Consider the following 72,089-nt stretch of genomic DNA (forward strand, 5'->3'; position numbering starts at 1 on the left):
AGCGATGGACAGCGTAGGGAACATGCTTAGGACAGCCTTACCTCAGGAAATAGCGCTGAGCTAATACTCAGACACTGAGCAGAGTTAACTATGAGCGGCCTACACTATATGATTCTGAAGAGGAAGGCTCAAGAGTAAACAATTTGATGCTTATTTCCGAGCTTGGAATATGAGATCCATAATGAAAGAAGGGAAATTTTTTGTCCTAGAGACTGTGCTTTCAAAGGAGACTTTTATGTGTTTGACACAAAGGCCTTGACTGTTTCTCTTGCCATTGTTTGTCCCAGCCTAAGGGTCAGCATAGGAGACAGGCGCCAGTCTATGAATAAGCCCACAGGCAGGCTCTGGGGCTTCTGCTGTCAACTTAGCATCAGCGAGAGGGCCTGCTACAGAATAGTTACTCTGTAAATAGCTAAGCAAGAGTGAATGGATGTTTCCAGAGCATACTTTTATACCTTAAAATTAGTAAGTTGTTCTTCTTTTCCTGTTTGATATACATGACTTTGGAAAACATCTGTGTTTCTACATTATGTGTTTCGCGTGAAATCTGCCCCTTTAAGCTTTTTCTTTGTAATTAAATAAACAGCCTATCATAAACATTTAAGTGAATTACTAAGGTGAACCCAAGAACATTTCTTAAGAAGTATTTTTCAAACTATAATTTCAATTTCCTCACCAAGTTTAATACATACTAAGAAACGAAAAGATACCACATACCTGGTGTTAATTTCTGTCGTGTAACCCAGAATTCTAATACATCACTTTACCAAAACTCCAGTTATGACTTGAAGTATGTAGAAAATTCGCAGTACCTAAGCAAAGGAAGTTAAATGGGCATCCTTGTCTTTATTCACGTCTATACAATATCAAGTGCCCAAGGAATGGGAAAAATCATTTCATTACATAACAAGAAAGGCAGCAGAAACACACATCTGGCATGGTTACACACTCAAGCACACTGACACACACCCCAAATCCCAGAGAGACTTCAGTATGTTTGTAAATCAATTACAACATTAAATGTCTATAAATTGAACGACAAGCAATTGGAGATTGACATGGCCTTAGGTTCCACTTGCAGTTGACTGGTCCAAAAAGGTGTAGTAAGGCCATCGACTGCAGGGGACATGGGTCACACCTAGTGGTGGAATGTTAATGACTGACTGGTGGCCGTGGCACAGTGACCCAACAGTCTAGGCCGATGTCTGATGTTTAGTTGGAGATTGCTACTCACCAATTTACCTGACAGATAGGTGAACTGAGTTTACAAATCACTGTGATTGGCTAGGACCAAGATTTGCTCATAAGTAAATCCCTTGAAACTGCAATGCATTTTTTTTTAATTTCCTTTCATGTACCGTTCTTGCCTAGCTGAGTCACGCAAACTAGCCAAGAACGAGGTCGCTTCCATCCTGCCAGGAAATCTTCATCTTTGTGGCGAAACACAAGTCCAAGGCAGTAGCATGGGGAGAGGATTCAAGGGCTACTTACATTTTATTTGAAATCCTTGATCTGACAAATGTCACTTCCTCTCAAGCTCCTGCCAGTGGAACTTAGACGGTGTCACCATCTGCAAAGGCAGTTCAGAAATGTCCACAGCAGACCAGTGATGAACCGGGGTGCAGAGCAATGTTTAAAGAAAAAGTGGGAAGGAATTGGATATATGACTGCCATGTTTATCTAGACCCCTCCAGTTCTAACCCAGACATTAAATCCCACCCCGCACCGGAACACATCAACTTGTCCTATCCTGGAAACATCCCAGGTCCTGGCTATACTAGACCCATCTCAACATCTAGGTGTTCTGAATAATGAGTTGTTTCTGAAAAGCCGGCTTTCCAGTGTATGAGAACCCAGCAGAAAAGGCAAAAAGTGCCAAGTGGACACAAAAGAGGGAGATAGTCCCACGACGGCTTGAAGTGTTATGGGCTTACAGACAGACACCTGTGCTGGGTGAAGAAGAGACAGGTTCACAATCTTCCACAGCAGGAGGGATGGGTCCATAGCCTAACCTAGGTAACAGTGAGCTGCTCACTACTAATTGAGCCATGACTGGCCTCTCTGCAAATTCTATTTACTTGTTAAATACCACTTAATAAACAATCAGATACAACATAATTTGACTGACCATTATAATGACTTTATTTGAGATGCACGCCTTGGTTACTGGTCAATAAAATGACAGTTAGGATTAAAATAGCTATAGCCATGTCAATCCCAATCCATGTGTGGGTGGGTGTGTCTTGTTTGGTCCCTTTGTCTCTATCTTTCCCTGTTCCCAAGCCCCCCATGGTGGAGCGTGAACAGTGGAGTTTCAGTAAAGATCTCAACTGAGAAGAGAGAGTAATAAAAATGAAACCCAGGAATAGTGTTCTGGTTTTATTTCTGTGATGATGGTAAGATAGTGCAACCAAAAACAGCATAGGAAGGGAAGAGTTTATTTAGTTGAGAATTCTAAGTTACAGTCCATCATTTCCGGGAAGTCAAGCCAGGGACCCACGCAGATAGTTACGTCACATCCGCAGTCGAGAGTAGAGAGAAACACCCACCTTCATCTAGCGTTCTCCTGTCCTAAATCATTCTGACCCTCCTGTCTAGGGAATGTCATTCTCAATGGGCTATGTCTTCCTCTGTCAATTAATAATCGGATATAGACATGGCCACAGACTAATCTGTTTAAAGATAAATGATTATTTTCCCAGGTGATTCTGAGTTGTGGCAAGTTGATATTCAACACTAACTGTAACATTCAATGTTTCTATGCTAATATATATAAACTGGAGAGATTAATATGTGTATATATATAACACATATACATACATACGTGAACATATATGTGAATATAAGTGTACATGTATGTGCATTTATATGTGAGCTATATATATACATACACATATATATATTTACTTAAGGTCAAATTGTCATGAGCCTACGTGTGACAGGTTTGTGATTTCTAGATGTAGAAGGCCTTATAGCATGTTACTGTTCTCTAGTTAGTCTGAAGTCCACCAACCCCCAAACCCTTTTCTACAAATATTTCCTATGCTCACCTTCCTTATTGACTTCCAGAATATGCTTTCTCTTCTATTTCAAAGGTGCTGTGGAGGGGCTCTGAAACTTTGAATCTGAGTTACAAAGGTGACACTCTTAACCTAATCTCATAGTTTTGTTTCCTGGGGAGAGAGAAATACTCTGAGAAACAGTGACTGTTCGCTAACTGATGTTTGGGATATCAAATAAAAAGGTATTTCTAACCCCATTGATTTGATTTCATCTATACTCTTGCCCTAAGGAAATCCAGTAACACTTCCCTTCATACAAAAATATACAAATTCATATTCTAGCACAATGGCTTTTGCATTTTTTTTGCAGACCCACGAGGCCTTTTGAGATCCAAGTGATAACTATTTTATCAAAGCAAGGCTAACTCTAGCCTTAACCAGGTCAGATTTCTCACCTCATTTCAAGAGCATGGTTTCTATGTCCTGCTGAGTTAATACTTAGGGTCCATGTCCTTCTGAGTTAGTACACAGGCTTCAGGTCCCATTGGGTTAATACACAGACTTCATGTCTTGCTTAGTTAGTACACAAACTCCATGTCCCACTGAGTTAGTACACAGGCTCCATGTCCTGCTGAGTTGGTACACAGACTCTAGGCACAGGTTCTATCTTACACTGGTTGTAATGTTAAAATTGCCGACATAAAGAGGTGCCATGACATGCTGATTTGGAACATAGTGACCTTGTCATTCATTTTGAACATGATAAAATGCTGATTGCAGTTACTCCAAAGCAGTAGGCATTAAGCAGGTCTGAGAAGACAAGCTTTAAAGATAAAGCTATATTTAAAACGTGCAGTTTTCTCGTCCAGTGGAAGAGGACCAAGGCAGAGAGCCTGAATTGGTAGCATGACTCCTTTCTCTGTGTGCCAGGTTTACCTTCTTTCTCTTACACTTCCTAGGACTTATTCTTTATGACTCACAACACCCTCCAAAGTTAAGAGAGAGACGATGAGAAATTATAGGCTCATGCTTGTACACTGTTTAAAGCCATGATGCTACTGCGTCCTCTTTCATTAGGGGAGAAAGTGCCCATCAGACTTTGTGTCACACTGATAAATGCAGAAGCAGTTTAAAGGGGGGGAAGATTGACTTGGGCTCCCAGGTTTAGACGTTTGAGTCCATAATCAGTGTTTCCATTGCTTTTCAGCCCAAGGCAAGGTAGATCGTGGGAGAAGGTGATGGTGTAGGAACGTGGTGAGTCAGGAGTCAAAGATGAATAACAAGAACCCAGCACTGTGATACAGCTTCCACAGGAATGGCTCCAGCAGTCATCTTCCTCCCACTCATTCTGGTTGCGGTTGGTTGAATGAAAATGGCTTCCGTTTTCATTTCAAGAAGTGGCACTATTAGGAGGCCACTATTAAAGGAAGTGTGTCATTGGAGGCGGGCTTTGCGGTTTCAAGGGCTCAAGCCAGACCAGTCTCTCTCTCTCTCTCTCTCTCTCTCTCTCTCTCTCTCTCTCTCTCTTTCTCTCTCTCCTGCTCAAGCCAGACCAGTATTTCTCTCTCTCTCTCTCTCTCCTGTCTGCCTACGTGCCACCATGTCCACCATGATGATAATGGATTAAACCTGTGAAACTGTAAGCCAGCTCCAATTACATGCTTTCCTGTATAAGAGTTGCTGTGATCACAGTGTCTCTTGACAGCGCTAGAAACCCTAAGACACTACCCTTTCACAAGCCTACCATAAGCCAGCTCCAATTACATGCTTTCCCGTATAAGAGTTGCTGTAATCACAGTGTCTCTTGACAGTGCTAGAAACCCTAAGACACTACCCTTTCACAAGCCTACCACCTCCCAATGATCTACTCCATGTCTGAATTATAATTAGGTTGAACTATGACTGAGGTCAGACCCTTGTGATCAAATTCTTTCCATAAAACCCCTCAAAGACAAGCCCAGAATTGTCTTTCCCAGGCGGTGTTCAGTTCAGTCATGGTGCCCGTCCAGATTAACCATGGAAAGAGCATTACAGATCATCTTCATGAGAGACTTGGAGACACAGTGACTGAATGATTGCCAATGGGAACAGAAACATGTTCAGTGCTACAGAATACAGGAAGGAGAAACTGGATGAATACCCAGAAGCTGCCGTCATAGTAGCAATCTTCCTTACAAGCAAATATTTGCTCATTTGCTATTTAAGGATAAAATACTCTTGGCAATATTTCACTGTTGGCAACCTTCAGAAATTCCTCCCTTATGATATCTATAGTTATCAACTCCATTTCAGTTCTTAAAGATCCTGGTTTGCTAGACTCAATGGCTCAATTTTAAAAAGACTTTGACATATATGATCTTTCATTATGTTTCATGCTTGTGCTTAGTTTTGTAATACTTCAATAATGTGCTATCTGTCTTTGATATAGATCAGACATCTTTTGCCAGTCACAGATATCACTAACAGTTTTTATTACTACATCAATCATAAATTCCTGATGTTGACAAAGGAGAGATCCTTGTCTTATTCTTCCCTAAACTTAATATCTGAAATAGATTTTTATATTTTCCCTTACTTTGCCTAAGAGTTTAAGGGTTATTTTAAGAGGAACAAACATCGAAATATCTTCTATAATGTTTCATTGCTTTTTAAAATTTCCTCCAAGTTATATATCAACAATAATCACATGTGGCTACTTCATATGGTGGCTCCCAATCCTTCTTTGCACCCAGGGTGGCTAATGCCTCATTGATTTTTCATTCCCTGGGAATGAGTTTTTCCACCATTTTCAAGACCCACATAATTAACTTTGTGGTAGAGGGATTTGTTAATTGGCGCCTTGACAATCTCCTACTGTGAGAGAGACTTCATTTAGCAAGACCACTCGAAGGCAGTTTTCACAGGGGGCAGGTGGCTTATGATAACACCATATTCAGAGAGCTCTGGGTCTCAGCCTGTTGTACTTTTTAATCCTTTGACCTTCCAAACATTATTTCTCCTATTATGAATGAAAGAGCTACCACTGTCTCCTAAAATTTTGACACAGGTCGCCTGTCCAACATAAAGCTATCTTGTACTTCGAGATGCTTTTGTCTACCTTCAGTGGTAGTTCCTTCATTCTTTAATCCCAGTGTTCTGGAGGCTGAAGCAGGCAGATCTCTGTGAGCTTGGGACCAGCCTGGTCTACATAATGAGTTTCAGGCAAGGCCAGCCAAGGCTACATTATGAGACCCTCTCTGAAAAAATAAAAACAACTCAATAAAAGTTCTTTCGAGTTTATTCACAAACCCCATGATTCAACCGGTCCTTATAGAAAGATAACAACATTCAGAATCTGAATAGGTCACTGCTGCAATAGCTTCAAAGAATCATTACGTTCTATAAGACCTATGATTTCTACAAGTAGAAGAGAGCTAGAGGGATTCTGACTCACAGAGGCACATTGCTACATGAGACATATCTCTTTGCCTAGAACCTGCTCGCAGGTATACATGTCAAATTGTTAATGCACTGTCCAAGCATGAGCTTATAAAATTACTAAGTGTGAGATGAACGTTCGATGAATGAAGACTGAAAGGCTCATTTATAGTCTGAGATCATAGCGATGGTAGGGGGACATCTGGGCGAACCCCTGTGATGCATAAAACATAACGAGAGGTATGATGGTCCTCATGTTTTTCCTGCATGAATTTCTCTAATACAGTACATAAAAATAAAGCTTTTCATGGGAATTAAAATGAAAGGGCCCTTTCAGAGGTCCAAAAATATTACTCAGGCTTTGCCAAGACTAATAAGCTCACAGTTTCCATGAAGGGCATAATTTCTTGAGAGTTACGTCTGTTCAGATGTGTAAAAAAAAAAAAATCATCTGCTTAGCACTCTTCACTGATCCACACACCTCAGGAAGGTGGGTTTGGTTTATTCTATTATTCTTATTGCTATTTAATCCATTGCTACAGTTTTTGCTTATGTTAAAGGTTTTATCTGGTTTAACATTAAACAATAATTTGTTCTGTTTATAGAGTACTTCCATGTGTCTGAAGTTTGGCAGATATGGTTATTGGTGTTTTTTTTTTCAGTTTTTCACAACAATGGGGGAAAAGCAAAAGAGAAGTAAATTGAACTGAAATCACATATTTGGTAAGTGTTCTCCAAGTTCAAGGGTTTTTGTTTACTGAAATCCATCTCTACTAATGCAGTGCATTATAATAAATGTGGCTGACATGAGACGATAGATTGCTTTTAATATAATCATCTAGAAAGGCTAGATTGTCCCTAATGTCCTTCTGCCTTAGTTTTCAGGACTGGTACTGGCTGCTGTGCTTGTTTAAAAAAAAAAAGTAAGTAAGTAAGAAAGAAAGAAAGTTCTTGAAAATGAGGTCAGATCTAGACTTGGAATCTCTGGGTCTGTTCAGGAGAGCTTGAAGAAGAATGGGTTGGCCAGGGCAGTGACAGTAACTATGCCGCCTTTGAGAGATAGCATCGAGGTAACCAACACTTCTGCCTCATTAACACAAATTCTACTTTGGCTTTGTGTGAGATTTTCCATGAGGTTCTTCGTTATTGTTCTTTGCTGGAGAGATCTGGCAAGTGATATTTGGTGACCTCATTCCTCTGAAACCTTGGGCTTGAGCCATAACTGGTGTTTGCAAAATGGAACCGGCTTGAGGGGGAAAGAAAAGCGCGGAGTCTGTGCTCATCAGGGAGGCTATGAGGTTACCAATTAAAAACTATCTCCTTGGGATTGAGTCTGGCTATTCTGCTTAGGACCCGTTAACAGGTGGTGTAGTAGACTAGTTAGAAAAAGAATTTACCAAACAAAGAAGCGTTAGATTTGGTGGACTGTAAACTAAATTAATTCTTAATTTAGATACAAAATAATATCTAAGGAAACCAATTTTCCTAGAAAGTGGTCATTTATATGTGACAGAAGTTATGCAGACTACACACAGCTTGCATCGTATTTTTCTTGAGTACATTGTCAGAAAATTGCTCACGAGGCCTATAGGTAAAAATAAATTTCAAAAGCAGCACTAGACTACTGACTTAATCAAAAGGTGAGAATCCTGGAAATCCCCAGAGTAAGAGTAACCTAATTATAAAAGGAATTTCTATGTATCATCTCCTGGAGAAGCAGATCAGAATTGCCAAGTGTGAAGAATTAATTTATTTGAATAATTCACGTATGAAAGCCAGACGCGTACACATTGACACAAAAAGATGAATGAGTGTAAGATGCACATGGGTTAAAGGGAAGGGAAGCATAATACTTAGGGTAGTTATTTACTGTAATGTGTATCTGCGTACAAATCTAACATGTTGCTTTACGTTAATATAACAAAATGTGGTACCTCAATACCTTGGTGTGACAAGGTGTGTACATTCAGTAAAAATCCAGCCGGGCCTAGGCTCATATTTCAGACTTTATATTGCTATAATCTTAGGCAAATGTCTTTACCTTCCACAGCCTGAAGTTCCACAAGTGTGTAATGGGGTTGATAAGAGATGTGCCCAGCATTCAGTAACCAACCAACAGTGGCATGTTCTCCTTTCTCCCACTGGTATAATTGTGCTTGTGATGGAGAAAGTTTGGGCATCTGGTGAGAGCCAATATACTAACCAGGGGTTTCTGCCTCTTTCCTCAAAAATTAGGTTGGGCCTGATGTCTTCTCGTTGATCTGTCATTGGCACCAGGTCATTTCTCGACTTCCTTTCTCTAGGACAGCTTCTGCTAGTTTAATAAACTGTAAATGACAGCTATGGTTTGAACAGCCCAACTTTATGGCCCATTAGTAATTAGATAATGGTAATTTTCCATGAACTCTATGTCCTCTATAGGTAATAGTGGTTTCTATTAGAATCTTGGTTTGGACACAGCAAATGAGAGCAGAGCCAGAGAGCACATATGTACTCCCAGCTACTTGAGAAGCAGAAGCAAAGTGGAGCTTGAGTATAGGATTCAAGATAATCCAGAGAAGTATAACAAGACTCTGTCTCAAGAGGAAAAGTGATACTTAGCTGTCACCTTTGAGTGCTGTGATAAGCTACAGTGTTCCCTGACCTCGTCTACATTACAAAACGTCTCCAAGATGACTTAGAATTTTCTTGTAGAGAAAGTCGCCTCTGCTTCTGCTTCTGCTTCTGCTTCTGCTTCTGCTTCTGCTTCTTCTTCTGCTTCTTCTTCTTCTTCCTTCTTCCTTCTTCCTTCTCCCTTCTTCCTTCTTCCTTCTCCTCCTCCTCCTTCTTCTTCTTTGTTTTTGAAAGGATGTGACCCTTAGTAGGTCAGCCACACTTCAGGGCAGGCCCCATTCCCAAGACTACCTGGACAACACAAACTTTAGACTCAATGTGGGGGAAAGAAGAAACATTAAAGTTGTACAAGTAGGAAGTTGAGGGTGGGGAGGGGTAGACATGGGAGGAGTTGGGGAACAGATGAGTATGGCAAAAATACATTGCATGAGATTCTCAAACAAAAAATTCACTAAAAAATTCTCTTTTGTAATAACACTTTCCATATTTGATTTTTTTTCTCACCTTAGATTATTCCCCTACTTCTAGAAAAATATCTGGTATTGTGTGACTAAGAATGAGAGGCAACAGTTGACATGCCACAACATTAATTTTTTTCCCATTCTTCAAAAACTTACCTTTTAACTAGTGAATAAAAAATCGTACATGTGCTTAAGATGTGTTGTACTACATCAGCTATGACCTGTGAAAACGGCAACATCACAGCCTAAGGTAATTTTCCTCGAGTGTTAGTGCGATAATCTATGCAGCTCACCTCGGAGTGTTGCTGGCACTCTGAGATGTATAAATATAGCAGTCCCCTTTCCACCGTGGTTTCCTTCCCTGTCATTTGTTACCCGTGGTGCAATGTAGACTGAAACCATTGCAAGAAAAATTTCAGAAATAAGCAATGTGTAAGATTTTTAAAGCCCCTGCCGTTCTGGGCAGTGTAATGAAGCCTCACACCATCCTTCTCTGTCCTGCCTAGAACACGAATCCCCGACATTTGTCCGAGCATCCCTGTTGTATATACTACCTGTCCATTGGTTGGTCACCTAGCAGCCTTCTCAGGTGTCAAGTACTGCAGTGTGTGCATTCAAATAACCCTTGGGTTTTTTTTTTTAAATAGTCATACTCAAAGCTTGCATAGTTTTCTTGTAGGAAAAGGTAAAAGCTCTTGACTTTATAAAAAAATAGAGGGGGAAAAAAGTCTACAGAGGTTGCTGAAAACTGAAGGAAGAAGAAAGAGGAAAGCTGTGGCCTATTAAGCATCTAGCACTCTGCCTGGTTTCAAACATCACTGGGACACGCAGAACCTGTCCTACCAGGGCTAAGGGAAGTGCCTCTCCGAGTAAATAATTACACAGTTTATTTCCCATTTTAAAATATCTATGATGGAAACAGCATCAGCGTAAAATAAAACTGGGAAGGAAATTAATGGAGAAGTTGGTTTCCCAGATTTTGTACTGAGCCTACCAGGCTGCTAGGCCTGAGGAAGCTACCTAGAGTGGAGGGAAAGCGTCTTCAGTGAGGCGCACCTTTGACTCTGCTTCAGGAAGCCAGGGAAATATTTGTGAGAATGGTCAAAATCGTACTTTGGAATAATAACTATATTTAAAATTATTACATAACTGACTTCAATATAAGTTATAAATGGTAACCAAGTTAATACTGTGAAGTTTTTATTTAAATACTGAATTTTTCCATATGGAGCAATAATCTTTCATTAAATGGAGTGAAGAGACTTCTCTCTGCTCCGTTCTGGTCAGGTTTCTACATTGCTGACCACACCCAAATTCTGCTTCTTTTTAATTCATGGTCCATATTTTGTGTCATATTATGTTACAGAATAATGTTTTTTTAATATTTATTTATTTATTTATTATGTATACAATATTCTGTCTGTGTGTATGTCTGCAGGCCAGAAGAGGGCGCCAGACCTCATTACAGATGGTTGTGAACCACCATGTGGTTGCTGGGAATTGAACTCAGGACCTTTGGAAGAGCAGGCAATGCTCTTAACCTCTGAGCCATCTCTCCAGCCCCCACAGAATAATGTTTTAATGGCACCATTTTTAAAGATTCTTATTCTCTACAGAACATATGTCTTTTGTTGATTTTTAATTACATTTATTTAGTGTATGCATGCCTGCATGTGTGTGTCGTATGTGCGTGTGTGCACGTGTTGGGGGATGAGGTGTGTACATATCACGGCACACACGTAGAGGTCACAGGACAGCTTCCAGGAGCCAGCTATCCCCTTCCACTGTGTGAGTCCTGGGGATGGAATTCAGGTCAGAAGGCTTTGGGACAAATGCATTTGCCCATGGAGCCATCTCTCTGGCTCAACAATTACATCTTAAAACGACTTTTAGTACAAAGTCAGTCAGGCAACAGAATTTTTGGTGTTTCCAGAGTCATTTAACTAATTTACTGGGGTCAACATGTTAGTTTTTTTCTTCTCTTCACGCAGTATCAAATGCACCTCTGATGGTTTCTGTTCCTTGAGATGTCCACCCCAAGCTATGTATCTGTCCTGATTACAATAGCAGAATTCTCTATGTTGTATTTTTGATGTCATTCTCCCTACGACTGACAGCCTTCAGTGGATCCTCCACTTCCTGTTTGTCCCCACAGTAGACAAGGCTTCTCCTTCATTGGCTAATCAGTATAATTAACCTAAAGCAGTCTAGATGGTGAGTTTGATATGGGACCTATCCATAGAACTAAAGGCAGAACTAAGTAAAGATGAGGAGAGATTATACATTTCCTGCCATGCATCTGCAGTGTAGAACTCTGGGAGCCTCACAGGCAACGACATTGTCAGAGGTGAGAATCAACAAAAGGAGAGTTGTCAAGGGGATTCTAAAAAAAAAAAAAAAAAAAAATCTATTAGGGTGAGAATCATAATGACTCTGGCACCGACTAGATTCATCAGTGTTATATGGCTCAAAAACTACCCAGGGCTATGATTCTAACCATATGGCTCCAGGGCTGTACATTATAATTACCTAAGCATTCCTGAAATGTGTGCACATGTGCAATAGGAATACACATTTTCATGGATTCTTCTGGAGCCTCAGCCGGGAGGCAATGATGACGGGAATGACCTAGTCCTGTTGAGCTCCCCAGAGGTCTGTTTATTTGAGGGTGTCCATTGTAAGAAAAGAAGCACCCAGAAACTTGAGCTAATTATGGGCATAGCTTTAAGACACGGGTGAGGAAGTGTGAACCAGAGGGCAACAGCGCTCAGCAGCCAACACATCTCTATCTCAGTTCCACACACCTTTTCCTGGGGAAGGGGGAGAAAGGAGGGTAGGTAGAAAAGGGGGGGATGACTCCTGCCTGCCAGGGGTGTGAACTTACCAACTCCTTCCAGAAGAGGCCAATGTGTCTGTCTGTATCAATAACCTTCAGGTTGTGTTACTATCTAAGAGATCAGGTTATCCAGGGCACAATAACAGCACAGCAGCGACCCTTAAATCTACCTGGTCAATAGGACGTAAGCATCTTGTCAAATTCCTACAGAAGTCACCAGGTAAGGATGTGCACTACCACACTCTTAAAATTCCCTAGGAATATGTATGGCAGCAGGCAGTATAGAGGGGGAATGGTGCTATCCAGGCAGGCACATTTTGCTAATACTACAATGTTTCTCTGTATTCCAGGTTCTTCTCCAATGCAAGGACAGCCATGATATGCAACAGTTGAGTAACAATGGATGAGTAAGAAGAGCATATTCCCCCCCCTCTTTCTCTCTCTCTCTCTCTCTCATAAGTTATAGAGTTTGTTTCTAGTGCTGACAATTTTTAAAGCTGTTGAAAACTGAATTTAGGGCAATGTTTATGAACTAGCCAAGGTCTTTCTTTTTAATCAACCTGTCAAGAACTATCTGCTTTCTTGATAAAGAATATTATCACACTTACAGAGGAATCTGGTATCCGTTTTCAGATTCCAACTCTGCATGCTGACTTAGAAATTTCCTCCTACCTAGTTTTGCATAATTCGGAGGCAGAGGAAGATCTACTACCTGCCACAACAAGATATATATATATATATATATATATATATATATATATATATATATGTCACACATTTATACATATATATACACCTTCCACAGTAATATATATATAATATACCCATTTCAAAGTAATATATAATATATATAATATATATATATACACCTTCTACATTGTCCATCCAATTAGCGAAGCATGTCCTCCCTCCACGTGCACTCTCACTAGATGTCATTATAGTCAGACTTCAGAAATAGGGTCTCATTATAAAGTTCTTGCAGGACAAAAGAGCAATGGCAATAACCTGTGTTTTTTCCAGCGTCACCCCAGACCGACAACTCAAGAAGCATCCTCAATCTGTCACTACGGTTTTTATTCATCAACTTACAGAACAGTAGGTTTCCATATGGCTTTTCCAAATATTCTTTATATTAGTTCTTCATTATATTAGTTCTCTTCTCTCCCATCTTTCTCTGTCCCATCCTTCTACCCATGTCTCCATCTAAACCTCCCTCCCTGTCATTCCCCTTCATATCATTTATGATATGATATGATATGATATGATATGATATGATATGATATGATATGCCCCCATCCCAAGCTCTTTCTTTGCCTTCTCCACCAATGGTCCCTTTTCAGTTTCCTGGATCCTGCACATACTTTGACTTAAGCACATTATCCTAAAGAATTGACACTAATATCCACATATGAATGAGAGCATGCCACGTTGCTCTTCCTGGATCTGGGTGACCTGACATAATTTAATGTTTTCTAGCTTCATTCATGGCTGAAGACACTACCCACTTTGGTCGCAGGACATAGAGAAATCTAGTTGGTAGTGACAGGGAGCTTTTTTACTGATATCCACTTACAGAAATAAGTGAGAAACATGGGGCTGGAGAGGTGGTTCAGAAATTAAAAACATTTGCCGCTCTTGCAGAGGACCTGGGCCAGTTTCCAGTATCCACATGGTAGCTCACAACTATCTGAAACGCTCCAGTTCTCCAGCGGATTTTGATGACATCTTTTGACTTCTGTTTGAAACTAAAAATAACTTTTGAACAGGTAGAAGGAACAGACCAAATAGTATTTAGATTTCCTTCTAACACTGGCCTATTATTTTATGAAATGTACCCTAATCCCTGTACAATTCCACCCCACCTTAATTAGAAGTACAAGACAGAACATTCAAAGGTCAATAAAGTTTTTGGTATTTATAAATGCTTACATCTATAAAATTTATTTTTAAAGATTTCTCTATTTTTATTTTGCATGTATTTTTCACCTACATGTATGCTTATGTGTTATGTGTATATAATAAACAAGGAGGAGAGAAGAGGACATGAGATGCTCTGAAATGAGAGTTACAGAGAGTTGTTAGCTGCCTTGCGGGTGCTGGGAATTGAATTCAGGCGCTTTGAAGGACCTGTCAGAGCTCTTACCCACTAAGAGATCACCCTTGGCACTCCTAAGGCTCCCCTTCTCTACCTTGAGCTAATGGGATCAGACAGGGAACTGCATGAATTTCCATCTTAGCACCATCTTCTCTGTCCTCCCTTGGATCCATTATTTTTATTTCTTCTCAATCCTCAGTTTGTTGTAGTGTTACTACTAGTTAGACAGTAGAATTCTTTTTTCTCATAGATATTCATTTACTTAATATCATTTGTTTGTGTGTCTCTGTATATATTTGCGTGTATGTGTGTAAATATATGAGTATATATGTATATGTGTGTATATGCCTACATGTGTTGAATTGTGGGTATGTGTGTATACATATATGTGTACATGTGTGTGTGCATACGTGTATGTATACATGTGTGTTTTTAAGTTTGTGTGTGTGTGTGTGTGTCTGTTCCAAGGCATCATCTAAAAGTGTAACTTGTGTTTCTCCTAGGAACAGGGTGGTGGGAGGAGTGGGAACAGGCTGGAAGCTGTTGTGTTCACGTCACATGTCTTGATTCCTTTAGGGATGTTTGTGGCCTTATAGTTTTATTTTGTGCACTTAATGTGCTAACAAATTTTAAAAGCAAATTGCAAACAAATAGTAATGTGAAGTGTACTAATGAAGCGATGACAGACACTGCCATTGGCTTATTAGTAGCGTTGTCTTAATTTCTTGAATCTCATTTGTCATGTATTTAGTAACAACATCTACCTCAAACCCTTTTGGTTTGTATTAGAGAGATGTCTGAGATTGGCAATCTGGAACTCCAGAGAGTAAAGAGGGTAAAGGTTTGCCTGTAGTCATGGTTGCCCAAAACTACCTCTCAGCCTTATTAAACCAGGTAACAACAGGTAAGACGGAAGAAATGCAGCTTCTGGAACACCGCCCACCCCAGGCCCAGTGTGTCACCAACAGTCTCCTCTTTGTCATGAAAATACAGAAGACTCACTCATCCTAATCAACTGAGTCCCAATTCTCATCATTCATATGCCAAACCACAGTATAAATGACTCTAAAATCCCAAAGTTAACCTCTTTTCCTTCCCACAATCTTAGAACATATGTCTTGTCATTGTTTAGGCATGATAAGAAGAGAAAAACAAATACACAACTCCCTTTGTAAAGATATTCAATCTACTTCCCACAGATAGCAAAAGGAAGGGGCATGTCTCCCATGGGCATCCATAGGGGGAAGCTCCAGTGGGCCAGGAGGAGATGGGTACAAGAGAAGCCATGGGTGGGCAAGGGCCTCTGCTACAGTGCTCATGCAATGGGCAGGATATGGTGGGCAAGGCAAGCAGACAGGTCGGCTAGCTTAGGTCCATTCGCCAGGCTCTGTACTGTCCTGTGCTTGGTAGCTAGTTTTGGAGTCATTAGAGCAGGAGAATAGGAGCCGAATCTGAGAGCCCGTGGATTTGAATTGGCTCATGTGCGTTGGAGCTCTTCTTCGGCGGGGAGTTGCGTGCTGAGGTAGGGGGAGCAGGCCCTGAGAGTCAGCAATGGCCCCAGATTTCAAAGCGCAAAGTCGGAAAATAAGAACGCATGGTAATGTGCAAACATTCTTCAATGTCAAACATGGAGTAAAATGGACAATCCCTACCAGCTATCTCCACCCATAAAATGAAAAGGAAATATTAGGAATAATTAATATGGTAAAGCACAGTCACACTAAACAGTCTGTATTTTATAAGCTGAGCCTTGTGGGTTGCCGCTGTCTTGTTGCCGTGGCTTTGGCTGTCCATCTTACCTGTCCTGTTAGCATACTCTTGCATCTATAGACACGCATTCACTTTAGATGCCTGGCACCATGGAAGGCCATGCTGTGGGCAAGGTGGTTTTGCAATTTCCAACTGACCATCCTTAAGTTCAGCTTCCAAGACCTTCTATGATTTAATCGCTGAAGGATTTCATATAGAAGAATTCTTGGCTTATTTCGCAGCCCAAGAAAAATCTCGTTTGTACCAGTTCTGTAGACGTTTAGCAGCTGTTAGGCTACAGAAGGCGCTTATGTTTCCCTCTGTAAGTGACTTTTGACTTCCCTTTTCCTGAACAGCTACGGTGGCTCAAATTAACAAGTCCTCCTTTACAGCGCAGGCTTGGGAAAATGCTCCGCTAAATACTTTATGTATTCATTCAACACACATTTATTGAGTGCTGATTATGTGTCAGGCAATTCGGCAAGCCTCGAGGATGCTGTCGTGCACAAAATAGACACAGGCTCCCTTGTGGAGCTTCCTGCCTAGCGAGGAACTGGCAACAGGCGAAGTAAAAATACATTGTGTGTCATATGGTGGGAACGAGGTGGAGTTAAGCGCTAGAGAGGCAGGGGCCCTGGTTTGCAGATTTAAATGAAGCAGAAGGAAAGGTCTTTGTGGGGTAACATGGTAGTGAAGACTGGAGGATGTGTCGGAGAGTGGATTGGACATGGGAAGCTAGAAGAGGCTGCGAGAAAAGGGACAGCTGAGTTTTGGGGTGCTGGAAATGGAGGGTGTGGAGGTGCTCTATGGCAGTGATGAGAGAAAAAGAAGCAAAGTGAAAGATGGACACTCTGCCCCAACAGATTTGGTGGTGCCATCAGGGAGAACCATTCACACGGATTCTATCACACAATGAGTAAATTCATGTATTAAGGTCTTCACTGCTATGGGCCGGTCCCTGTTGCAATGAACAACAACCAGATGGTAGTATGGACCAGTACCCCACAAACCAAGGAAAGTTATCCTCACTTCTCATCACCTCCTCTGTGTGAGCTAGCCTGCTGAGTGCCAGCACAAACAAAGCTGAGTTTTGGGAACTGACTATGTGAGCACGCCCTGGACCATCTGTCCTTTCCAGAGAAGGCTCAACAAAACTGTTCTGGAACCCAGAGGCCTTGGCAATGGCCATCAGCTAAGAGCTTGACCAGAGTGGGCCAGCTGTAGGTTTGTGTTGAATGAGAGGGAGTGGGTTGGCCCCACTCCGGGAGTGTAACAGGATGAGAAGAGCTTGGTTTGGACATCATGAGCGCCTCCTACATTTACGGAGATGTATTCAGAGGGGGAGCCGTGGGAGAGGTCAACCCTGTCTTACTCTCCATAAAGGGCCCTCAGCTCAGCTTCGTTGACACCGTCCGTTTCTGCAGCCACATAAGGAGCTCTTTCCCTTTATAGGACTTGCAAGAAAAGAGCCACAAACCTAATGAGCATGTAACATGCGAGCCATGCTATGTTATATATAATTCCTGGTGATACCTGCTCAGAGCTGTAGCTATCACACAGAGTCCATGGGAGAATACCTGTGAGACATACTATGTCATATATTATTCCTAATGATACATGCTCAGAGCAGTGGGTATCACACAGAGTCCATGGGAGAATACCCACAAGACATACTATGTCACGCATCATTCCTAGTGATACCTGCTCAGAACAGTGGGTATCATAAGATGTGGTACAGCAACAGCAGGAACCAGGAAGGGAGAGTATCAGTGGACCAGACTGTCGTGGGAAAGAGTTTCTGTGGAAACCAGCATCTTACGTAAGTTTATGTCCCTGCATAGTCCAGCACAGTGCAAATAATGTGTACTTCATTTTATGGGACTGAAAATAATTACCTAGATTTTTAGAAACTGGATTGAACCATAGAGAGACAGAAAGTACTCACAGGAAGTGGGTGTTTGGCTTAGAGGGGGCAAACACTGAGCCAGAGAACGTGAATGGGCTTCTCCTGTGTAGTGGGTGTGTAGCCGTGTGCGGCTCCGTTTTCCTGCAGAAGTTCCCATGTCAGTGGCTATGACTTCTGTCAGCATTGCAGGGGGCACAAGTCCTGTAAGCCAGGAAGCCAGGCAAACTTAGGGTTCATTCTCTCTCACTATAGAACGTCTATAGGATTTTCTATCCTTTTAGGAACAGGGGTTGTTCTGCATATATTAGAAACGTCTGTGTACACACAAACCTGTGTAGTCAGCAGAAGAGACAAGTTCAAAGGGTCATGTATTATGTGTGTGTGTGTGTGTGTGTGTGTGTGTGTGTGTGTGGTCATGTGCATGAGTATGTGCATGTATAGAGTATTTATCACAGGAGCAGAGTTTTTATCTTTCTCTTTGTAAGTTTTTGAGAGCCACTTTTCTTTTCTTGAGACTGAATAAATCCATCCCCAAATTTATGAGTTTATGATAACCATTAACGTCTGATAGCTTAACCCCTAGAAAAAGACCTGTGGGGGAGTGAGAATATGAGCAAAGAGGTCAAGACCTTGATGGAGACACCCACTGAAACAGCTTATCTGAGCTAATGGGAGCTCACCAATTCTGGCTAGGCAGGGAAGAAACCAGCATAGGACCAAACTAGGCCCTTGGAATGTGGGTGGTAGTTGTACGACTGGGGCAGACTGTGGGTTTTCTGGCAGTGGGGCCAGGATTTATCCCTCCTGCTTGTACTGGCTTTTGGAATCCATTCTCTTTGGAGGGATACCTTGCTCAGCCTAGATATAGTGGGGAGGGCCTTGGTCTTTCCTCAAAGTAATGTGCATTACCCTCTCTGAGGATTGAATGGGGGTTGGGAGAGGGGTAGGTGGAGGGAACAGGAGGAGGGGAGGGAGTGGGAACTGGGATTGGCATGTAAGATGAAAAAAGATAGTTTTTTTTTTAATAAAATAAAAAAGAAAAAGACCTGTGGGGTTAAAATATCATGCTTGCAGTTAGGTACTGAGCGCTCAACACACAGGAAGAGACCAGATAGATGAGACCAAAGTGCCGCATGAAGAGACCTCTCTACGCCGCACTACTCAGGATGCGGGTGATTTTCTGCTGGCATTGAGGCTGGCAGCTGAGATGCCGTTTGGAACAAGACATGCATGGGCACGTCCCTGGCATTCCAGGTCTACTACAGGTACCCTGCGATGGGGTGTGTGTGTTTGTCCTCAGGCTTCCTAGGTTTCCACGCAAACCACGTGTTCCATGGCAACACATACGGAGAACAATAGCGCCCTCTTGTGACCAATGAGCAAAATTGCAATTGATTTTAATGTTCCCTCCTGACCCTGTCTGTGATTCCCAGGACTGTCTCCAGGGCAGTCTGCAGCTTGCCAAAGTGAAGGAAATGATTGGCAGAATTCACACTGGATAGAATCCAGACTCAAATAATCCTGGTTTTGTCCGACTTATCTGGGTGGTTACAGCTGCATAGATTTACTCAGCCTTCGGGGCAGTAAATCACGCATTTCCCCATTCATAATTCAGCTTTCTTCCAGTCAAATCCAAGACGCTCCTGTTCCCACTAAATCTCTCCATCCGTTAACTCTGCTATCAGTTTACCCTCGTTTGCTTCCCAGACGAGAGTCGAGCACCTGTCTACAAAGCGGAAAAGTGTAAAACTCTGAATAAACGTGTTGCCAGTGAGGAAAAAGAATGCTTCTCTGTAAATAGTTCTTTGAGTTTCTGTTTTAGGTCTCGTCCCAGACATCCAATCTCTCTGAATCCCGCATCATATACATATGTGTGAGTATACTTGAAAATTAAATTATGTCACGTTATACCAAAATTACGTTGCATAATATTTTATAGTGAAATTAAATTCTAGATAAATTAAATTCAAATTATATTGTATGATATTATAGGTAATTTATATTAAAACTGTATCATATACTATAGGTAAATGATATTAAAACAAATACAGTAAAATATGTAATTGTCTGAAAGCCATGTTATATTATAATATGTAATTGCCTTCACTGTATCCCACTACTAAAAGTCTCATTGTAAAAAAATGTACAGTCTGTGACTTTTGGGAAAATACATGCTTTTATCTTCATGATTCTTCAAAAATTATGCGCCCCACGTTTTCAGTACACCCATGTGGTATAGCTAGCTGCCTTTGCACAATCTCAGTCACAGAGATGTGCTCAGCAGAGGCAACGCGGCACAGTGGAATACTGTGGCCCTTACACAATGAAGAGGAAATTTCCCATGAGATGCAGACTATAGTTTGCTTTAAAATGCTTTCTAGGCCCTAAAGCTCAAAGAAGAGGACCGTCATAAAGGGCAAGCGAGAAGGTCACCTTTCCACTCTGTGGGGTGAGACTTAGGCAATGACACTTGGGTCATTCAAACCGTATAATATGATACCATGTTTTTGCCAGAAAAATAAAAATATCAGAACTGGGAGACAAACAACAGAAGCTACCACCTATGTGCTAGCAGTACCGGATATGAAGGGCTATGTCTATTAAGAAGAACATTTACTTATTTCAGGCACTGTTGTTCTTGTGGATATTTAACACACAAATAGATATTGGATATGTAACTCTGCCAAGGGAGTTTATATCTTGACAAATGTTGACAATGTTTTAACTTCTCAGTGGGTGAAAAGTCACAATAACAGAAACTTGAATCCAGAGATAACCCGTAATGAACTGGAGGCTTCGACCCTGAGATAACTCAAAATGAGCTAGACAATTAGCGCGTGTAATTAACATACTTCAGGGCTCAGGACACCATCTTTGCTCTGGTTGGCCCTTACTTACTGGGGACTGTGTTGGCATCAGCAGACCAAATTGTGAGGTTTTCGTTCATTCTTCACTCTGCCTCCTCCTTCTGCCTTCTTCCTTCTTCCCTCCTTCCTTCCCCCATTTTTACTTCCTCCTTTTCTTTATGCCATATTTTTGTTCTTGTTGAGACATCGCCTAGATAGCACAGGCTGGCCTGGAAATAACAAGTAGCGTAGGCTAGCCTAGAATTCACAATCCTCTTCCTTCAGCCTTGCAAGTGCTGAGATTTTAAGTGTGTTACCATACCTGACTCAGTTGTGAGATTTTTCCATTTATAGGCTGGTTCTTTTTGTTTTTAAAATAAACAGTTGAAGAAAAGGAATTTAAATTTAAAAAAAGTTCAAATCCCATTATTCCAGTGATCTTCTCATAAGACACTGTCTAAACTCAGTCTGCCACAGGTTCTCCTCGAACTATCAACCAAATTTTGACCAGTGTTCCGTGCTCCTCCGGGCATCTTGCTCTAGCAAGCCTCTGTTTGGGCTGTGCTATTCTGGGCCCGGCACTGACGTATGCGCTGTCTGGACTCCACTTAAGAGACCGAAATAGGAGAGCTTTGGGACTGCTCTTTTCAGACTGAAGCTCGCACACACTCCTGGGAACTAAGAGTAAGATCTCTACACCCTTAGGGTGCAGCGCAGAATATCCGAGGCAAATATAAATAAAAACAGGGAAATTGTACACTACAGCATCTTAGGTACTGATGTCAAACTTCTTCTTATAGAAAAATACACCTTAGTCAGATTGACATGTTAGAATCTCTGTTGTTATTGCTATAGTCCCAGAACTTGCTAATCTAGGGAGGGGCTCATGTCAGCTGGGGGACTCAGGCTCAGGGGAGACAAAATGTCTGAGACAAGCCAGCCTTCCTAGACCTAGACAGAGAATAATGCACAACCTTGGCAGGCAGGAAAATTCTTACTAAAATTCTAGGAGCATATTGGTTGGCTTTTTTTTTTTTTGCTTGGTTGTTTTGTTTTTTTGTTTTGTTTTGTTTTAGTTTGTTTTTGTCAGCTTGAAGCCAGAGTGATGTGGAAAAGGGGACCCTCCATGGAGGAACTGCCCCATCATACTGGTCAGAAGACAAGTTTGTAGAACACTGTCTTGTTTAAGGATGATGGGAGAAGATTCAGACCATTTTAGGTGATGTCACTCCCGAGTAAGCAATCCTGAGGTTGTGTAAGAAAGCTGCTAGTGAGAGCAAGCCAATAAGGAACACTCCACCGTGGCATCTGCTTCGGCTCTTAGCTCCAGGTTCCTGCTGGAGGACCTACCCTGACTTTCCTTCACGCTAGACCATAGGCCAGCGTTTCTCAACCTCTCGGTCACACCCATAGGAAAAAGGTTCCTATGGTCTTAGGAACTGAGACACCACTAAGTCATAAGATTACTGTTCTGAAGTAGCAGCAAAAGTGAATTTATGCTTGGGGGTTCCTAAGATCATCAGAAATATGTGTTTTCCAATGCCTGTGGCTCGCAGGTTGAGAACCACTGCTGTAGGGTGTACTATGAAATAAACCCTCTCCTCTCCAAGTTTCCTTCGGTCGTGACAGTATCATAGCTACAGAAAACCAACTAGGGCTTACAGCGAACAATTTTGCCTCCTCATTTTGTTCTGGGTCCCATTTATTCTGGACCGTGATGTCCCCGACCCATTCTCATTATGGCATCCACCACACCGCTTTATTCTTTTGCTTATGTGCCTAACTTCCTCTAGCTTAGCAGCGACTGGAGAACAAAGACTGTGCTTCATTCACTTCTGCCCCCTCAGCTCTTCCCATAGTGACGAGCAAATCTGAAAAATCTAAGGTTAAGCTCCAAAGTCCAAACCACGTTGACTTCCAATAGGACACTGTGGTGAAAAAATTCCAACCCTGGCAGGTAACAGGCAAAACACAGACACTCTGAAAATACTCTACCAAGTTATCTTGAGACTACTGGAGAAAGTGTGTATAAAACATAAATAAATTTTGTGCTTGGGCTTGTATCTCATTCCCAAGACAACTCTGTATGTTGTTTGTAAGTATTTAATGGTTCTTAAAAATATCGAAACTTCTAATCGGTTCATCTGAAGGATATGATAAACGTCTAAGTGCAGATTTCTAGCCAGTGTTTGCCGAATGAACAAATAGTCCACTTTGGGGGCTTTGGAAGTATGGACGCTTTGATTGCCTTTGGGGAAGTGGACCAAACTCCTGACCACGCACGTTGACTCTCTAAGAAGACAGAGATTAGCTTCTGCTTAGGACGAAGACAGCTTGAAGAAGAGGATCTTAGCAAGATGGAGAATCAGGCAACCTACAAAATTGTAATTGTGACTTTCCTCGAGTGCATTAGAAAGCTGAGGGTGCAAAGCACCCAAGTTTCTCAGCTCTGAAGAGGGGCAAGTCTGAAGACATGGCTGACCCACACTGTGTCTCCTGTGGAAGGGCCTGCGGGAGAGGCTGAAGGAAGGGATGAAGCTGTCTTCAGACCAGGGTGGAGGAGGATGGACAAACATTCAGCAAAGGCATAAAAGATGAAGGCTAGTTTTGCTCTGGGTTTCTTTGTTCTTCTGAGTGTCCTAGTTTGAATAGCATATAATTGGCGTTTGCTAAAGGTTATTTAGTAAGTGATCTGATTCTGATAATTCAGAAAGTATTAAATTAGAAATGGTTAGTCTTCCCCGGAAAAGCACATACGTGTTTATGTTTACCTTTCTGAGACTCCAAGGAGGGAAGTGTAGGTTGTCGTGGAGATGCATCTGCTTTGCACATGAACTGGTATGATATATGTGGCTTACAATGCCCTTCATGGCAGAGGGAGAGACAGACAGAGAGAGAGAGAGAGAGAGAGAGAGAGAGAGAGAGAGAGAGAGGAGAGATATACACAGAGAGAGAGATTGATCTAAAACATTACAAGTTCCAAGCCTCTGCATGTGCAGAATATGTTTTATTGGCAACTCATTACCCTAAAAGTACAGGATACCTTCTAGAGCCATGTTTAGGAGTGCCTGGCAGCCTACAGGCACTTCTTGGTGCACCTCCAGTCGACATTGCACAAATTCCTAGAACTTGTGCCAGCTGCCGGAAAAGAAACCCCGACAACCAAGGTCTTAGGATGCATTTTTTTCATTCCCTTTCTACAGATAAAATGCTGCTGGAGGCTTAGAGGAGAATTTGCGATTGCTGGATAATAGCCAGGAAGGGAGGTTAGTTAGCAAGAATCCTTCCAGAGCTGCACTGGTCTTGGATGGAGCAAGAGAAGAATTCTGTGCTCTGTGCTTCCAACTGCCTAGCTCAGTGACTATGACCCACCAAGGAGCTCAGGAGGCCCCCGGCCTCTTTCTTTCTCCTCAAAGGGCCTGAGATGGTGAGGCTTGTCTGAAAATCTCCCTCCCCCGGAATCCTGGAAACAGAGCAGGACATCACATGGCAGATTGGTTCGGGGGTGGGGGGGAGAGACTTGCTTGCTTGGCTCCCTTCTGCTTAGCCCCCGGGAACAGTAAATCTTTGGTGGCTGCTGAGAGACTTCAGTTTGGCATAAGAAAAACTCCTTCTGGTGATTAATGTGTTCGATGGTCTCTGTAGTTCAAAGGCAAGCCAGCCGAAGACACCAAGTGAATAAAACTGTTCCACATTCTCTTTACTTTCTGGTCTCATTTCCTTGGAGAACGCTGTCTTATGTGTGACCTTCTCTTTTGGACAGTTCTGTAATCTTGCCAAATTAGCATTCCTTGAGCTCATTTTCCCCAGTGACAAGGAGAGAGAGGGATCTTCCTGCAGGGGGCAAGGAGGGCAACATTGTGGAACTTCTCCTTGTGTCCCCATCTCTCGTGTTTGGGGTAGTTCATAATAAACATAACTTCTAAATGCATTCTTTGTCGGGTATATGCCAATTTCCTATAAATCATAATACCTTGGACACCCCTGGCTGTTGAAGTGATAGGTGCGTGTTCACAGGTGAAGAAACTCATCCACCCTCCCCCCCCCCACACACACACAGAGAGCTCTGGTAATGAAGACATCAGAGGGTACCGTGCATTAATCAGCTCTGTGTCTCAGTGACAAGAATCCTCACATATTCAGACAGAAGGAAGAAATGCTGAGACCAGGGGTTGGCTCAGCAATAAAGTGCTGGGCATGTGAGCATGGGGGCCTGAGGTGGATCCCGAACTTATGTCAAATACAAGGTGCGGGAGGACACTTCTGTAGTCCTCGTTGAGGTGGTGCATGTGTGTGTGTGTGTGTGTGTGTGTGTGCGCGCGCGTGCGTGTGTGCATGTGTGTGTGTGTGTGTGTGTGTGTGTGTGTGTGACAGTCATCTCCCCGGAGCTCACTGGACAAATCTGTGAGCATCAGGCTCAAGTGAACTCTGTCTCAAAATTTAAGGTGGAGGACAGTGGTGGAACACACCCACTGCTAACCTCTGACCTCCCTCCATGTGCTACCGCAAATATACACATCTGTAAACATACATGGCTCATGCACACACATTTGCACACACAGGAGCACATACATATACTCAAAGAATGAGAAAAAGAAAGGTTATCTGTGTTCCTGTTTCAGGGGCTCTGTTTCTTCTAGGCCTGCGGGAGGCAGCGCATCATGGCAGGAGTATGTGGTAGAGAAGCCAGTCCACCTTGTGGCCACTGAGAAACAGAGGGATGAAGAAGAGAGGCCAGGATCACACTCTCCTGCTTGTTGCCGAGCCTTCAAAAACCTAAATCCCTTCTACTAGTTGCCGTCTACTAAGGGCTCTGTTATCTCCCAAGAGCACCACAGGCTGGGGACCAAACCTTCAACAGATGGGCCTTTCTTGGGGGACAGTCAACACCCAAACCATGTCACTTGATGAAGAGTAAATGCCGGGAATGACTTAGTCTGAACTTTTCTCATATGTAAAAAGTCAAACCTTCCAAAAGGAGGTCGCTTATTCCCAGGGATCTCCTCAACAGTGAAGATGAGTTCGTCTGACAGAAGAGTGTGGGGGCTGATGACACTTCCAGGCAGACATTGTCACAGACTACCTCCTAAACTTCTGAGGGTTTGTATGGCTTTACTTCCAACCACTTACTCCCCTCTAATTTTCCTACAAGCCCCTACTCTTTTCCTGAGGGTATAGAAGTTTCTAGATGCCCCTGGGTTGAAGAAAACTGTCTCACACTTTAGAACATACAAAGAGGTAAGACAGAAAACAAAGTATAGAACTTTAGCCATTAAAATGATTCAGCAAGACATAACCACAGAACAGAAGGATTGCATCAGGGAATCTATATGTAGTGGAGCAATTTGAATAAAACCCTTAAATTTAATTACCAACAACAGATAATTAAATGATGAAAACAATTAAACAGTAAGAGGTGAATATAGGACAGAAAACATTGAAGACTAGTGAGGTCAAGGAAACTAATCATTCATTTACTTTCCAGCTCATTTATCAACTGAAATATCTATTTAGAACAGTTGTTCTAAACCTGTGGATTGCAACCCCTTTGTGGGGTCAAACAACTTTTTCACAGGGGTTGCCTAAGACCACTGGAAGACACAGATGTTTACATTACAATTCATAGCAATCACATTACAGTTAATGTTATTACAGTTAATAACGAAAATATTTTTTATGATTTGGGAATTACCACCACATGAGGAGCTGTATTAATGGGTCACAGCAATAGGAAGGTTGAGAACCACTGATTTAGAACAAGCATTGCGGAAAGTTATATGAATTTTCAGAGAACAGAAAAAGGAACAAGGGACTAAGAAGTTGTAACTAGAAACTAGAAAGGTTTCTATTACTGGCAAACGATTTTAGAGGTAGTAGTCAATGTGTTTATTGCACATATGAGAGAGGGGGTTTAAACGTTCCTCTTCTAGAAAACGGGAGAGAAGTTTCAGGCAAGATTGCAGAATGATTGATGGCAAGAATAACTAGACTAGACGCACATGGTCACAATCTTTAACTTCACGGACTGAGGAGATGGGGAAGGATTCTGCCTGGACCTCAGACAGCTGACATTCACAAAGGGAAGTCACACCTTATTGAATCCGTTATTCACAGCAGATGAATGAAAAGCCAACCCACCACACACACATATACACTCCTGGCCCTTTGTAGCCCTTCAAAGAAGCAGGTTGCAGGACCAAAGAAGGAAAATGCAACGATGGAGAAAACAATGAAGAAGAGGATGGGAAAAGAAGAAATTGGGTTGGCTGTCTCTTTGTTCTAATCTCTATGCGACTTACTTAGTTATCTGATTTTACTTTGCCAGTACAGCATCTAAATTTAGGGGACTACGCAAATGAAGGGGGAAAATGATCTCCCTACTCCACCTAGTGTTAGATTTTGAAATGGCAAGCGTCTTGACAATTCTCACTTCCTAAGTTACCTACCCAGAAACTGAATGAGGAACGGGATCAAATCAAGTTCTCTGTGTGCAACCGTGAGAAGTGTTTCAGAGCAAAAGATGCCAGTTTCCCAGCCTCAAATGCATCATCTCCAAGGCCATTAAGGCAATCCTGAAACCTAAGGCGAGGCAGTCAACCATATCATGCCTTGGAAGCTTGCCTCTGGCTGCTAAGGGAGTGAGAATAAACGAGGCTTAGGATGCTGTCTCACAAGTCAGCTTCAGCATCAGATGATTGTATGCGCATTCACGAATGATTCTAGAAGGAAGGCGTGAAGGGCAAATGGAAAGAAAGAAGAAATGAATCGGAAAGAAGAAGGCAGGCACAGTGGGACCAGAGGATAGAGGGGTACTGTATCCCTTAGGTCACGATAGACCCCTAGCTGCCTCTCAGAAGTCAGGACATGCTTCCTCTACAGTTATGGTCTCCACCTCCCCTGAAGCTCTGGTCTCTATCACTCAGGGAGGCAATAGGAATTTGCAAACAAATGTCTTTCCGTATGTCCAACAACTCTGATGTCTCCCCAGGAACTGGTTTTGAGCTACGCCAAGCTACTTCCACCTCCAAGGAAACTTAGAAATAAGGGATTTCTGCTTCTCCTTCTGTCCCACACATTCTAGCACGCTCCCTCCTCTGCCTCATGCTGTCCATGGCAACCAAATCCTAATCTTTCACTTTAAGCTGTCTCCTTCAACGTTCTCATAATGTCTATGATTCCCTTACCATCCAGGGTCCATCATTTTGCTTTCAGTGTGATGTACCGTCTTCATAACGTTCCCTTACCTCCGGGCCCAATCACGACCTTCATTATTTTTAAAGCTGTTGCTTCTAATACAAGTCATATCTGAAGGGTAATTGTGTCTGCTCCTTTCCAGAACCTGCCCTCCTGTTTCTCACAATCCATATAATCATATCTAGTGAAGACAAATGGATAAATTCAGGAAAACACATTGCTGTAAGCTCTCTGTATTATAGCAAGCCTGTCGAAACTTCATGAAGCAAGAGAGTGGCAATGGCAATGGCCACTTGTTGAATATTTGTTATATGACAAACATGTTCCTGTATTATTTTATTTAACCTGTGCAATAGTCCTCAAGGTAGATAATATCATTATAATTTTTCACATATGAAAAAGTGAGGCTTCAAAGGCTTAGTGACCTTGTTTAAGGTCACATGGCCATTAAACAGCAAAATGATGATGCGATTCCCGGCCCTCTTTGTTATAAAACTCTGCTTTGCTCTAATGGACTATGTGTCTCTTTCTATCTAAATGCTTTGGAGTCAGGACCACTCACAATTATGTATTTGGGACCCTGATTCTCTTTTTTATCATTTTCACTAGTCCAGTATTACATTAATGCAGCAACAGTGCAGAGTATAGAGTGACTGAAATGTCATTCAAAATGTGGATTTCAGCCAGGCAGTGGTGGCACACACCTTTAATCCCAGCACTCGGGAGGCAGAGGCAGAGGCAGGTGGATCTCTGTGAGTCCGAGGCCAGCCTGGTCTACAAGAGTTAGTTCCAGGACAGGCTCCAAAGCTACAGAGAAACCCTGTCTCAAAAAAAAAATGTGGATCCCAAGTCATAAAGCAGTGGTTCTCAGTCAGTGGATCATGATCCCTTTGGGCATCAAATGGCCCTTTCACAGGGGTCATCTAAGGTCATTGGAAAACCCTTACATTATGATTTACATTATGATTCATAACAGTAGCAAAATTGCAGTTATGAAGAAGCAATGAAATAATACAGTTGGGGTCACCACATGAGGAACTGTATTGTTAAAGGGTTACAGTGCTAGGAAGGCTGAGAACCTCTATGCTAAAGCAAAGGAAAGTTGACTTTACACAGCATGTCTAAACTCCAGGATGGAATCAGCTTCTGTCTCTCACACAGGATCAGACAATACCAAAATGTTGGTTATGTGAGAGGCATATACTCCCAAATAGTCTTTTTTGCAGGAACTTTTCAAAAATATCAATTCAATTTTTAATGAATACATATAGAGGACTATTTGGCAACACAGTTTTTGAAGGTCTGCAAAACATCCTAGAATGGTTTGATTTGGGCAAAAATATTTTTTATTGCTTATGTTGTCAGACTTGACACACTAAACCTGTTACATATTATGATATTAAAATATTTCACTCACTTTTAGAATGTTCTAACTGATATTTTTAATAAATTAAGGAGAGAGTCATTAGTAATTAAAACACAAAAAAGAAAAGTTTATTTAAGATCTAGTCTGCTACATGAGAAGCCATTTAAGAGTCTAATATTTTGGTGTTTTATCCAAGAAATAATTGACAGATCAATGCCATGAAGGTTTACCCTTGTGTTTTCTCCTAAGGTTTTTATAGTTTTATCTTAAATTATCAGAGCATCTATTAATTTATTTAGTGTATATATGTATGCATACAGGTATGCATGTTGTGTGCATATGCCAGGAGGCACACACATTTGGAGGTCATAGGAAACTGTGGGGGTCAGTTCTCTCCTTCTACCTTTTCCTGAATGAATCTTGGGGGCTGAACTCAGGCCATCAGGATTGCCAGCAAGCAGCTAAAGTTTAAGAATTTGAGTCAGGGCTGGAGAGATGGCTCAGCGGTTAAGTGGTTAAGAGATGGTAAGCGGTTAAGGCTGCTCTTCCAGAGGTCCTGAGTTCAATTCCCAGCAACCAAATGATGGCTCACAACCATCTATAATGAGATCTGGCTCCCTCTTCTGGCCTGTAGGCAAATATCCAGACAGAATGCTGTATACATAATAAATAAATCGATCTTTTTAAAAAAAGAATTTGAGTCACACAGAATGGGAAATTCTTTATTAAAAAGTAATAGAATAAATGCAAACAAGCAGTGTTTTAAATAATATAGTTTCTGTGTGATTATTTCAAGGCTGAGCAGCCAGGAACCAACAAGCAACCCCCCACAACAAATTGACGTGCCAACATGGTGGACTAAACCCACATAAAACCCGAGAAAGCTTAAAAATGAATCCTAGACACAAAAGAACAGAGTATTGTTTGGTAGCGGCATTTTCTTGGTTGGGCTCCTTTAAGAGAGGCCTTTCTGATTCAGTGGTAGCAGAGAAAAAGCTTTCCTGGCTGTGCTGCCAGCGTGACCTCTTGCTCTTTCAAGATATTGAGCATTTAAGTGGGGTTTGTGGACAGAGTGCTACAACTTGCTTAATGGCAGCATAGACTGGCTGTGTGCCTAACAATGCGACTGTGAGTATGGCTCACAATGGTACAAAAGAACTCTGGGTGACTGTTCAGGCAATGAGATGTCTCTGTCAATTCTAGAGTTTTGGAAGTTGCTTACAATGTACTTACTGATTACTTAGGTAATATTGTACGTAGCCTTCTGGAGTCTTTGATGGAGTTGAAGAATTATAGTTATAGTTTTCTTTAGTTATGATAAAAGATAAAGTAGATATAAATATCGTAACTGTAATTCTTGCTTGATACTTGTTTTATTATATGTAATTTTACTATGTTAGAGTTGAAACCTTCCTTTTTTATTTAAACAGGTAAGGGGAGGTGATGTGGGATTCCCCTCTGTATGCTCTGAACACCATTGGTTAATAAAGAAACTGTCTTGGGCCTGTGCAGGGAATAGATGTAGGCAGGGAAAACTAAGCTGAATGCTGGGAGAAAGGAGGTAGTGTCAGAGAGAGGCCATGTAGCCCCACCGGAGACAGACACAGGAACTTTACCCAGTAAGCCACAGCCATGTGGCAATACACAGATTTCTAGAAAAGGGTTAAATTAAGATGTGAGAGTTAGTCAATAAGAAGCTAGAGCTCATGGGTCAAGCAGCGATTTAATTAATACAGTTTCTTTGCAATTATTTTGGGGTTGAGCATTCAGGAAACTAACAAATGGCCTCTTACAACAGAGAGAGTGCTAATATCCAAAATATATAAAGGAATATAAAAAACATAAAAAAACCGAAAAACTCATTAAAAATGGAGTCCAGCTGGGTGGTTGTGGCAAACACCTTGAATCCTAGCACTTGGAAGGGAAACACAGGGAGTCTCTATGAGTTTAAAGTCAGCCTGGTCTACATAGCTAGTTTCAGAACAGCCAGGGGGGCTGTTACACAGAGAAAACCTGTTTCAAAAAACCTAAAGAAAAAAAAGGGGGGTATATCTAAAAAGAGAATTCTTAAAAGAGGAAGCTCAGAAGGCTGAGAAACACTTAAAGACATGTTCAATGTCCTTAGCAAGCAGGGAAATGCAAATCAAAACTACTTTCAGATTTTATCTTACACCTGTCAAAATGGCCAAGATTAATAAAACAAATGACACACACCACACAGCTGCTTCATTCGTCTAGAAAAACACTTGCTTAAACATGTTTGTTGCTGCTCTGTTCATAATATTCTGAAACTGGAAACAATGAAGATGTCCATCAATGGATGAACAGATAAAATGTGGTACCTTTACTCAATGGAATATTAGTCATTAAAAAGCACAAAATCATGAAATTTACAGGAAAATGGACAGAACTAGAAAAAATAATCCTGAGTGAGGTAAACCAGGTACAGAAAGACAAATGTGAAATATATTCACATTTATGTGGATGCTAGCTGTTTAATCATTGATTAATAAGAAAGCTATAATTCATATAACCACTGAGGCTAGGAATAGAACAAAGGACTAGAGGAATGGATCTCCCAAGGAGGGGCAAATAATAAATAGATAGTTATTTTGAATGAGGGGTGGAACTGGAACAGGACTATTAAATAGGAAGGGGAAGGGAAAAGTGTTGGCAACCAGCCTTGACAAAAATACCTCTTGCCATGATAGGGGCATGAGGATTTAGAAAAGTTAGTAAATATATGAAGACACATTAAAAACAATAAAATAAAAACATAGAAAAGTATTGGGAGGGAGTTCCATTGAATACTAAAATCACCCATGTTTAATTTTTAATTGCTTAAAATACCCTGGCCCCAAGAGGTAGGAGTAAGAAAAAAACTGCATTAACATGGTACAAGGAATTGAACAGACCAGTTGAAGGTCATGGGGTACATTCTGTTGTTAGAACAAAACAAGTCATGTTCACACCCTAGACCAAAACATTCTGTAGGCAAAAACTCCCTGGGTGTAATCCAATGTTATCTCCTTAAGGGAGAAGGAACTTAGTTGGATCCTTAGACTTGGTTTGAGGTAGTAACACATCTACTTCTCTATTCCTGAAATATAAGGGTTGGATATTAGCCACACCTGTTGGCAATAACCTTGAGAGAACAGAACTCTCTGATTTAAGTCTAGGTGGGACCTTTGTTTGAGGTAGAAACATAATAACCTTGAAGGACTAGAGGTAAGTTCCAACTCTCTGACCTTTGGTCAAGGTGGAAACAGGCTCACAGTTTTGGGGCTCCACAGAAGAGGAGGCAAGGAAGGTAATAAAGGGAGGGACAGCTAAAACTAAAGGCCTCTTAGATTGTATAGAAACCTAATATAGTAGAAACTTCCAAAAACTTATGCATATATGAAGGCAATTTAAATGAAATCTCCAAATTACTGGGGAGATAAAGCTCCAATTGGATATCTCCAGTCCAAATGAAGTTTCTAGTACCAGAAAAAAAGTTGCACCTAATTTTCTTGGCCAAAAGGATCCCATTGGAAGCCCCAAGCAACCTAGGCTATTGCAAAGACTCTTGCAAAGGTAGCTCTTCACAAACTGATGCTAAGGCCCTATTGCTGAAGATAACACTTATACAACCCATTGAACATGGAGAAGTCAAAGTGGTACCTATCTAGAGCCTTCTCCCCATGAAGTACTATTCATGGTACTAAAAGATGTTCTACCTGCTGTCACAGGAGAAGGGTAAACACCAGCTCAGCTAAAAAACCTTTGATCTACAAAGGCGACTTGCCTGAAGGATACACTAGTGCAGTAGTGGTATAAAGCTTGTGGAAGTAACCAACTCCTATTTGATTTAAAACCTACTCCATGAGATGGAACTCATACCCAACACTGCTCGGGTGTTCATGAACTTGAGACCAGAAAGGCTAGGGACCTAAAGGAAAACCATATACTACTGTTCTGCTAAAGGATCATAGCAATAAAGTGGCTTCTAATGATGATCTGCTATTCTTAGAGTTCCTTGCCTTGCTCAGTCACCATCAGAAAAGCTGCTTCCTGCAGCATATGGGAACAAATACAGAGACCCACAAGGCAGAGAGTGGAGCCTTTGGAATAATCACCCCTAAAGAAGATGTCTCCATGAAATTCCTCTTCTCAGAGGTCAGGGGACTCTGCAGAAGGGGAGGCAGAAAGAACATAAGACTCAGAGGGGAAGGAGGACATAAAGGCAACACGGCCTTCTAGACACACAGGAACTGGCACACATATGAACTTACAAAGACTGAGGCAGCATGCATAGGGCTGCAAGGGTCTGCATCAGATGAGATCTTAAAGCTGAAAGGAAAAGTGAACACGTACCTCATTCCTAATCCAGAAGCTAGCTCCAACTGATAGACACTTGCAAAAAAAATTAATTTCCTCCAATTGGGGAAACAAAACACTCTTACAGGTAGGCCCCATACTTTTGCAGATGACCAACACAACACAAAATGAGCTCAACAGCATCTTTGGAGGTTCTTTGTCTCAAAATGTTGTCAGATCTGCACACACACACACACACACACACACACCCATCATAGGTCCTTTGAATACATATTATGATATTATGATTATTAGGATGTCTGGTTTGGGCTTTTATGGGGTTCCTGTGTGGGAACGTGTGTGTCTCCCATCTCTTGTGTTTCTTGTGCTTTTCCTTTCTCTCTCTTTCTTCTTTGGCTGCTCTATCCTATTCCGATTCGTCTGGTTTCATATTTTACTTTAATATTCTTCACATGCCATTTGCTTTCTCATGAGAAACAGAAAGGCTGTTGGGAGAGGTGGGGAGGAATTGGGAGGAGCAGGGGGAGGGGAATCATTGTATAAAAATTATTTTATAATATATTATATAAAAGTTATTTTATAATATATTATATAAAAATTATTTTATAATATATTATATAAAAATTATTTTGTAATATATTATATAAAAATTATTTTCAAGGACCTCCGAGGGAGTAGGCCTGAGCCAGGACCTCTGAGGGAATAGGCAGGAATAAGAGACCTCTGCAGGACTGGGCATGAGTCCTCTCGGGGAGTAGGCAGGAATTAGAGATTTCCCCAGCTAGTTCCTTAGGCAGCAGAGGAGAGGGTGCCTGAACTGGCCTTGTCCCATAGCCACACTGATGAATATCTTGCATATCACCATAGAACCTTCATCTGGCGATGGATGGAGATAGAGACAGAGACCCACATTGGAGCACTGGACTGAGCTCCCAAGGTCCAAATGAGGAGCAGAAGGAGGGAAAACACGAGCAAGGAAGTCAGGACTGTGAGGGGTGCGTCCACCCACGGAGACAGTGGGACTGATCTAATGGGAGCTCACCAAGGCCAGCTGGACTGGGACTGAACGAGCATGTGATCAAACTGGACTCTCTGAATGTGACTGACAATGAAGGCTGACTGAGAAGCCAATGATAATGACACCAGGATTTGATTCTACTGATGTACTGGCTTTTTGGGAGCCTAGTCTGTTTGGATGCACACCTTCCTAGACCTGGATGGAGGGGGGAGGGCCTTGGACTTCCTACAGGACAGGGCACCCTGACTTCTCTTAGAACTAGAGAGGGAAGGGGAGGGGGAGTTGGAGGAGTGGAAGGGAAATGGGAGGATGAAAAGAGGTGGAAATTTTTAACAAATAAATAAATAGATAACAAAAAAATAAAGTTGAACCTTTTCCCAGGCCCCCCCCAAAAGACCCAGTAATACCACTTTTGAGAATATATATACCAAAGGATGCTCAATATATCACAAAGACATTTGCTCAACTATGTTCATAGCAGTATTATTTATCATAACCAGAACCTGAGAACAACCTAAATGCCCCTCAAACAAAAATGGATAAGAAAAATGTTACATTTATACAATGGAGTACTACACAGCAGAAAAAAATGACATCTTGAAATTTGCAGGCAAATGGATGGATCTAGAAAACATCATATTGAGTGAGGTAACCCAGACCCAGAAAGACAAATATCACATGTGGTGATAAGTGGCTTTTAGACATAAAGCAAAGAAAGCCAGTCTACAAATCTTCATCCCAGAGAACCTAGACAACAAAGTCCCTAAGAAAGATATACATGGATCTAATTTACATGGGAAGTAGAAAAAGACAAGATCTCCTGAGTAAATTGGGAGCATGGGGATCATGGGAGAGGATTGAATGGGAGGAGAGAGGAAAAGAGAGGAGCAGAGAAAAAATGTAGAGTTCAATAAAATCAATTTAAAAATAAGAAAAGATTTTAACACTCAAAAAACCTGATTTTCAGTTAAAGAAATAAAGTTTCTTTCTTTCACACATAAAAATAGACTTTGAGCCACTTTGAGCTAGATTTTGTATATAAGTATTCTGTTTTACTTTTTGTAAGTGAATATCCTGGGGTTTGGGGATGGGGTGTTCTGTGTTGTAAGTTAATATCTTGGGACTTGGGGAGGGAATGTGTTGTTCAGCACAAATTGGAGACAAACTGCTCTTTCTCCATAGACAAATTTTGTCCTTTTTGTTTAAAAACCATCTGAACACATGTAATGCTTTCTATTTCTGAGCCTCCATTGCATTATGAGAGTCTATGCACTTGTGTTTTCATGCCAGCAATTGACACTGATTAATTACTGTCACAAGCTTTGGTATCCATGAGTTGATTCCTCGAGCTGTGATCTTTTTAAAGATCGATTTAGCTGTTGGAATCCTTGAAAAATCCACAAGAGCTTTTCTATATCTACTTGATGTTTCAATGATATCAACAGGATTTTCACGGAGTCTTTACTAAACCTGAAAATTACTTAGAGTGATATTGTCACCTTGATAATTATGACTTTCAATCCATGAACCTGAAATGTCTTTCTAATTAGTTTCTTTTTCATTTCTTTAAGCAACCTTTTCTCATTTGGGGTATATGATCTTTTAAGATAAATTAGCTAGGTTTCTTCAGAGTGCTTTCTTCTAAACAGAAGTCTATCCAAGTCCCTCTTCCTGCTGCTTACTGGATGTGTTCAGATACACAACTGGCCAGTGTCTACTAATTTTCTATCTTGTGACTTTGCCAAATTTGTTAGTCTACCAGGATTCTGTGGCATCTTCAGGGTTTCTGCCTGTCAGATCATGTCACAGGCAGACAGAAACCATTTCACTTCCCCTTTCCCAATTTGGATTATTTTTATTTCCTTTTTTTCTTGCCAAATCAAATGGGCTACAACTATGTGGACCACTGGATCGAAACACACAAAATAGAAGATCTGGCTCAACCACAAGTTCTGTGTGGCAGACAACGGTTTCTTTTCAGAAGGGAAGTTCAAGTGCAGCTCTGCTTAGCAGCGGGACCGGGAGGGAAAGAAGGGAACAAGCCACGTCCTCTCCTTGAAAGTCCTGGTAGGCTCATGACTTTAGCGGAGCTAGCTGAAGTGTGATGGGCAGAAATGGAAGTGACTTTGGTGAGAGGAATTGCATCTTTACATTAGAGCAGTGGTTCTCAACCTCCCTAATAAGGTGACCCTTTAATATAGTTCCTCATGTCGGGGTGACCCCAAGCATTAAATAACTTCATTGGTGCCTCATAATTATCACTGCAGTACTGCTATGAATTGCAATGTCTGGTATGCAGGATGTCTGATGTGTGACCTCCCAAGGGGCCGTGACAGGCTGAGAACTGCTGTTTTGAAGAAAGGACTTAGAAAGAAAGACATGCCCTGGAGTGGCATTTCTCTGGTATCTTAATCCATAAAACTTGTCTGAGGATCAGAAAAGTAAAACAGCCACCCTGCCCAGCCTTATAGTCCAGGCAGCAATGACACACACCTTTGATTCCAGTAGCCACACTAGTCTACCATAGAAACCAGGTGGCAATAGGGCACACCTTTAATCCCAGAACTAGAAAGGAATAGAAGACAGGAGGGACCAGCTCACAGACACAGTCTCATTCTGAGATTCCTGGAGGCAGGATCACCATTTTGGACTCAGGTTGAGGTAAGAGCCAGTGGTTGGCTGCTGTACTTTTCGGATCTTCAGGTTGAACCCCAATTTCTCTCCCTGAGTTTTTATTAATCGTGCTTCAGTGGCCTGCTGATCTCAGATGAGGTGGGCAGGACAAGCCCTTTCTGAAAAGTGACTATGAAAGGGGGCGGCGGACACCATTGACAAGGACGGTCTAGCTGTTTAAATTCTTGATTAAAGGTACAGCAATCACACTGGCCATGAGCAGCTTCATGCTGGCTCTCTGCTCACAAATCAATGAATTTCTTGATTTGAACCCCTTTGCAGGCTTGGGAAAGTGTAATTGTGTGTGTGTGTGTGTGTGTGTGTGTGTGTGTGTGTGCATGTGTGGTGTGTGTGAGGGAATTGAACCTACAGCCTTGTACATGCTTATCAAACACTTGGACACAGAGACCCATCCCTAGTCTGTTACTCTCTCATATTAATCTGACTTTTCACATGGGAACATTGAGAGGGAAGTCTGCTGTTTAGTCCACAATGTCAGTTCCCTCTGTATGTGGTAAGGTGCTGCGATGATCCAGTCACTACGTCTGCTTTGACCCACACACAAGACTGGAAAGATTATTCCCTGAAGTGTTCAGAAGTCCAGACCAACATGGATACTGTTTATGGAAAATGGAAAGGGTAATCAAGACTAGATCAGTGAAGATACTGCCTATGGAAAATGAAAGGGATAATCAAATATTCCCTAAAAGGATCACAATACACTTTTTACATTGATCCATTCAGAAAACTTACTGCTTTTTTTTAAAAAAAAAAAAATTCTGGTTGTAAGGGGTGATTAAATCGTTCTGCTGTTGTGTTATTTAACATGTAGATTCTATTTCCATACATTGTCATAGTGTAGGTAAGAAAGTTACAGGCCATCATTCATAAAAGACCAAATTAGAGTCCTTTATTTTTGCCTAGCAACCAAGAGAGGGACCAGCCCTTCAGAAGGACTCTTCTTGGTGCTGAATCTCAGGGGCACAGTGTTTTTAAAGGCAGAAGATCACACCAACTACAATAACGTCAATCTCTAATGATGCTCAGAGGGTCCTTGCAACATCTGTTTTGGAGGAGAATTGCAGTTATTTCAGATACATCATGACAATTCATGTTGATTTACACCTTGATCTAATATTTTAGTTTATGTTTAATTTGTACAAATACGATCATACAAACTCCTACTCCTGGACCATAGTCAGGGTCATGGAGAATCTCAAATGTGCTGCCAAGGTAGATGTGGCTGTTGAGGCAGGTAGAGGCTGAGAAGTATCGAAGTAGATACAAGATGTGTCAGGACAAGATGATGTTACCTTAGTCACTTCAGCATTAAACAAAGAAGAACTTTCAATTTAAAACAATTTTTACAATAAAGTGACTAGACTTGTTACTAGCTATATAGTGCCTTTAATCATAAAAATTGTTTCTAACTTAAACAGTTGTAAATACTCTTTATAAAAATACTCCAGCTTGTTCAAAATTATTATTACACATAGGCAGAGGAAAACAATATTTCTATAGCTTAATAATTTAATGCTTATGATATGGCTTCAAAGAAACAGGACGCAGAAAGAGAGGTCTGAACTTAGATAGGTGGGGCCACGTTTATTCACTGTAGGGGGGCATAGGCTCACCCATATGTGTAGTTAAGAAATACCTATGGAAAACTATGGCTCCAATAGGGGCAGAAATGACTGCAACAAGTATATTGGTTTTCTCCTCTAGTACCTTACTTCTGGATTGCTTTACCTGGCCTTATGGGAAGCTGTTAGTGTAGTCTATTAGCAGGAAACTATCAAACAAATAAGTAAACAGTAAATTATAAATGACTATACTATCATTTCCAGACTTTGTTACTTGCTGTTTATCTCATCATTTTCCAGACTCGTTATACAAATTATATTACTGTTCTCGCATAAAAAAAAAAACAAGCCCATTTAGACTATAAGAAGTTGGAGATTTTGTTAATTTAATAAAATTAATGAGATTCTGCTTTTATAATTCTGTAGACTTTTTTGGGTTCCCTGAAGCTTTGTTATGGGGAGCACACTAGACATAGACTATACCCAACTGAAAGTCTTTATTCCAGCTGGCTGGGACGACACTCAGGTATTTGGAATCTAACTGTAACACTGGGTGTTTAGAGTAAGGGAACCTTACAGGCAAAACTCACATCCTGGTATCTCACTCAGTAACTTCAGGGGGAAATTTTGTACAAGCAAGCAGTTTAACAGAAGCCAAGATAAGTTAACTGGGTCATCATGATCTTAGGTTCCTAGAATAGAGTTGGGTAGTTTTCCATCAAACATAAATGGTTTTAGTAAGAATCCAAGATGGAGGTATGACTGCCCTGTCACATTCTCCACTGGTTCTATGAACATGAATCAAACCATTGGCTTGTCCTGTTCTAAGGGAGCATGGTTGACCCTAAAGACCAGCAGCTTAACTGAGTTTATTCCCTGTTAGACGTTGTTGGCCATGAAGTTGAGGGTACTGGGTCCCATCATTAGCCTGATCAGAACAGGAATCAGCAGTGCAACTAATACTGTCAGAGGACCAGATAAAGTAGGCAAACAGACTGATGCCAATTCTCTGACCTAGGTCTCCTCTCTTACCTTTCTTTAAGGTTTTCTCTGATCATGATTCTTTCTTAATTACCCCAAATGGTTGGTATGGAAATGGCAGGTTTCTCCTAAAGTCATACATAGCCTTCCTTGTTTCATCAAGAGAAGATCTAAGCCTCTTCTGTTTGGCAAAGCTATTTTTACTAAAGAGTCTACTTATTTTTGTAGTTTGGATATAGAGTCTTCTAATATCCTTAAGTCTGGGTCCACTTTTCTTTTTAACTTAATTCTCTAATGGTTTGATTACTGACCAGGAGGGCTGATGTTCTTAATACTGCTGCCTCAGCAATACCAGCTTCAACCAGAAGTTGAACGAAAATAGATGTATGTGACTCACTTTTTCTGTTGCAGCTTGGGGTCCATGTGAAAGTGTGCACTCCCTTCTTCCCATTATATAAGTACACCTGGGGTAAGATGTGCACAGGGGTGCGTAAGAGTGGCTTGTTGTTTCAGAATGCCTCAGAGGAGGCACATCTAGGTAATCTCTTTGTGCATGCTCACCAGGTGGTCTCATGGGCCATGAAGTATTGCCACTGATAAAACTTGTTCTGGAGAGTGGGCTATCAAGCATTGGAGTAAAGTGAAGTTTCTAGGTCAAAAGTCCTGGATGCTTGGGTCCAGCTCCGTGTAGCTCCCCCAATGCTAGCTTAGTCTGTCCCCAGCTACAACTGTTTTTATTTCCTGGTGAACTGATGCTCTGGTTGGTCCCTAGCCCAATGTAGCAAAGGGGCTGAGGGTTCAGGCACAGCCAGATATCCTGACCGATTCTCAGCTAGGAGTGATTGAGCAAATGGCAAACTTTATCAAGAGTAGAAGAATATAGAAGAAGGTTTTCTAACCCCAGGGTTGGTGGGGACTAGCACAGCAATGTTTTTGGTGTTGGTTGGGACCAATCTTGTGGGAGAAAGCATAACTGGAGTTGAATCTTTCCCCTTAAGATGGGTAGGAGGTCTCTGTTGAGGCCCGTAGGTCTGGAGGCTTGGGAAGGTAGCTTCCCCTGGATGGTAAACTTAGCCCCTGTTTCTCTTTTGGTTGCATAATAGAGTTGTATTTCCCAGGTTCTACCAGAGTCCTATGAAACACAGTCACTTCAATGTTGTCTCCAACCCCTTGGTCATATGGCTATGGAATTATAGTACCCTATCGTGAAGTGTTTGGGAGTGGCCCTTCTTTCTATGTATATAAAGTTCTTGGTAAGCTTCCAGGAAATGTCAGTTTTGCAACCCCATTTGGCACGATAGGACCCCCCCCACACACACACACACGATCTGGCCCCTGACAGTATGTGGACCCATTTGTGGATAATGCATAGAACTGGATTTTCCAGATTTCTCTCTCAAAAGGTCCCTACAACCATCCCTTTCTGTAGTTTAATCAAACTCCAAAAGCAGACACTAAAGGACAAAGGTCTCCATGGAACTAGGGTTGCTCATCGACGGTCGGATTCATTATCGCCTTGCCTGGGTCTGCTATTCTTTGTTCCCATACGGGGAAGATGAGAGTTGTAGCTTTCATTCCCATAGCCAAAGAAAGGAAAAGATGAACCTAGTATTCCAGGTTAATGATCATGGGTCCTGTCTTATCTTTAAAATGTCTGAAGTATGAGTAACAGTCCAACTGTCATTGTTCTCAGCGGCCTTTTTGGTTTTTTTTTTTTTTTAATTGGGACAGATGAACTCAAGGGGTGACACCAGTTACTTTCACATCAGCTGGAATGGAGAAGATAATTGGGTAAGATCCCTTCAAGGAAGGTTCCAGAGTCTGGGCAGAAGTCCTCTTCACCAAATCAAGTCTCTTGGCTGGGACTGGTAGGTGAGCTCAGAGATGGGAGATTGTGGGATTCCCTTCACAGTCTGATCAATGGCTTGGCAAACTCCCTGCAAAGCCCACAAGGACTCAAGAGGAAAGTGCTTAGACATTTCTGCCAGGGCGGGGAGATATCTCTAAGTTTGGGAAGGATGGGAAGTGGGTTCCCAAATATGTCTTCAAAGGGAGGAAGCTCCTTCTGCTAAGGTCTTGAGCAGGAAGAAGGGAAGGCTGTTGACCATGTTCCAGGACCGATCTAGTCAGTCTCCTTAAGAGTTTTGTTCATTCTTTGGCTCCAACCTGAGTTCTATGGCCTATATTCACAATGTAACTTCCAATTACGACTTAATACCTTTGATTCTGAGTCACTGGGGAGGTAGTCCATAGTTAAAATTCTTGCCACACAAGCCTGCTTGAGAATCACATTTGGGATTTCCAGAACCCAGATAAATGCTAGGTGGATAAAGGAACTTACTTGTCTTATAATTTTAGGGCCCAGAAGATGGAGATCCAGAACAGGCTGGCTAGCTGGCTAGCAGTAATAATGAGTTGTGAGTTCAGTTGAGAGACTCTGCCTCAATGAATAAAATGTAGACCAATCAAGAAAAATACCCCAAATCAACTACAGGCCTCAACGTGCATGTGTGTACATGTACGTATGCCACCCCCAACATACGCACACGTACACATTCCAAAGCACATGCACTTGAAAGAGAATTGTCTATTTAAAGCCATTTACTAGTCAACTAACACTCTAGCTAATGTAATTATAAAGAATTAGAAAGCATAAGAGATTATAGAAAGAAGTATATTTTACTTCTCTAATGGTGCCTAACACCCCACTCCACCTCTGTTTCTAAACGGTAAAATGGTAGCAAGATGTTTACAGCTTTTCTGCAGTGCTGGCAGGAGTTGTTGAAGTTTTCCCCAAGAGACATTAGTGCAGTAAGTTGCTGAGGATTGGAGGATTGTCTCCCATGCATCTAGAAAGTAGCATTAGCCATCTCTCAGGTGCTCAGTCAGCGTGTTTGTTCCCACACACCCATTGCACAGCTAATCCAGGCTTATTGAGTCGCAACTCAGTTCCAGAGAAGCCAAAGGGAGGTTGACGTTCCATGATGAATCTCAAGCACACAAGCACTTATCAGGTCTTAATAATTGATTCAGAATCACACTCTGCTTCCTGCCGATATCCACTTGGTCAAAACTAGTTAGACAGTGAAGCCGAGAGTCAGTGTAGGAGAGCACCAGGCAGTGGCTGAATCCTGTTACCGGGACTAGCCCTTCAGAGGCTAGCAAGAGAGATGCTCTACCATGGACTGATGACTATAGATGTATAAGACACACACGTACACATATACAGGTGTACACACACACACACACACACACACACACACACACAATGCAGCTTGTCCTCACAGAGAAGAAATCTTGTCAATACTATTAATAATGTTTTGTTGGCCTCCAGGTGGATAAATGTAGGGAGCAATTAATTGCTAAAGACAGGTGCTTACAGTGTTGAACTAACGATGTTACTACTGGCTGTCAGGAGAGTATAATCACAAGCCCAGTGACCACAGGTAGGAACTCACTGGACCCAGGGAAAGGCAATTAGCACCACAAGACAAGACCTACTTCCTGCTTTCAGTTCTGCTCCCATTCACCTTGTTCACTTTCACCTCAACCCAGGGCAGTTTCGTTACTGGTTGATGAAGGAACCCCCGTAGTAACTTGTGGTGAGTCCTTAAGCAACCCCGGCTCCAGGTTTCAGAAAAGGGAATCTGCCTCATGTATACTTTATTACATTTTTACTATGTATCAATCTGGTCGTCTGTTATGTCATTGTACGTCTGTAATGAAAAGGAAACTGTGTCCATTCCCTTGCAGTCACATTTCTTTAACCAGCTGGAGTCCTCGAAGCTAAGGGAGTGAGGAGTGATGGGATTAAAGGCACCCACCACCGCCCGGGTTCAAAATTTACTGAGAAGAAAAGAGTTAATCCAAGCTCTCCTCTGAACAAACCTGCTTGATGCCTTACTGATGCTTAACTTCTGGACACCTTGGGGAACTGGGTCTGCTTGAGAAAGAAGGGCTCTTTGTGACAGCCAGTGCTGGAAGAACTCTGCCCGCCTTCCCTCCCTCCCTCTTTTTTTCTCATTGTTTTTGGAAGTTTCCTTATTGTTTTTGAGACAGGACCTCCACCTGTGCCCTGGCTGTCCTCACCTCTTCCATTTGGAAAACCGGGTGCCCATTTTGACCAGGATATTAAGTCCAAGTCTACTCATTTTGCAAGGTTGCAAAGAAAATAAAAGCCAAGTAAGTGAAGGAAAGACTTTCAGTTTGCTTAGACACGCCCCCTCTCCCTGCGCGCTAGTCCCGGTGTCCTCTCACACAACTCTCAGTCTCCACCTCCCCTCTCACCCCCAATCCCAAGTCTTTGACCACACACTACTCCAATTTGACAGGTTTAAGAGGATCTGCAATCGGTCCTGAGGGCTAGGCTGAACTCCTGAGGCCCTTAACTCATTCACTTCCAGAGTTCCACCCGCAGCGCGTTCCTCCCCTTTCTCTCTAAAGTTCAGTTCCTGATCATTTCAGTGAATTCCAGGAAGTCGTTAAAAAGAAACCAAAGAAAGGTAACAATTTAACTATTTCACTGACAATATCCTGTGTTGCGCTAAATATGCTAAACTTTCTCCGGTCTTTTTGTCTTTCTCGTCTCTCTTTTTTGTTTCTTATACTTAAGTTTCACTTTCAGGTTTGCAGGAAACGTCTGATTTAAAAAAAAAAAAGGTCTGAATGAGAGCTAAGAGAAAGCAGGATCTCTGGCTGAGTAAAATCAGAACATTCTTGACTTTTAATGCTAATCCACCTGTCTTTCATGTGGGGAATGAAACCTTGTGAGAATCATACAACAGAAGAAGGTAGAAGGCGATACAGGTACAGAGGAGAAAGGCATAGGAATGCCAAATGCAAATTTAGTCGCAAAATCAAATCTGATTTCTTTGATAAAACATCAATTTTATGAAGCAATTAAGCCAAAAATATTCCCTCTGCGGAGTTCTGTTCTTGGAAAGGCTCATTCAGACAGCTTCGAATGGATGGGATTTTGCAATAGGCTTTTAAAAAGGGTAAAGGTGGCTCTGGGGTCAGATGGGGCAGAGAGTGAGAAGTAAACAAAACACATGTCCATGGGTGGTATACAGTATGAAATTCTCAAAGAATACGTAAAAACATTTTATTAGAAATTAACTAAAATGCTTTTTTTAAAAAAATAAATGCACCTTTGCCTTAAAGCAAAAAAAAAAAAAAAAAAAAAAAAAAAATCCCAGACGGTTAAAAACTCCTTTCTTCTTTTTAGTGGGCTGGAGAGGAGCTGACATTTTATGACAATATTTTTGAGAAAGAAAGAATCCTCAGGTATTTCTAGGAACTGGCGGCTGGCTTCCTGTTCCAGAATAAAAGAGAATGGTGGGAGAGAGGAGCAAGCTGTTTAGGAAGTTGTGTAGTAAGGTCGGAAACCAGGGTGAAAAATTACGGACTAGCTGGGGGGAAAATACTCCACCTCCCACATCTGCAAGTTGTCACAAGTTGTTTCCCTGACTTTCCAATGTGATTATATTTTATATGTATCTGCGTGTAGGTGCTCATGTATTAACTTACAAAAAGATGCTGCAATGTTTATAAACCAAATTATAAATCATGGCTGATTCTAGGTATTTGTTCCCCACGCCCCCTGCCTTAGTCATACTATAATGCCGTTTCTCCCTTGAATGAAGAAATTTAATTCTATGTGCCTCCAAAAGTGCTTCCCCAAATGCAAGGTTTCTCTGCTATTCCTCCCTGCCTCTCAGGAAGAATCATTCAGTAGTAACTTTTCCAGCACCCTCATCTCATACTTTAACTGGAGTTTTGTTTGTTGGATTAAAATGTGTCTTTGCCTACATCAAATGGCTGTTTCCTTTTTTCTTAGTTGCTCAGCTGACAGTGGAATTTGACATATTTTTTTTCCCCAAATGTTTTAAAAGGTTTCCTTTACTGTTACCTGGTAACGCATGTTACTGATGAAAAGTTATTCATAAAAAATGAATCTCTTCCCTTAGGAAATAATTATTGATATGATCTTCTTATAAAATGTCTAGGATTTGTGCCCCCTTTCTCTGAGTGTGTCTGTGAGTCTTTGTGTGTGTATGTGTGTGGTCACTATTCTGAATTTCCTAACATTCTATTCATGATTTCTTTTTTTTTTTCCTCTACACATCCTGCTTTGTTGGAACTTAGTGGATTTTCTCTCTCTCAATGAAGTATGTTTTCAGCTTGGGAATGTCTTTCAGGGATACAGTGAGTAAATGCATTGGTCCTCAGTAATTCTAATTTTTATTCACATCCTTTCCAGAAGGGTAGATGTTACCTAAACAAGAGCTAGAATATTTTACAGGGATTGTATTCATAAACTGGTAAGTAGAGGAGAGAAAACCTTATGGTCCTGGGAGGAAAACTTAGTTGTCTATCCCTTAATTTGCCAGCTGATATGTACTGCAAGATATATGATAGGTATGATAGATATGTATAAAAATAGTAAATATCAGGTTGCTCTGGGGCATGAACCATAGCCTTTGAGGGAATCGGGAGTTCATTTTTTTTTTTTTTTGAAACATATATCACAGGTAAGTTTCAAAACTAATGCATCAAATAAAGGCAGTCGTATGCATGAGAATGAATGAGATTCCTTTCTGAAGTGATAAGAATGGTCTGTAGGGAGAGAAGTGGTCACTTCTGGGAGCAATGGTGGAAGTTAACTGGGAAGGGACAGAGGAATTCTCTGGATTTGAGTCACACAGATTTATGCATTTGCCAAAAGTCAGGGAATGTTCACATAAAATGCCTACATGTTGTTATGTGAAAATTTACATTGGATAAAAAAATTCAGTATAAGAAATGCTGAAACTGTTGATGAGAAAGAAATCTGTTCAGGAAGAAGATTGATATTTGTAATATGTGTTTGGATCGATTATTATATCGAATAACACAAAGATATTTTTGTAAAGTCCCTTGGATTGTCTAAGATATTTAAGAATACTTTTTTGCTTCTCTCTCTCTCTCTCTTTGTTTTGTTTTGAGACAAGGTTTTACTCTGTAGCCTTTGCTGGCCTGGAAATTACCCTGTAGGCCAGACTGGCTTCAGACTCACAGAGATCCATCTGCCTCTGCCCCCCACAAGTACTTCTGGGATTAAAAAAAATCTAAGATAATCATATCTGGCCCTATTAAAGATTTTTTTTCAAAATTTTGGGAATGTGTTGAAACCATATACTGGAAAACCATCCACCAGAGCATTTCACAGCAATAAAATGATAAATATTAAGATGCAATAAGAGGTGGATTTATCTTACAAAGCTCATATGGAGCAAAGAAAAAGTAATGGATCCCAAAATGATACGTATATTACCCTTTTAGCTGTGGGGTGTGTTCTAGGATGGCAGCGAGTGCCTGAGGGCATCAGGAGCATCCAAGCCTACATGGGCCAACTTACCTGTACATACGTGCCTGCAGTGAAACTTAAGAATAGACCCATTTTTGACATGATCTGGTAAAAGTTATATGGTGCTTCTGTCTTTCTGTCTCCCCACCTCTCTCTTTCTCCCTAAAAATGCCCCAGTTCCTCATTGCATTGTGGGAATATGTATTTTACATCATGGCTGTCACAAGCAATTGAAACTGCAAAATGTAAACTGTGCTAACGAGGGACTGGTGTAATGTAATATTTTATTAATACTTAACACACAGACAGGTAACCTTTTATATAGGAAATATCAGCATTGGTGTTTAGGAAGAATGAAGAAATCCATGGAGTGGGAATGAGGGAGATTTCTAAAGCACTGGAGAAACCTTGGTCTCTTGATTTGAAGAGCGATTCCAGAGATACATCCATTTATGAAAATTAAATAATTTGCACATTTATGATTTGTACGCTGTTTTGCACATATTTAAAATACAATTGCTAAAATAAAAACCAACCAGGGTAGATCTCGAGTGCAAGGCTAAGCCTATATCTAAGAACATGAAATGGGAAGACAAAAGAGGAAAAATGCAAAACCAAGACGAGAACAAAACTGCACAGGATGACCAATGTTTGCCTGAAAGCAATTCCAAAGGAGAGACTAGAGAAAGCATGGGAAAGGAAACTATCACAGAAGAAAAGTATTAAAGTTGAGGGGGAAATGAGCCTTTGGACTGAAACAAATAGCAACAGACACATATAGAAGGAAAGAGACAGTTTGAAATATCCTTGTGAAATTTTGCCTTACCACATTTAAAGAAAAGGCAATAAAATGTATAAAGAGAAACTGTTAATGAAAAAAAAAATCTTCATATGAAGGAAGAGAAGTCGGGTGAGTGTCAGACCCATTAACAATGCTAGAGAGTCGGAGACAAGGAGATGATGCCTTCATGGTTTTGTGTGAAATGCATTTTTAAATTTATTTTCATGAGTGTTTTTTCTGTGTGTGTGGTTGTGCACTATGTACATGCCTTGGTCTGTGTGGAGGCCAGAAAAGAATGTGGATTCCCTAAAACGGGAGTTATAGATGATTGCAAGCAACCATGCGGATGCTGAGAGTTGAACCATGATTTTTTAAAAGAGTAGAAAGTACTCTTAGTTGCTAAGCCATTTTTTTTCTAGTCCCATGGTATTTGAGGTTCATAATATTCCTGTATGAAAAAACATAACCAAGCTCAATACTTTGTTCAATTGGTATGTGCTAATAAAAGTTAATGAAAAAGAAATCTGTACTTCAAATAACCCGTGTATCAAAATTATTAAAGACACAAAGACCCAAGATGAAACTTTTGAAGGTCTTTGGATTTTGTCAATAATGTACAAGCAAATGCTTTGACTCGTTTCTCTTCCTTCTTAAGTCACATACCAAGTACAACAACTCAAGGGCATCTCAGAACCCAGAACTTTCTCTTTGGTTTTTAAAGTAAAATCAAAAGCCGTTTGAGAGGACTCTGTACTCGGCAGATGGTCTTGTGTCACTGGCTGGGAACAATGCAGGTTGCCACAGCTGTGAGAGGGATTCACCTGCAGTTCATGTTCAACCAGGGCGAGTTAATGAGCAGTTTTGTGACTCCCTGAGTATTCGTGGAATCCCTTACATTTCAAATGCTCTACCCACTTCAGTGTTTCTACTGCTGCCATCTTGTCTAGTGCGTGGCTACGACAAATTTGGGTTTTTCTTTACAGATTAAAATATTACAAGACAGAGCATAGTTAAAATCATGTGCTCTTGTAAATAAAAAGTTTCAAAAATGTTTGAATTTGAAAACTAAACTTATAGAATCACGTTCTCTTAACTCCCAGTGTTACTACTCTGACTGAATAATGATTTTAATATCACATTGCTATATTCTGAGAACCAGGAGATCAGCTCAGTTTGTCTCCTTTGATCCTTACAGTTCCCTTTGGAGAACTTCATCCAGATCTGAGAAATGAACTAACTTGTCCAAAGCTACAGAACAGAAGTACCATTATCAGAACGCAGGCCACATTATTCCAAGGTCTGCTCTCTTCACTATGTTCCTCTAAGTTGCACTGATTCTTCTGTGAATATTGACTGAAATACATATAAATTATGAATGAGATTCTTAGCGTTAGGATTTTCTAACCAACTTAGATAAAATGGTTCTCCTTGCTCATAGTTACAGACCCCAAACTCTAACATTTCATATCTTAGTAATATCAACCGATGCTGTACTAACAGTTACATTCCTGTAAGAATGGAAGGATGCGGTACAGGCCGAAGAGCCTGTGTCTCCTGTGCCTCAAAGGAAGGCATCAAGATATTCTGTGTAGTCAGCAAATCAAGAAATATAGTTAGTCTTTGAAATTATGCTTGCAACACTGTATTAGGTGAAGATAAACAGAAGCACAGAAAACCAGTAAAGAAAGCGAGTGAATGGTCCAGTTGAACATCTAAGATTTAGAGTAGGGCAGAGTTGTTTCACATCAGTAACTACACATGTGAACCTGAGGGTATTATTGCTGTGACATACACCAGACAAAGGAAGACAAGATTCACATTTTTTCGCATGAAAGGTGAACTTGTAGAATTATAAAGATGTGGGTTCCGGAGGCCAAGAACAGTGCAAGCAGCCAGAGGAGAGAGAAGATGGTTAACAAATGGAAGGGTGCCGCTAAAATTCAGAAGTCACTTGGACGATTACGGCTAAAAGTGATTAATTATGTATTCAAAGTAACTACGAAAAAGGGTCTTAACTGTTCACAACCTAAAGAACTGATAAACATTTGAAGTGATAAACTTGAAAATCACTCTGGCCTGCTCACTATGTGTCATACACAATACTGAAATAGTCATCGTATTCCAGAAGTGTGTTCAATTCTTCTGTATCGATAAAAATAATTTCAAGGCGAAAAGTTTTTCCTGGAGTCCACTTGGAGATAGTTTTAAAAAGTAGTCATTATAACAATTGACCAAATAACCATAGTTTTAAGGAAATGGTGTGACTGAGTTCCTTATCTCTATGGTGGGGGAAGATGAGAAAGAAGTATCCACAGTTTATCTCACTTACTGATGTTATTTGAATTATTTATGCCTGGTACATCACTTATATGGTATATACTCTCATGGTGCAAAAGTTATTAAAAGATCTTTCATAGGATTTGGGCGATACATTTTAAAAGAAAACACCAAAGGACATGGAAGCATGGTATTAACCAATGCTCTTTCTCTTTCATCTATAGGGCAGAATCATGAAAGGATGTTCATCCTATCTAATATACTCCTTTGGGGGACTTTTGTCCCTATACATTCTTGGTGTGTCTTCCACAAGCCAATGTACTGTGAGACGTGAGGTAGCTGACTGCAGCCATCTGAAGCTGACACACATCCCTGCTGACCTTCCTGTCAACATCACAGTGCTGAATCTTACCCACAACCAACTCAGAAGCTTACCACATACCAATATTACACGATACAGCCGACTTGCTGTCTTGGATGCAGGATTTAACTCCATCTCAAAACTGGAGCCAGAGCTGTGCCAAACACTCCCTTTGTTGAAAGTCTTGAACCTCCAACACAACGAGCTATCTCAGATTTCCGATAAAACTTTCATCTTCTGCAGGAACCTGACTGAACTCTACCTAATGTCTAACTCAATACACAAAATTAAAAACAACCCTTTCAGAAACCAGAAGGTAAGAAGCATGTGTTTCTTTTGTTCTAAGAAATGCAAATATTATCTACAGTTGTATAAACTTAAGTTTTTAAGTTACTGAATTATTGGAGGGATACCTTGATCAGCCTAGATATAGTGGGGGGGGAGGGGCTTGGACCTTCCCCAAAACAATGTGCTTTACTCTCTCTGAGGATTGGATGAGGGTGGGAGGGGTGGCATGTGGAGGGAATGGGAGTGGGAACTTGAATTGGTACATATAATAAAAAAAAGATAGTTTGTTTCTTTTTAAAATAAGTAAATAAATAAAAAAGGAAAAAGAAAGGAAGAAAACGACACAACCCCTATAGTTAAGGCTCAGGGAACATCTTGGAAGAGGGAGCAGGAAGATTATAAAGGCCAGAGGACCAGGCCAGTACTTTATTGAGTATTTTTGCATCCATGTTCATGAGTGAGATTGGTCTGTAATTCTCTTTCCTGGTTGAGTCTTTGTGTGGTTTAGGTATCAGGGTATCTGTAGCCTCATAAAAAGAATTTTGCAATGTTCCTTCTGTTTCTATTATGTGGAACACTTTGAGGAGTGTAGGTATTAGATCTTCTTAGAAGTTTTGGTAGAATTCTGCACTAAAACCATCTAGCCCTGGGATTTCTTTTTGGTTGGAAGGTTTTTGATGACAGCTTCTATTGCCTTGCAGTTTATAGGTCTATTTAAATTGCTCATCTCGTCTTGATTTAATTTTGGTATATGGTATCTATCTTGGAAATTGTCTGTTTCTTTTATGTTTTCCAATTTTTTGGAGTACAGTTTTTTGTAGTATAACCTAGTGATTCTCTGAATTCCTTCAATGTCTGTTGTTATGTACCTCTTTTCATTTCTGATTTTGTTAATTTGAATGTTCTCTCTCTGCCTTTTGCTTAGTTTGGATAAGGGTTTGTCTATCTTGATGATTTTCTCAAAGAACCAGCTCTTTGTGTCATTGATTTTTTTTGTATTTTTTTTTGTTTCTATTTTGTTGATTTCAGCCCTCAATTTGATATTTCCTGTCTTCTACTCTTCCTTGTTGAGTCTCCTTTTTGTTCTAGAGCTTTCAGGTGTGCTGTTAAATCACTGATGTGAGCTTTCTCCGTTTTTTTTTAATGTGGGCACTTAGTGCTATGAACACCTCTTAGCACTGCGTTTATAGTGTCCCATAGGTTTGGATACATTGTGCCTTCATTTTCATTGAAATCTAGGAATTTTAATTTCTTTATTTCTTTCTTCCTTGACACAGGAGTGGTTCAGTAGTTCACTGTTCAATTTCCATGAGTTTGTAGACTTTCTGAGAGTAGTATTGTTGTTAAATTCTAACTTTAATCCATGGTGATCTGATTGGGAGTTACTCCAATTTTTTTATATCTGTGGAGGTTTGCTTTGTTACTGACTATGTGGTCAATTTTAGAGAAGGTTCCATGAGGTGCTGAGAAGAAGGTATAATCTTTTGTGTTTGGGTGGGATGTTCTATAGATGTCTGTTAAGTCCATTTGATTCATGACGTCTGTTAGTTCTCTTATATCTCTGTTAAGTTTCTGTCTTGTTGACCTGTCATTGGTGAGAGTGGAGTGTTGAAGTCTTCTACTATTAGTGTGTGGGGTTTGATTGCAATTTAAGTTTTAGTAATGCTTCTTTTACATATGTGCGTGCTCTTGTATTAGGGGCATAGATGTTCAGGATTGAGGTTACATCTTGATGGATTGTTCAAGTTCAGGCAAAAAGCAGGAAAACCCGTGATATTTGTTAGGGAAAAATCTAATGGAATTTCTATTGAAGAAATAAGACTTCCATGTATGTATTAAAAAGACAAAATGCATTTCTCTAGTAAGGCTGACCACTCTGCATTGGACAACCCAATAAGGGGGCTCAACCCTGGGAGAGGCTAAACTTTCTTCTCCCAACAGCCTTTAATACTCTGCAGGTCTTTGTCTAGGGATGGGTCCCCTGGAAATTTACCCCGTTCATGTAACATGTCTTCTGATATTGCCAGTTTTCTGGTCTTGTTTACGCAACCATGTAAAGGACAGACTGCTTCACAGCAGACTGGTACAAACATTGAGGAAAAATGGGTGAAAAGTTTGTAACAATGATGGTGTTTTTAATTGCTACAAAAGTTATCTGTCCTTCAGTATAACAGAGAGAAAAGTCAATTTTTTTTCCTTTGAGATACCTCCAAGATTCATACAGTTGGAGAGAGTCTCTAATATTATGTATTCATTTTTCGCTCTCAGAATTTAATCAAATTAGATCTGTCGCATAATGGCTTGTCATCTACAAAGTTGGGAACTGAGGTCCAACTGGAAAACCTCCGGGAGCTCCTCTTATCGAAAAATAAAATCCTTGAACTAAGAAGTGAAGAACTCGATTTTCTTGGCAATTCTTCTTTACAGAAATTGGATTTGTCGTCTAATGCACTTAAAGAGGTAAGAATCAAGGACAAATTGCTTCCTAGTCTACCTTTAGGTGTGTGTGGTCTCTAACCGTGCTGGACCGAAGGGAATTTAGGATTTCTAGTGAAACGAAGTGATAAGCTTTGCCATGTCTTTAAGACATCCTTCAACCTTTGCTGCTAGGAGCCACTGCCACCTGCACCGAAGAAGAGTTGAAAAATTGCCCATTGCCCATTGATGGAGTCAACTCTAACCCCCTGCCATTGCAGAGCTGTTCTTTGTTTTTTTTTTTTTAAGACTCTGACTATAGTTTCCTAATTATATAGTGAAAATCAAACTCCTCCTCCTCCTGCGATCTCCATACAAATGAAAACACTATGATGGTTAAGCGCTCAGGCCCCCGACTTGGTTTAGCCACCCCTACACAAGCTTTGTGTTTTGATAATTGTGTGATCCGGCACCTCATTCAAGTGATCTAGGCTTCAGTCTTCCAAATCTGGGCTCTTAAAAGTGCTACTTCACTGGACTACGAGGCGAAAGAATTTAGGATTGCACCTGTCCCGCAACAGTTCTTAGAGTAAAACGTTCCCTGAAATGAGATATTTCTCAGTTATCTTGCCTCTCTTTGGCCTGTGGTCTTCAGATGAACTATTTCCATACAAAGCTATGTCTATATTACGCACATTTGATATTCTTACATTCATTAAATATTGCTCGAATATATCTGTTTAGAACTGACCATGTGGTATTAGTTAACTAATTAGGGGCACATCCCCAGGAAGACTCTCCCGCTCTCACCAGTCATTAATTGCCTGGAACTCTTTATCCAGGGCATTTTCAAGCTGCGAGAGTATGGGAAATCCTTAACAAATACAGTTTTAAACAGCTATTTTTCAGATATAAGACACTGCGCAAGAAATTATCCCAAAAGAATAATAAAATCATTTGTGTATGCTACTCATTTGATTTTAAACTATTTTCTCTGATTAGAACATTTATTGCATTAATCTTATAAAATACATAAACAGAGTGTTAATAAAAAATCACTTAAAGTCTACCATCATAAAAAACATTGCTAGTATTTGTATACATCTATTTGTAATTCTTCTCCAAATAAGTAAAAGAAACCAACAACAGCTTAATCTTAGAACACTTAACTCAGTACTAACACTGTGAAAATTATTTCTGTATATTTTGTATGTATATACGTGGTCTTCTTAATCAATTGATTGTTTTTACACAGGAGTATATTAGGACAAAAAAGGGCAGGTGACAGGGTGGCATTTCTGGTATGTTACCCAAGACTATGCTTTTGTGAAAAGGCACCAGCGGGACCCTGGTGGGAGAGGGCCAGAGGCCTCACAGTGGACTGGAGACAAAAGAGCCATGCAGGGAGTTTATTGAGAGAAGGGTAAAGGGGTGAGAAGAGAGAAAGAGTAATAAAGAGAAAGAGGTAGTAGAGACAAGGACTAACCTGTCTCTTCAGAAGAGCAGCTGGGGGAAAAAAAAGAGAGCAGAAATGGGTGGAGCTTGCTTCTTAGCAGGGCCTTAGGACCAGCATAGGGGCCTACCTGCCTAGTGATGTAACAGCCATAGGACCCTGAGCTAGTCAGAGTACTGCCTAGGTTCATCCTGTTAGGTGACAGGACCAGCATAATGCCTGAATCCTAACATTGTCCTCCACAGCCATGCAATACTGATTCATGGGGGTAAAATTAATGTCATATCATTGAACATCTTCCACACGGTAATTAGTAATAAAAACCACCTTAACTTCCAAGGCTGCAAGCAATGCTCAGGCAAATGGACCATAATTTAATAGTTGCCTGTTTTCATTTTAACTTCCTTAAAAAAAAATAAAGAAAGAAAAAGAAGAAGAAAAAGAAAAGCACACCTCCTCTTTTCTTATTCCTAGTTAATTTTTGCTCCATTAGACCAAACTTGTTACAAGCTACATATAAGAAAGCCAAGCCCCTTTGTTCTCAGGCCACAAGTAAAATGAAGAGAAAATACCATCATGGTCTATTTACTTGTGGCCCCTGAAAGTGGTCACTCAGGGTCTGCCCCATTACTGTTTCCACACATAGTTTTTTAAATGAAACTGACTCCATTGTTGTTTAGGTAAAATGCTGGGAAGCCTGGGAAGACCCTGGGATATAGGTGGCTACAGGCACAGAGTGAAGAAGGAGCCATTCACTAGAGGGATAGAGTGGGCTGCCCTGCACCAGTCACAAGCACAAGGGGCGGGAGAACTGAGCAAAGATGCAGAGCCTGTTACATCTGGGTTTTTTGTTTGTTTTGACCCGCCAGTTTTCTCCAGGGTGTTTTCATGCAATTGGCAAGTTATCTGCTCTCATTTTGAACAACGCTCAACTAGACCACCACCTCACAGAGAAGCTTTGTTGGGAACTTTCAGGCACAAGCATCCAGAATCTCTCTCTTGCTAACAACCAGCTTCTTGCAACCAGAGACACTACGTTCTCTGGACTGAAGAAGACAAATCTCACCTGGCTTGATCTTTCCTACAACAGCCTCCGCGATATCGGTAACGATTCCTTCTCTTGGCTCCCACACCTCAGGCACCTGTCTCTGGACTACAATAATATCCAGAGTTTGTCTCCCCGCTCCTTTTACGGACTTTCCAATCTGAGGTACCTGAATTTGAAGCGAGCGTTTACTAAACAAAGTATTTCACTTGCTTCACACCCCAAGATCGATGATTTTTCCTTTCAGTGGCTAAAATGTTTGGAATATCTCAACATGGACGATAATAATATTCCGAGTACAAAAAGCAATACGTTCACGGGCTTGGTGAGTCTGAAGTACCTAAGTCTTTCCAAAACTTTCACAAGTTTGCAAACTTTAACCAATGAAACCTTCGTGTCCCTTGCTCATTCTCCTTTGTCCACCCTCAATTTAACGAAAAATCACATCTCAAAAATAGCAAGTGGTACTTTCTCTTGGTTGGGCCAACTCAGGATTCTCGATCTTGGCCTTAATGAAATTGAGCAAGAACTCACAGGCCAGGAGTGGAAAGGTCTGAGAAATATATTTGAGATCTACCTGTCCTATAACAAAAATCTCCAACTGACTAGCAATTCCTTTGCTTTGGTTCCCAGTCTTCAACGGCTGATGCTCAGGAGGACGGCACTTAAAAATGTGGAGCTGTCTCCTTCGCCTTTCCGCCCGCTTGGTAACTTGACCATTCTGGACTTAAGCAACAACAACATAGCCAACATAAACGAGGACTTGTTGGAGGGTCTTGAGAATCTCGAAATTCTGGATATTCAGCACAACAACTTAGCAAGGCTCTGGAAGCATGCAAACCCTGGTGGTCCTGTCAATTTCCTGAGGGGCCTATCTCACCTCCACATCCTGAATTTAGAATCTAACGGCTTTGACGAAATCCCAGTCACGGTGTTCAAGAACTTATTTGAGCTGAAGAGCATCAATCTAGGGCTGAATAATTTAAACATACTTCTACCGTCTACTTTTGATGACCAGACGTCTCTAAGGGCATTGAATCTTCAGAAGAACCTCATCACGTCAGTTGAGAAGGATGTTTTTGGGCCAGCTTTCCAGAACCTGAATAGTTTAGATATGCGCTTTAATCCATTTGATTGTACGTGCGAAAGTATTGCCTGGTTTGTGAGCTGGATTAACCAGACCCACGCTAACATCACTGAGCTACCCACTCATTACCTGTGCAACACTCCACCTCAGTACCATGGCTTCCCAGTGATGCTTTTTGATACATCATCCTGTAAAGACAGTGCCCCCTTCGAGCTCCTTTTCATGATCAGTACCACTGGACTCATGGTTTTTATACTCTCGGCATTGCTCATTCACTTTGAGGGCTGGAGGATATCTTTTTACTGGAACGTCTTAGTGCACCGGGTTCTTGGTTTCAAGGAAATCGAAGCACAGTCTGAGCAGTTTGAATACACAGCATACATAATCCATGCCTATAACGATAGAGACTGGGTTTGGGAACACTTCTCCCCAATGGAAGAACAAGACCAAACTCTTAAATTTTGTCTAGAAGAAAGGGACTTTGAAGCAGGTGTCCTGGGACTTGAAGCCATCGTCAATAGCATCAAAAGAAGCAGAAAAGTCATTTTCGTTGTAACAAACCATCTGTTAAAAGACCCTTTGTGCAGAAGGTAGGGGAATTTATGAATGTCTTATGTCTGTGCTCGTTTTTCAACCGAACTTGCAAAATCGCTACATTCACAATTCGTAAAATTTGTAACAACAAAATTAATGGGGGATTCTAATTTTTAGTGAAAATGCAAATAAATTCCAGAAATAATTTTAGATTGTTAAGCTTTTAACTTTTAACAACTATGTTAGTTACCTAACTATTCATTCTCATGTTTTGTTTAGATTCAAGGTTCACCATGCAGTTCAGCAAGCCATTGAGCAAAATCTGGATTCAATTATATTGATTTTTCTTCAGAATATCCCAGATTATAAACTAAACCATGCACTCTGCTTGCGAAGAGGAATGTTTAAGTCTCGTTGCATCTTGAACTGGCCAGTTCAGAAAGAACGGATAAGTGCTTTTCATCATAAATTGCAAGTAGTACTTGGGTCACGAAATTCAGCACATTAAATTGTTGTGTAGATTAAGCTGATAAAGGGATAGATCCAATTTATAAAGGGCCACCAAAAATCTGAGTTTTACTTGAAAGTTTTGTATGTTTATTTATATGCATAGATGGTGATGTCATATCATAATCAAATCTCATTTTTTGAATTTTTTTTTAATTTCAGGCCTCTTGTCAAAAACTGGTCTATTTATCCACTCCAAATAAATACCTGGAGAGCTAACAGCATCCTCTATTAATATGAATTCACAATTGATTTCTGAAGTGTATCATGCCTTCTAGGAGGTTTTAAAATTGTCTTTATATGAGTAAAACTGCAAGTTTTATAGGTATGTGTGTGTGTGCGTGTGTGTGTGTGTGTGTGTGTGTGCGTGTATTTTTTAAATATGAAGTTTTACTATGTAACTCTGGATGACCTGGAAATTACTATGCTAGAGTCTGGCCTTGAACTCATGAAATCATAAAGATCTGCCTGCCTCTATCTCCAGAGTGATGCTTTTTTATTTTCTTATTCTTTTTTTTCTGATACAAGGTTTCTCTGTTTAACATCCCTAGCTGTCCTGAAACTAGCTCTTATAGACCAGGTTGGCCTCAAACTCACAGAGATCAGCCTACCTCTGCTGCCAGAGTGCTGAAATTAAAGGCGTGCGCCACCACTGCCCTTCTTGAATGATGCTTTTAAAGGCATGCAACACTAAACCAGTACATGAGATTTTATAATACTCACATTTTGAGATATTTATAGAATGCTAATTGCTTTTATGGTACAAGGCTACTTCAATGCTAACTAGAGCAAAATATTTAGAAACAGTTGGGTTTTTTTTTTTCAGTTGAAAGGCTTTGTACTTTATTTGATGTTTGTTTTGATAGATGTTAGGTAGCGGTGTAACAGTCCCCCAGATGTTAACACAACTGTCTCCATGATGGAAGTACCCTTTAGACCATAAAATTCAGCATGAAGACAGCACCATCAGCCAAGATGAAAACAAAGACTTAATTCATCTCAGTTCTGGGAAATTCTCTAAATGCAGTAACCTTGCTTTTTGGCTTCTGTAGTTCTGCTTCTGGCTAACTACTCCTAACTGAAGTATGTCAGCACAGAATATGTTCTTTATGCTTAAAAGCTCACTCTGAGAATGGCTCAGGGCTATCTACACTGGTATCCCAAACATCCAGCGTGGTCACTGGCTTGCTAATAAAGACTTGCTATTGGCTTAAACCCATGCCCAGACAATCTTTTCTGGTGGGTGCCCCACAACAGACAACTGTTATTTCTTGATAAAATAGATGTTAGAACAAATACTTGTATTTTCCTAATATTTGTGTGTTTTCTTGCAGGAGAATTTAAATATTTTTATTAACTATATTCTTGAACACTGATTAATAGATTGCTTTTATGAAAAACAGCATTTCCTTCCCTGGGTCACATACTCTGGAGGTGGCTTTGATTGAATCAGTTGGTCTCAGGGGGGTTCTTGGACTCTTTACCTAGAAAATTGTGATATATAAAACTTCAAATAATTAGAGATGATGATTTTGATATAATATATTGGAATATATATTGAAATATATAATATATATGGAATATTCCATATGAATATTTTATACCATGAGATGATATACAATGGATAACTTAGTCCCTAAGAAAAGACAATTAGACCATGTTTTATTTTTAGTAAAAACAGAGGATTTACTGTAGCATGAATTCTAATTGGTCTTAATAAAAACACAGAGTCAGATGGTAAAGGATGAAAGTTGAAAGATCAGAGAAGCAGAGCAGCTAGCCACTAGCTCTTACCTCTACAAAATCCTCATACAAAATGGGGTATCCTGTCTCTACAAGTCCTTAGACTGAAGGTTAAGAGCTCTTGTCTCCTCCCTCCTTATATTTCTCTCTCCACCCAGCCATATTCCTTCCTATCTCCATCTCCCTAGTGCTGGGATTAAAGGTGTATGTCTCCCAAGTACTGGGATTTTGAGCTACCACTGTCTGGCTCTGTTTACCTTTTAGTTCAATCTTATGTAGCTCTAGGTGGCCTTGAACTCACAGAGGTTTGTCTGCCTCTGCCTCCGGAGTTCTGGGATTAAAGGTGTGTGCCTCCACTGCCTGGCCTTTATGGCTAACTTGTGGCTAGCTCTGCACTCTGATCTTCAGGCAAACTTGATTTGTTAGATCACAAGCAATATATCACCATACTTTAGTTTCTTTTTCATGATAAAAAGAATAAACATCTTGGAAACCCGCATTAAATGCTTTTTGAAATATCTCTCACTCTGGTACTGAAGCATAAGACAGAGTGTAAATTAAAGCGTTAACAAAAGTTTTGCTGATAACATTAACCTTCTTTCTCTATTGTTCTCTTTTCTCATATTGTACCCTTCAGAATGAACTGACTTTGGAAATCCCACATGATGTTTAGGTGATGTGGGATTCCCTCTGTATGCTGTGAATACCATTGGTTAATAAAGAGGCTGTTTGGGGTCCATGGTAGGGTAGAGGTGGATGGGGAAAACTAAACTGAATGCTGGGAGAAAGAAGGTGGAGTCAGTGAGAAGCCATGTAACCCCATCGAAGACAGATGCTGAAAGCCACGGTCACATGGTGATACACAGATTAATAGAGATGGGTTAATTTAAGATGAGTTAGCCAGAAAGATGCTTAAACAATTGGCCAAACAGTATTGCAAATAATAGTGTTTCTGTGTGGTTATTTCGGGGCTGAGCAGCCGGGAACAAACAAGCGGCTCTCCTACTACATTTAGAGAGAGAATAGTCAATGGTGATCAGGAGAGAGGTTAATAGATGGTAGAAGACTATAAAGAAGTGGCATTTGCTTTGTGCGGTGAGTGGGGGGAGCCTTCCGGAGGCTGACAAGTCAAAGAATTGGTAACTGTGCTCCTCAGGGTTGAGCACCGACGAAAGCCACTTTAATTCTTCCCCATAGCAACTTTGCTGATTCTCCTTCCTGTGTCTCACTTGCTCACTTTTTAAAGTCAGTATGGACTGAATGTAAACTTGTGTTTTGTGTTAAAGAATCATACTATTGGATGACTTTTTTTCTCAAATTATTTCAGCACTGGATTTGGGGAGCCCTTCTAGCAGTCACTGGTACATCACCCACGCTGGTGTGTGTGTGTGTGTGTGTGTGTGTGTATGTGTGTGAATGTGTATGTGTTTGTGTGCATGTGTATGTGTGTGTGTGTTTGTGTGTGTATGTGTATTGAAACTTACTTTTTGGAATTGCATTTTGCTTCAAGGTAATCTTGGATGTTACCTTGCTCCCTGCTTAAGCAATCTGTAAGGAGTCTTGAATCCTTTCAATTGAGAAGAGTATTATTACACCTTGATGTGCTTGTTAGTAAGTGGGTGCCTTCTGTGCTTCTAAAGCAAGCAATATGAGTGAGAATCAACTCATAGATATGTACATATCTATAAATATTTCCATATCTATGCATGTCTAATATGTATATTAAATTAACTAATGTGAATGTTAAAATAAACAGTAGTGCATTTTGGTGTCTCCAACTCTAATTCATTATCACACTGATCATCTTAATCTACGCCATGCTTTTCTGTGGCTGTCCACTCCAATACGGATCACTGTCTCTGTCCTTAATCATTCTGTTCTATATATACAGTATCAGAATTGCTAACCAATGTGCTATGGAAAGCAACTTTTATAGCTACAGTAAATGTTGATATGCAATACATTTTGTATTAGTTTTACATTCTGTTTTCCAAAGTTGCTTCAGGTAGAAACACACACACACACACACACACACACACACACACACACACACACACTCCCTTCAATGAGGTTAATAAGTCTTTTTGTAATATAGTTAGATTCTATTGTTACAGTCTGCACTCTACCCTGCAATTTCTGGATCTCTGGAATTGTTTTGGTTTTGTTTGCATACACAAAAGTTTATTCTTTGTGTGATGAGGTGTTATGGCTTTTGACAAATGCATGACTTGTTAAACTTTATCAGTTTGCAATCTTATAGGATAGTTCTCTTACCCTATAAGTGCCCTATAAATTATCATTACTGGAGGCCAAAGCAGTAATGTAATGGGTACGGGTGCTTGCTGCTCTTGCAGAGGACCTGAATCTGGTTCTCAGTGCGTAGGCTTACAACCATCTATAATTTCATCTGCATGATAGCTGATGCCTTCTTCTGGTCTCTGAGGACATCCTCATGCAAATGTGCATACTCATACATAGATGCAGACATATAAATAAAAATAAGATAAAACTTAAAATTATTTATTCAAATGTGGCTTTTCTTGGAACTCTTATCAACTATAGTCTATTGACTAATTTTGTAGGTTTATGCTTTATATAATGTCATATGAATAAAGTCATAGTATGCAGCTAAAACTGCTGAGTTTTTTAATTGGTTTATCTGGAACATTGTCATTTGCTGAATTTAAGGAACAACTTGTTGACACATGCAGGTACTTGAATACAAATACTTCAGCACCCTCAGGGCTGAGTTTCCATCTTGCAATAAGAAGGATGAACAGCAACAAGGCAGACTACATGGCAGACAGAAAACAGCAAGTGCATGGCAACCAAAGGCTGATGCAATAGATTGTATCACAGCAGAATGCCACAAGGCCACTGGAAACCCCGGAGAGTAACATGTCCAGTGGAAATGACTGCTAACTGTCCTTTGCTTCTTTGTAATCTGGTCTCTAATAGTTAGCCAGTCCTGCAGAATTGTCTGTTCTCATCTTTCATTGGGTACCATGACTCATCTGAAAATCCCACTTGAGGACAGAAAAGGGGCATAAATCCTATCCCAAGAATTCCTGTCTTCCACCCACCTTAGTTCATGAGTAATCTCCTCCTTTACCTTGACCATATGATGCACTGTCTACATACCCAGCAGACGTGTGCACTCTGAGAATGTACTTGTGCCTTAAGCATGCACTTTTGTTCTATGATAAAGCTAACCCCCTTCTTTTGTGTCTCTGTTTGAGAACCAGGGAACACTGAGGAGGATTCTCCCTCTTACCCATCTCTCTCTCTCTCTCTCTCTCTCTCTCTCTCTCTCTCTCTCTCTCAGGAAACCTCATCCTTATCCCTTATCAACTTTTAGTTCTGAAGGAGTCTTTACAGTCTGAGCCTACAGTCATCTTAGCATGACTCTATGGAGAAAGATTTTAATTTTCACAATATCCACCACCATTACTTCTTAATACCTATTTCTTCAGCATTTTAGGTAAGATTTGCTTTTTTTACTGCCACAGCCTCCTCTATTTGGGCATCATAAAGCGAACATAATACTTCTTAAATACAATAAATACAACTCTCATCTTGGTAATATTGTATGTGCTGTCTATCAGGATGCTTTATTTTTCACTTACATATTTTCAAATTGTTGTTACAAATTATCATTGATTTATTTTATTTTCCTGTCTGCTTTAAGATGGCTGATCAAATGGCCAAATTTAATCTGAATTCAAATATAATCTTTTTACTATTGGTTAATATTTAATAGGCTAAGACATAAAGAGTGACTTGTTTAAACAAATACAAATAAAACTTAAAAAAGGTGTGGAAACTCTGACCTGCACAGGAAGCAACACCCTAAATGTCTGTATGTTATCCTTCATAATTGTCCTCAGGAGGAGTCTTTATCCCTTGGGTTTAAGACAAAGGGATTGAAGAAACGGATGTTTGTCTGACCTCTTATTCAGTTTCCATAGAAGACTTGTCTTGTTTAATACACCCAGGTTCCCACCATGCAATCCTCACTCCAGCTTCTTGGTTGCAAAACAAAACTCGTCTGGATCTATGTGGACTTTAAATTAATTCCAAGTATTTAGGTTTTGCATTAAAAATGATATCCTTTTTAATTGAGCTAAAAAATAATGGGATAAATTTGTGACTGAAGATGAGACCATTTAAATGCCGTTTGTTTAACAATGTCTCATCATTTAAGCAAATACCTCAGGTTTTGCTTAATTAATGTAAATAATGCTGACCATTGGAAGATATAAATAAAAGTGTCCTACAATCTCTAGAAATGGGAGGCAGATAAGTAATTGTCTGGGTCTAGGGCCTAGGACCAGGAACCAACTTCAAACCTCTCTGTCTCTGTCTCTCTCTCTCTCCCTGTGTGTGTGTGTGTGTGTGTCTGTTTCTTTCTCTTTGTCTCTCTTTCTCTGTCTCTCTCTCTCCAATTGTCTTCTTCAGAAATTCTGGGAAACAAATGACTTCATCACTGAATCAGTTTTTAGAGCAAGAATATTCTATCAGTGTTAAGTAACTCTAATCATAGATACTAAGGCTCTCCATATAGCTGAATAAATTATGACTCCACTCACCACAGTAATAAAGTAAGCACAGATGTGGGAACCTCCCTGTGTTATTTACTCTTCCCGTTGCTGTAATAAAATATATGGCAAAATCAACTTAAAGATGATAGGGTCTATTATGTTTGGGGGTAGGGTACAGTCCATCGTAACAGAGAAGGCACAGAGATGATAAGGTTTACTATGGTTGGGGGTGGGGTACAGTCCATCATAACAAAGAAGGCACAGAGGCAGGGATATGAGGCAGCTGGTTTCATTGTACCCAGTTAGGAAGCAGAGAGAAATGAAAACTGGTCCTCAGTTCACCTTTTCCTTTTTACCATTTTATTTAGTGAGGACTGCAGGTCATGGATAAGTGTCAGCCACATTCAGGGTGGGGATTCCTTATTGGTTTACATCTCTCTGGAAATACCCAAACAGATATGCCCAGAAGTGTGTCTTGTAGGTGATTGCAAATCTAGTTAAATTGGCAATGAAGATTAATGGTCATATTTGGAAAGAAGGTGCTGGAAAGAATCTAGTATAGGAATAGGTCTTGTCATGAGTAGCTTTAAGAAGAGGAGAATGGAGCAAGGGTAAAGCAATTGCCTAAGAAACAGCAGTCAGATAACCAAGAGAGGAGAGCCTACTATATTTTGAGAGTGATGCAGTGACCTTATTATCTAGACTAAGAATCTATGACATGATCAGGTTGTATTTAATTTTACAAGATAGAGCGAGCTTGCCTGAAGTTGGTGTATCTGTGTATGTCCAGTAGCAGAATAAATAGCCTTTCTTTGAGTACCAAGATAGCTTCTGATTATTCAGGGGCTTCTTGTAGTGAATACTTGGTTGCAAGTGTCAGAAACTCAAGAGTTGTTTAGCACAAAGTAGATGGTGTGCGGTACATCTGAGCTAGGAAAAGACAGGTGTTTCATGTTCAAAGATGGCTAGAATTCGGAAGGGGTGGCACGCATCTTTAATCCCAGTACGTGGGAGGCAGAACCAAGGAGACCACTGAGTCTGAGGCCAACCTGGTCTACAGAATAGCAAGTTCCAGATGAGCCAGGGTTATGTAATAAAGAGAAAAAACAAACACAGATGGTGTAGGAGGTCCTTCTGTTTCTTTCATTGGTTGATTAAAGAAACTACCTTGGCCTTTTGATAGGGCAGAATTTAGGTAGGCGGAGTAGACAGAACTGGATACTGGGAAAAAGGGCAGAGTGGCAGACGCCATGATTTCCTGCCTGAGATGGATGCTGGTTAGAATCTTGCTGGTAAGCCAGTTATGTGGCAATTCACAAATTAATAAAAATGGGTTAAATTAAGATGTAAGAATTAACCAATAAGAAGTTAGAGCTAATGGGCCAGGCAGTGCTTAAATGAATACAGTTTCTGTGTGATTGTTTCAGGTGTAAGCTAGCCGGGCAGCCAGGGTCAAACAAAGCCCCTCCCCCTGTTCTCCATGCAACACACAGATAGAAGTAGAGACTCAAACACTACCCCATCCAGCATTTACTTTTCACTCTGTGTTGCTGTCATTGGTGTGTACTTCTGGGATCATGGATAGCCAGTATTGGTATAACAAAATGTCTGAGGCTGGGTAATTTTTTAATATAATATTTAATTAAGTCTTTGAGAATTTCATACTATGACAACTAGTATTGGTTGTCAACTTGACTATATTTGGAATGAACTATAATCTAGAAATGGAGGGCATACTTGTGATTCAGATATTGAGGCAAGATGACAATGCCTTTAATCCAGACCTTGAGGCTGGAAGGCACACCTTTAATCTGGGCCATAACTTCTGCTGGAAGCTTATATAAGGACAATGCCCAAAGGAAGGAATCATTCTTCTCCCCATTGCCCCTGCCTTGCCAGCACATCCAGAAGATCAGCTGAGACACCCAGCTTCATGGGACTGAGCAGCTACTAGATTCTTGGACTTTCCATTTACAGCTTGTCATTACTGGATTAGCTGGACTGCAGCCTGTAGGTCATTTCAATAAATTCCTACATATATTATTAATTCTGTGTATTCTGTGACTCTAGAGCTCTCTAATACATATACCTTTATAGAATGTATTTTGATCCTATTCATGCTTCCACTCCTCCCAGATATACTTTTAACTCCTTCCCAACTTTCTCTGTTTTTATAACCTACTGAGTTCAAGGGTACAGTCTATATACTTATAGGTATATAGATAGTTATCTAACTAGATAGTCATCTTGTTGGAGCATGCTTGATCTACCTGGGGACACACACTTAAAACTGGCTCTCCCTTTCCCAGAAGCCATAAAATGTAGCTGTCTCTAGCTCCTCAAGTGTAGGGACTGATAAACCCCTCCCTCCTCTGTGCTGAAAAGTGGACTGGTTTGATCTTGTATGGGTCTTGTGCAGTCAACCACAGCACACTGCAATGTCATTAGTGCAGTGGTCCTGTTGTGTCGAGAAGACACTGTTTTGTTTTCTCCCTGACATTTGGCCATCTTTTCTCCCCCTCTTCTGATATGGTCCCTTAGCTTTGGAGGGAGAGGGTGTGTGTTATAAATGTCCCACTTGTGACTGATGACCCCACTGATACGTATTCTCTGCACTTTGATCACTACGCATTTCTGTGTTAATCTTTATCTACAGCACAGAGTTCTCTGCCATATCTGAGAGCCGCACTAGCCTATGGGCTAGTGCAGAAAGAAATAAATTTAGAGAGCACTTTGATACTATGTCTATTTATCAAACTAATAGTATCATTGGCACCTGGGACCTCTGATCTCCCTGCTGTGGGTTCTTTGCCAAAGTCTCAGTTCCAGACACATGTTTCTTCCTGTGGAGTGGATCTTCAATCCAGTCAGAAGGTGGTCATGTTCTAGTTTAATTTTGGTTGTTGTGATAAACACCATGACCAAAAGCAACTTGGGTAGGAAAAGGTTTATTTAAAATCACACTTCTGGATCACAGTCTATCACTGGAGAAAAGATAAGGCAGGAATCCAGAGGCAAAAATGTGGAGACAGGGGCTGGAGAGATGGCTCAGTGGTTAAGCGCATAAGCGCATAGACTGTTCTTCCAGAGGTCCTGAGTTCAATTCCCAGCACCCACATGCTGGCTCACAACCATCTGTAATGAGACCTGGCTCTCTCTTCTGTCCTGCAGGTGTACATGTGGGCAGAATGCTGTATACATAATAAATAAATAAATCTTTTTTTAAAAAAAAAATGTGGAGACAGGCACTGAAGCAGTGACAATGGAGTAAGGCTACTCACTGAGTCACTCCCCACGGCTCACTCAGCTTGCTTTCTTATCTAAACTAGAACTACCTGCCAAAGGGTGGCAATACCTACAGTAGACTGGACCTTCCACATCAATCATTAGTCAGGAAAATATCCCCACAGACCTTCCCACATGCCAACTGATTGCCTCCATTGAGTTTCTTTCTTCCAGAGTAGCTCTGGGATTGTGTCAAGCTGAGAAAAACTAACCAGTACAATTTGGTTATCCCCCATAATACCAATGCTACTATTTTGCTCATAGGCAAGTCTTACCACACAGTCATTGTTGTAGCTGACAACATTCACAGTTGAGTAAGTCTGTTGGTGACTTTTCTCCCCCAACAGCCCATAATACTCTCTGGCACAATGACACTAAAGGTTGGCTATGTTGAAAGGGAAAAAAAAATTATGTCTTCTGATTTTGGTGGTTGAAAAGTTCAAACATTATGACATCAGTGTTGATTAGGGATCTTCTATCACGGCTGGGGAAAGAAAGAAAAAGCAAACTAGAAGGTTCTGCTGGAGCCAATTATGTGGGATGACCTGGCAGTTATCTGATATAATCCCATGAGGCAACATCAGTCCATTCACAATGGTAGACCTCCCATGCCCTAATTTCCTTCTATTAGAACCCACTTTCTTGGGGGTCCCACTTAAAAACTACTACACCAGGGGCTGGAGAGATGGCTCAGTGGTTAAGAGCATTGCCTGCTCTTCCAAAGGTCCTGAGTTCAATTCCCAGCAACCACATGGTGGCTCACAACCATCTGTAATGATGTCTGGTGCCCTCTTCTGGCCTGCAAGCATACAAGCAGACAGAATACTGTATACATAATAAATAAATAAATAGATATAAAAAAAAAACAAAAAAAACTACTACACCAGAAACTCAAACTTTCAGCACAAGGAGGGTCAGAAGAGAAACTATTTTCCAACCACAGTACTCAAGATCTCAGCAAGGATGAATGTCTTCCTAGTCCAAACCTCCAGGAAATACTCTAATTGGCAGACTTAGGCAGTATGTCAATGCTTCTCTCCTGCAGTAGGCAGCCTTCACTGGAGTCACGTAGATAGGGTGGCAGGAAGATAGCCTCTAAAGTAAGTGCAGTTTCCCGGAAAGGGGAGCCATGTTGTCATGTTGATGGGCAGGCAGCAACAGCGGGGAGTAACTGTATCATACTGTGTGAAGCTTGAAATCAAAGCCCACACCTTCAACAAGGTCACTCCTACTCCAACAAGGCCACGCCTCCCAAAAGTCCCACCCCCTCTGGCGGCCATTTTCTTTCAAACCACCACAAGACTAAAGGTAGTCTATTCTCAGGGTCACCCAACTAACTCCAGCCTGGCAGTAATAAGGAAGGCATAACTTTTTGCAGAGGTAGCTTTCTGCACTTCTGCAGCTGGAAACTGCTACAGGAAACCCTTGTGAATGACAGGAGAGCACCCAGGGGCAACTTCCTTCAGCTTGAGGTTAAAAGACTCAATATCAGGGGAAAGAAAGAAAGAAAAAAAAGAAAGGGAGGGAGGAAGGGAGGGAATCATTTGGAAATGACAAGCTGTGTGGAAAGGCAACATCAGAGCTGACTTTTAGGAAAGGCAGGAAAACTGAGCCGTTTGACAAATGACTGGAGTTGACCCTGTTTACACAGAACAAAATCCAAATGACTGAGTATATCATTTAGTAAGCTTTTCACAACTTCATGGAAATCATCTCTCTACCTTGATTTTTATTTTTAATTGTAGCTTATTCATTTTCTCCTTCTTTTCTTTTTTGATTGAATGTACAGTTCTAAGAGTGAGTTCAGATGTCCAGGTACCATTTTCTCCTATAATCCTTTTCAATCACTCCTGTTCTTTGGAAGATACATTAGTTAGACTTTAACACTGGGCAAGAATGAGACACACACTGTTGTTAGTGCAAGGAACCACCAAACCCTGGCTACACTTTACCTTGGGTGTGTCACTTTGGAGGCTCTGGGACCATGCCTTCCCCCTGTATCTCCCGCCCCTGAAAATAACCATTCTGTGTCACAGGTTTAAAGAGCTGTTCTGCTTAGCCTGTTTGGGCAGAAAAGGATCTCAAGTGGAAAAACATTAAGCCAAGTGAGATTGCCCTTCCTTGGAGAAACGGTTTCCTAAGCAGTTGAAGGAAACAGAGTCCCTACAGACTTTGCTGATAACAGTTCAGTCTGGCAGCTCAATGATTCTGGCAGCTCAGACATTCTCTTCTGATGTCATCCATCTCAGGTGACTTCTGTGACACTATGTGATCTTGAGGTTTGTTCTCTTCTATCCCATCCCAGTCTAGAGGAGAGTGGAGCCTGCAGGATGATCCCATCTTCACATAGTCACTTGTTAGGGATATTGGTGGCATCTCAGCACACCGAGAGAGTATATAAAGGAGAGAGATATTTACGGGGTGCTCCAAGGCTGTGTTTAGGGTGTCAGGTTTCCTGATGGGATAGTGGATCTTAACACTGTATCTTTGAATATATCCCAGAAGGTGTCACAGCACACACTTCAAACTTTAAGGATAGAATCAGCAGTTTGATGCTATCTTTCACCATCGTTTTATTCTTACTTCATTTTATTTATTTAATAAATCTCTTTTTTTCTGTTTTCTGTTTTTCTAGATTCACTTATGTCCAACTGGAGTCATGCGGCTATGACTTGGCTGTGTTTCCTAAGTGTCTAAGTATTCAGAAACTTGCTCCACAAGAGAACAGTATTAAGAGATACAGTGACACACTTAAGAGGCAGGTCCTGGCAGAAGGTCCTTAGGTCAGGCTTTCAAAAGGGACTAAAATAGCTCTTATATGACTCTTTTGTGATTCTTTATAGAGGGTATTTATGAAACAAGACCAGCTCCTTGTGCTGTCTGCTTCCTGGCTCACAAAGGAGCCTTTCTCCATAGACATTCTTCCAACCACCATTTTCACGACAAAAAGCACGTCCACCATGTCGTTTTGACTCCCAATCTTCAAAACTATGAGTGAAATAATCTTTTCCCCATAAAACGATCCCATCTCAGTTAACTAATATTTGAGAAAATCCTGGGAGGACAAAAAGGAGCATATGAACCTAGCAGCTATTATTCTTTTGTTTTATGACCCCACAGAAATGCTATGTGTGCCATGGTCGGTATCGTCTAGAAGTGTGATAGTTGAGTTTGAGAAAATTTGATGACAGCATTTGAAAGGATGCAGAAATGCTCCTTGTATAGGTGGTGTGGACAGAGAGTAATGAGGGCTGGAAATTAATGATTTCCCTTCTCATCCGATAATAGCAGAGCATCAGCTACTCACTGAGTTCCTCAAGAGAAGGACCATCCCACTTGGCTCAGTGCTTGTTTTGTTAGAGTTTTCTCAGTGCATCAGACTGAATGCATCTTGAAGGTGCTTTCACCTGCAACAGCTCCTGCTTATTCCCACATGGTGAACACCTCTGCTTACATTGCTCTGTGATGCTTAGACTGTTGAAGTGGCAATCGGAGCATCAGGGGAGCCCTCCTCAGATGCTTGGGGATGCAGCTGGTCATGCTCATTCTCTACGCCCATCATTAGCTCAGGAAGGGCTTTGTTCTTGTTCCTGACAATGAGGCCTGAATAGAAGTTAGCTTAAGAAATTTCTGGGAAGTATTTTACTCCTCAAAAGACAGAGTAAACTAAACCTTCCTCTTGCTTTAAATGTAGCTATTGAGGGAAAGGTGGCTGGTGTTGTAACACCTGACAGTGTGGGAACAAAAAGGAGAGAAAGATTTTAAGTCTCTGATGACATGGATGACTTACTTCGACAATCCCAGAACTAACAAAGGAGAGGTTTCAAGTGTCCTGTGGGTGACTTAAGTACATGGTGCTCAGAGGTGTGTAGGTAAGGACTTTCTCTATGACATGGGACCCAATGCACCTGGATGGCTTGCTGGTCTGGTCCTTTGTCCCTTCGATTACATTTTATCTACTGGGGCATTCAGTGTATATTGTGATCCACAAATAACTTCTGTCTTAATACAGCTTGTTGATGACCCCAACTGTGTTTGTTTCTTGTTAAGTTAATAGTTTACCCTTAGTAGCACACACAGCCTTTAATCAATTAAGAAAATTATCCCAGGGCTTGGCTAAAGTTTACATTTGATGTGTTAATCATGGAAAATAGACACATTTAGTGAAAGCAGTCAATTTGTATGAAAATGAATCAACTTAGAAGTGAGTGTAGCTGTGTTTCCTTACAGTTCTTTGTCTCTGGGTGTTCTCTGTCACCTGCTGTCACAAAAGAAGAGTTAGCCAAATAAAAGTCACCAGCTAAGCTCCGTTTAATGTTCTCTACCCCCAAAAGAACTGCAACTCCCAGAAGATGTTCCTATTT

At 40.8% G+C, this 72,089-nt stretch overlaps 1 protein-coding gene across 3 annotated transcripts; it reads left to right on the top strand.

Moving 5' to 3' along the window:
* The first annotated feature begins 43,583 nt into the window (after positions 1–43,583).
* Positions 43,584–59,371, top strand: Tlr3 (toll like receptor 3). Of its 3 annotated transcripts, XM_085680242.2 has the most exons (7): positions 43,584–43,662; positions 43,814–44,242; positions 44,392–44,562; positions 50,691–51,143; positions 53,384–53,575; positions 55,853–57,705; positions 57,929–59,371. In XM_085680242.2, the coding sequence occupies exons 4-7, from the start codon at positions 50,700–50,702 to the stop codon at positions 58,155–58,157; spliced, it is 2,718 nt and encodes a 905-aa protein (XP_085536368.1). In that variant the 5' UTR covers positions 43,584–43,662; positions 43,814–44,242; positions 44,392–44,562; positions 50,691–50,699; the 3' UTR covers positions 58,158–59,371. The 3 variants fall into 3 exon arrangements, with proteins under 3 accessions (XP_085536368.1, XP_048311617.1, XP_087756930.1); XM_048455660.3 differs by lacking the exons at positions 43,584–43,662; positions 43,814–44,242 and adding an exon at positions 49,385–49,486 and having other exon boundaries at positions 44,307–44,562; XM_087900804.1 differs by lacking the exons at positions 43,584–43,662; positions 43,814–44,242 and having other exon boundaries at positions 44,307–44,562.
* The last annotated feature ends 12,718 nt before the right edge of the window (positions 59,372–72,089 follow it).

Source organism: Myodes glareolus, chromosome 23 (genome assembly GCF_982192425.1).
Source record: "Myodes glareolus chromosome 23, mMyoGla1.1, whole genome shotgun sequence".
In the NCBI taxonomy this organism is placed as follows: domain Eukaryota; kingdom Metazoa; phylum Chordata; class Mammalia; order Rodentia; family Cricetidae; genus Myodes; species Myodes glareolus.

Coding starts and splice junctions, on each gene's coding strand:
- Tlr3 (XM_085680242.2), top strand. CDS start 50,700: ATGAAAGGATGTTCATCCTATCTAATATACTCCTTTGGGGGACTTTTG. Junction 53,576..55,852: donor CGTCTAATGCACTTAAAGAG/GTAAGAATCAAG, acceptor TTGACCCGCCAG/TTTTCTCCAGGGTGTTTTCA. Junction 57,706..57,928: donor AAAGACCCTTTGTGCAGAAG/GTAGGGGAATTT, acceptor TGTTTTGTTTAG/ATTCAAGGTTCACCATGCAG.